Source organism: Mercenaria mercenaria, chromosome 9 (assembly GCF_021730395.1).
Source record: "Mercenaria mercenaria strain notata chromosome 9, MADL_Memer_1, whole genome shotgun sequence".
Classification (NCBI taxonomy): domain Eukaryota; kingdom Metazoa; phylum Mollusca; class Bivalvia; order Venerida; family Veneridae; genus Mercenaria; species Mercenaria mercenaria.
Genome location: NC_069369.1, coordinates 10,088,099 through 10,160,187, shown reverse-complemented (window position 1 = coordinate 10,160,187; position 72,089 = coordinate 10,088,099). Strand labels below are relative to the sequence as shown.

Below are 72,089 nucleotides of genomic sequence, written 5' to 3'. Positions count from 1 at the left end.
TTTCAAACGTTTTTAACAGAGTTTTAACAGGTCACCATTAAAATTCACCCGTTACTTTTTACTATTTAATGGGATTTTCATGACCATAGTTTTAATGCCATACATTAAAAATGGCTTTGATGGCCATGAAAAGCTGCTTAAAATAAACCATTAAAATAAGTTAACAGGCTCCTTAAAACTCCATGAAAATTTTTAATTGGCATGAAATTAATGTGCCATTAAAAAGTACCCCTTAATTCCACATTAATTAGTAAGAACTAATGGGGCCATTAATTTTTTTAATACTCTGTTAATGGCCGTTAATTATTAAAAAATTGATTAATGGTCTCATTAAATATGTCAGATTCAATTTTAATGGGTTCATAATATTTTAATTGTATATCAAATTAAGGGCAATGAATAATCAGAATTAGACATCTTAAGATAATCAGCTTCATATTAATATTTGCCGTATTGATTTAAACTACGTATTACTACACATGTAATAGTATCTATACATATGTACTGTTTTGTTAAATGCTAGAAGAATATTTGTTTCTTCTTTTTTCTCTTATTATTTTGTAATGTAAACACATGTAAACAGCCTCGTTCAAACATTTATTGTATTGTATCCTTATTCTGTCATATGTTCATATGAAATGAGAAAATAAATTGACATTGTATTGTATTGAGTTGTACTAAAAAGGGTTTACAGGTACCGGTTTAATAGATCAAGTGACCATGTGGGTAGTTTTAACTATTCAACATTATAATATTGACAAACATTCTGACCAAGTTTTTATTGGTACAGACATTAGGCATCAGGTGTATTCAAAAAGCAACTGTTGATGACAATGTCAGCGCACAATGGGCAATCACAATTTAGCTCTGCTTCAGTACTTTGTGCTCACGTGCATGCACCTAAACAGCTAAGAGCAAAAGTTTGAGGGATTGCATCACAAGTAGCTTCTCCCATTTCCAATCAAGCGTACCACACTCTTTGATTCATTGAAATGAAGAAGCGATTGATCTGCCCATGCCCCAAATAAATTTAAATCAGACTGTAAATCTTCACAATTGTGTGTACTGTTCACTTCCCTATAAACCTTAGTTTCTACTCAAGGCCGGATTGGAAAATTTGAAAATCTAAACTAGTCTGAACACATTTTATAATGTAAATTCCTTTCCCCACCCATTTTCTTATACAAATGCTGATTATTTGGACAAGAAAAACAAAGAACAGAAAAAGCTGCATGCATCAATATGTATTTACCCTTACCAAAATATTGTAGATTGATGTTATCAAATAAATTAACACGTTTTCATCCGACTTTCATTGAAATAAATCCGATTTTTTGTAGGAACACAATTTGGCAAACATTTGAAAAAAAATGGCGTAACTGCATCAAGGGGAAATAACTTTAATGCAACTAAATATAACATCATGATATATTATAGATGATGTGTGCGTAGTATGTATTTATTGTGATTAAAGTCTATTTTAGAATAATATGAGACTGGAATTATAAGCATTCAATAGGAGAGAAGCAAAAAACCAAAAAGAGAACATATACGAATCACATTTTACAGAATGTAGGTTTTAATGGGGATTACATTGCTGTTAAGGGCCATTAAGTTTACTCTTAAATGAAATCGTACACAACCTGAATATTTAATGGGCATTAAATCAAATTTAAGGGCCATGAATAATCCTGTTAAATTCAAAATATACAGAATTTCACTATTTTTTCAAAGCCATTAACTATTTTAACTACCAAAATAAATTTTTAATGGCATGATTCATGGTCAAAAATGGGTGTTTTAATGGTATTTAAACATGTAACCCATTAATATTGTGAAACCTGTTAAATAAAGTGATGCAAGAATTACTTGGGTTAAATTAGGTTTTTCCTACTTTAATGGATATTTAACAGGGTTTTAAACCATGTTTAATGGTATGTGCATCCAGTAGTGCATACTGAGTAAATATTTTACACTGGATTTTACGCCTAGTGAAAATCTATAAATCGAACCGTTTAAATGCGGTGTAAATTCTCAGTGACGATTAAATGCTTTTTAGTGTCGTCCTCCTTTGAGTCATGTAGGGGAGTAGTCAGCTTATAGTGAAAAAGAAAACCATTACATTTCATGTCATCCGGGAATAATACAGTTATTTTCTCAGTATTACGGCTTATCCCGAAAAAGAAACCAATTTAGAAAATTTATTCTTACATTTTGTATATTGGGTGCCGTTTTGCATATTAATTGTTCTAAGTAAATCGTTCCGAAATAACAATCAACAATTGTCGTGCGATTTCGTATTTCCGTCTGATATACAGTAAACATAGCTTATACTATTTGGTACTCCGCGTTACATCGTATAGTCGGAATACCTTTGTCCTAGCGGTATTGATTACATACTGGTTTAGTACGCTCGAATGATTCGAGCTATACATGAGAGATTTTTTTTATTGAAATCAGTTCTAGCGAGTCACTACTAGAGACGACATCGCCTTAATTCATCTGCAAATATGGAGCCTCAACAAATTCAAGATATGATAGACAACACATTACGGACATCTTTACAGGAACACAGAACTTCGATGTTGACAGACATGGAGAAAGTTTTTGAAAAGATAAGTGGCAATTCAAATTTAGATCAAATGGACAAAATTTCTAGCATTTTGACCGGTATGCCAACTTTCAAAAGAAAATCTAATGCAGAACAATATAAACACAATTCAAAGGTTACTGTTGCTTTAGAGGCTGCCGATAAATTAATTCTATCAGGCAATGCTGAGGAAAGCCGAAAGAAAATCGCCGAATGGTATTTAATTTTCTACATGTATTGAATTTATTTCACGTGCGAATTTTGATCTAGTTTTGTTACAGGATTAGCGGTTATCAGCTGATTACTTGGCAGGTAAAATCACAGTAAAATTATTCGGGCGAAGCATAAATAACCTATATTAAATTATGCACGGATAAAAGGAATGAATTCAGTTTTTCATAAAAATATTTTATTTTACCATTTTTGGTAAATGAAAAGTAAATAAATAAACAGATAAATATATTATGATGATATACTTATAAATGTATGTATAAATAAGTGAAAAACGATTGACACAGACTTTATTTTTCAGCTCAGGGTTTGATTGCTCATAGACAAAACCTCATACGTTTGACTGATACCTCAGAACTCGGATGGCGGGTAGTGAACGAATACGAGGCCAACCCGTTGGCTGATGACTCGGATGATGAAAAGAAGATTCTCCAGGCGGAAGCGAGGGCAAACAGAAAAATGAAAGCGGAAAAGACTAAGAAAACACGCAATGCCAGGGGCTTGCCGTACAGACGACCGACAGCGACGTCTACTGGCACTGTTCAAGCAGCAGTTCCCATGGTTCCGCAGACGGCACCTCGTCGTCCAGGGTTATGCTTGCCTGTGGGAAAGCAGGTCATTGGAAAGGTTCAGCGGAATGTTCTGCGAATATGTCAAACAATAAGATATGTAATCTTAGTTATAACTTTGTTCAGTCACTACCACTTATTCAGAATGTTGACGAAAAAGATAGTAATCAAGGTAAATGTAATAAGGAGAACGAAATTTCTCCGAAAGTAACAGAGATAACTAAATGTGAACATGTTTCTCCAGTTGGGAGATTGAAACAAAATATAGGTAAGTGGAGAACTGCTACAGATAGCATTTACATTTTAGATGTGGTAAAAAATGGCTACAAATTGCCACTAAAAATGTGCCGGAAAGCACTATATTAAAAAACCATAAATCAGCAAGAGATAATCCGGATTTTGTTGAACAAGAGATCAAAACCTTGTTATCTAAAGGTGTTATTTCTAGATGTGAAACCGTTCCTCACGTCGTTAATCCACTAACTGTTGCATACAACAAAAAGGGAAAGCCAAGATTAGTATTAGACTGCAGATACATAAATCCATTCTTACATCAGTTTAAGATTAAGTTTGAAGACATCAAAATAGCAAAATGTTTATTTGAGAAAAATTCTTTTCTTTTACTTACGATTTGAAAGGGGCGTACCATCATATTGACATTTTCGAAGAACACAGACCGTTTTTAGGATTTTCATTTGCTGAAAAAGGTCACACAAAGTATTACGTATTTAATTCATTACCATTTGGTATAAAAACTGCAGGTCATATATTCACAAAGTTGTTAAAGGTAGTAGTTTCTCATTTACGTGAAAAGGGACACAAAATCATAATGTTTCTAGACGACGGCATCGGAGGCGAACAGAATTACGAGCGGGCATTACAATCAAGTAAGTACACAAAACAAACAATCGAAGAGTTCGGATTTTTGCTCGCTGAAGAAAAGTGTAACTGGATACCTTCGAGAAAGGTAGAACGGTTAGGTCATATTTTGGATACGCAACAAAATCTGTTATTCATATCTGATGAAAGAATTCATAGATTAGAAGTCATTATAAAATCATGTATTTATCAGATCAAAAATAGCAAATATGAAGTGATACCAGTAAAACACTTATCTAGCATTGTAGGGCATATAATTTCGCTACAGACTGTAATCGGTAGCAAAGCACGCCTGATGACAAGAGAAATGTACAATCGTATAAATTTCAGGGCGAGCTGGAACGCTCCTGTGAAAGTTTCAAAACTAGCTTTGAAAGAAATGGAATTCTGGAAAATGAACGTACGTTCCTTAAATAACAAAGGGAAAGATTTCAGACAAAGTCAAGTTTGTTTGTATTCTGTATTTGTCGACGCTAGCGCCGATGGTTACGGGGGTTATATAGAGAACTGTTTGAGTAATTTCAGTCATGAAAAAAAATCAGCTTATCATAGTAATTTGTGTACAAGCAACAGAAGTAAGTATTCATTTCAGCAGTCAATTGTCAAAAATGACGAATTATCAAATATTACGGTAAGTCCAGAAACAAACAAAAGGAAGTGCGAGTTCCCGGAAGTGAACCAAAATGATTGTACCTCAAGAGAGGACAGAGCAGGTACAAAATACTGTTTACTTCAAATTCCTGTTGAAAAGTCGAACCTAGAAAGTGGTTCAAAAAATATATTATCCAAAGAAGTGGACAGAGCGTTCACTGAAATGTCCCCGGAAGTGGACATTATGCAGTTAGTAAGGTCCCCGGAAGTGGGCGCTATGTATTCAGAAATGTCCCCGGAAGTGGACATTATGGAGTTAAAGGGGTCCCCGGAAGTTGACACTATGTACTCAGAAATGTCCCCGGAAGTGGACAAATCATGTAAAAATGTAATTGATCACGTGTCCCCGGAAGAGGACCACAACGACATAGTATCCACAAAATTTGAATCTGTCGATATTTACTCAAAGATGAGGAAAACTTGTATTTCGCAAGATGTAAGTTCTAGCACAGAAGAAATTGGTAACTGGTCTGAACAAGAAAAGATTTTAAGTTCTACCTGGCGTGAAACAGAGGCAGTGAACAGAGTTATTCAATCAAATGCAAGCATGTTAAGAAATTCACACGTTAAAATATTTTCAGATAACAAAAATGTGAAATCTGTTTTATTAAATGGAAGTAGGAAGTCTAATATTCAAAACATTGTATTAGAACTGAGCAGTTTTTGTGACAAAGAAAATATTACATTATGTCCAGAGTGGATTCCAAGGGAAGAAAACGAGAAGGCTGATTATCTCAGTAGATGTTTCGATTTCGACGACTGGGGTATAACCCCACATGTTTTTGAAACTTTAGATAAAAAATGGGGCCCACACTCAATTGATAGATTTGCTTCATATTTAAATAAAAAGTGTAAAAAATTTAACTCCAGGTGGTGGGTCTAGGAACAGAGGGGGTAGACGCTTTATTAGAGTCATGGTCACAAAATATTAACTGGGTAGTACCTCCACCAAGATTAATAACAAGTTGCATAAACAAAATCGTAGAAGAAAAGGCTGTTTGTACTCTTGTTATTCCATCATGGAAGAGTGCGCCATTTTGGCCTCGCATTCTTGAGCAAAGAGGAAAATGTAGAGTTTGTTAAAGAAGTTACAAATTTAGGAAGAAGGGGTGTCATTTTACCAGGTAAAGGGAATAACGGATGTTTCGCAAAAGATCCATTAGCATTCGATATGTTAGCTTTGAGGTGTAAACCATAAACAAATTAAATGTTTGTATGAAAATTAAACACAGAATTACTGGTTTATGTAACATTTATTATGGCAATATTTTAATAATATTTGCTTTTTGACAGGTATTGGTCTAAACAGCACATTAAAACGAAACCTTGGAGAGGCTGATATACAAGATGACGTCATCGCTGAACACATGGCAGACTATCTAATACAATCGAAATCAGAAAATACTGTGTCAAAATACAAAAATAGTTTCTTTCAATTTCAAAAATACTGCGAATCAAAGTGTTTATCACCACTACCAGCATTACCAATAGCCATAGCAATGTACTTTACCACTTTGTTGGACGAAGGCAAATTAGATCACGTGATAACAGGAGCCTTCTATGGAATCAAGTGGGCCCACAACATAAACGATTTTCTTGATCCAACCGAAAGCAATATAGTTAAACAACTGTTGAATACAGCTAAGCGCATAAATTCAAAACCAGTGGAGAAAAAAGACGTATATACATATATATATAGTTCTATACAGGCGTCTCGCAAATCGCAGTGAGAGTTTGTTATTATTTTGTAAGGGTATAGATAGTACGAGCAATGTTTGAGTAACAACAAGAGAATGCCGAAACCATGTACAGAGAAAACATAATTGAACGGAAATTACCGACTGGTATAAAGTCCTTTTTGTGTGTTCTGTCTGTCTCTCATTTGACAGTGGGAAATAAATGACAGCTTGACTTGTTAAAGTAAATCAGCAAATGCAACATCTTTCATAGCGATCGTATTGTTAGCTTATAACATTCAACTAATAACATGTCTGTTCGCACAAAGACTCATTTTCACAAAAGTCCATAAAATGTGTATATCGTGTAAGTGTTAATAATACATACTTCCAGTTTCCTTTAAAATGCGCAAGATAATGATAAAAAAAAACAACAACATTAACTTACTTGTACACCAATTTTGATTATATGTAGTGTAATATACACAAACCAATGCCAATAAACTTGGTGTTCATGGAAACGTATAGTGTTTTCTGACTTCATCGATCGGTCATGAAATAACGTAAATAGTTCAATATTAGACAGCACCCTGTGTTGCACATTATGCAATAAGAGACATACGTACATTTCTTTCCTACTTTAAAAAACCTTTCATTACAAATCGCCGCGGCGCATATAGAATTATTCTAAGTCCATTTACTGTTGGATATTGAATAGCATTTAATTTATATCTTTCTCAGCTTCTAAAAGCCTGCAAACAGTCTCCCGTGCATCTTGCAGACAATATGATTGATGTATTCTGTCTATATTTACAGACCAAGTCATATGATATGTCTGTTCCAAAACAGGCATTTATAAGGCAGATATATTAGAAGTTATACATTTACTATCAAACAGTTCTGATAAGTTTAGAACCGCACGCATGCACGCACACACACATTTATCAGTTCTGAGAAGTTTTGAATGAACTAGAATGTGTCTGTAAGACACAGGGTGTGCCCCCACTAGTACATTTGTCACAAATAAGGGGTAATAATTCAAATGTGTGCAGTCTTAAGGGGGTATAGCATCAACAAACATTTTTATAAAGGATTCATTATTCTAGGCCTTATACGTTTTGAGCTATGAGCATCACAAACAAAAAATCCACTATTTTGGCTATTTCAAGGACCATAACTCTGTAATAAGGGCTAAGATTCTCAAGAAGAATGCCAAGTGTACAAGGGCACAACATGATAAAGACTCATGCAAGGTTTCATGAATTTACATCAAATACTTTTTGAGCTAGGCAGGTCATTAGGTGAAAATGTGCATTTTCGACGATTTCAGGGGCCATAACTCTTGAAATAGTGGGTGGAGCCAGACAAAAATAAGGAGGTGTGCAAGTTTATATCATGAATAAGAATCATGCAAGGTTTAATCGATTTAAATGAAATACTTTTTGAGCTAGGCACGTCACAAGGTGAAAATGTACATTTTTGACTATTTCAGGGGCCATAACTCTGGAAATAGTGGGTGGAGCAAGATGAAAAATAAGAGGTGTGCAAGTATATATCATGATAAAAAAAATCATGCAAGGTTTAATCAATTTATATGGGATACGATTTGAGCTAGGCACGTCACAAGGTGAAAATGTGCATCTTTGACTAGTTTAGGGGCCATAACTCTGGAAATAGGGGGCAGAGCCAGAAAAATAGGAGGTGCACAAGTTTATATCGCGATCAAGTCTCATGCAAGGTTTAATCATTTTATAAGAAACACTTTCTGAGCTAGGCACGTCACAAGGTAAAAATGTGCATTTTTGGCTATTTCAGAATCCATAACTCTTGAAATAGGGAGCGGGGCCAGACGAAAAATAGGAGGTGCGCAAGTTCATATCATGATAAAGACTCATGCAAAGTTTAATCAATTTATATGAAACATGTTTTTGAGCTAGGCATGTCACAAGGTGAAAATATGCATTTTTTACTATTTCAGAGGCCATAACTCTGGAAATAGGGAGTGAAGCCAGACGAAAAATAGGAGATGCGCAAGTCCATATCATGATAAAGACTCATGCAAGGTTTCATCAATTTATATCAAAAACGTTTTGAGCTAGGCGCGTCACGAGGTGAAAATGTGCATTTTTTACTATTTCAGGGGCCATAACTCTGGAAATAGGGAGTGAAGTCAGACGAAAAAATAGGAGATGCGCAAGTCCAACTTCGGATGGGCGGACGGACGGAAGTACGGACGGAGGGACGCACGGACAAGACCAAATCTATATGCCCCCACCACTCATGGGGGAGGGGGCACAGAAACGGAAGGAACAAGAAAATATACAAGGAAGGCGTCTAGGTTATAAACCTTACAAAACACTATAGATAGAATATTTTGAATAAAACATAATGTGCACATGCTAACCACAAACCCGAAGACAAATGGGCTTAAGTGATCTTTTTTTCTCTCATTACATTGTCTATTTGTAAACAGGCTCTTTGGTGCTTTAATTGTGGTAAACAAAGCCAAATATATTTTTAAAAACATTAACTGTTATCTCACGACTGCGCCACTCGTCAAAAAAATACGTACGTTGATCACTCATTGAATTTATTTCAATCTTCCACAAAAGATGATTATCTCTCGCTCATGTATAACAAACAAATTTTCTTTTTTATTTCACGTTTTGACTAAATTTACCTATCAAAAAGTTTTTTTGCCAGTGAAAAATATATTTAATTTTCTTCACAGTGAAACTACCAGGTATATTTCACTCTTACATTTGGATGATTCACTGAAAAACTTGAAATAAGTAGCAGACATGAATGCTTAGAAAATACGCAAGTTCGCTATATCAATGTTGAAAAAACTCTATTTCTAACAAAATAAATCTGCCAGTAATTGGCAACGTTAGTAAAATTCTTCGTGGGCCAGTCAGTCAGTCGTAAACGTCTTAATGCAATTGATGAAAGTGTAAGTCTTAGAGTTCTGAGTTAAATGCATCCGCTGTGTAAATTTTTAAATGGCAATTGATTTACATGAACAAACATTTCAGTAAACGTTGGTCAGTGCAGATTTCGACATTGAAGAATCTAAATCAAATATATAACAAGATTCTATGAAAGCATACATACAACTAAACATACTAGATTTGACTTCGTCTGTTAATGAGAGGAAATGAAATATGCAATACCCTTTACAGATTTTTCCATCAGGTATCATTATCATTTTATAGCTATTATACTGCTTACTAAGGCATACTGTAAAATTCATAATGATCAAACTTAAAAAAGAATGCGAATTGATATTTATTGAATTTAATGTATTTTTCTTTATATTTTGAAGAGTTTGTGGTAGAAAATTAATAATTATATGGTGATTCTAAACAGGTAGGGCTTTTTGTTACTGACTAGGTGCGATAGGAAAACATATTATAAACTGAACTAGTATTAACTCGTGCAAAACATTGTAACGAAATACGTGATAGATTCAAGTATTTGTTTTTACAACAATTTACGGAACAAGAATATCAAACAATAAGATTAAGGCATAGCATAGATGTGTTGAATATTTTCAAACTCATATTTCCTTCATGAATAATTTAAGAGTTCATTGTAGTTTCAATGGTTGAAATTACAGGAATTTAAAACCGTGTTTTTGGTCTTTGTGACAGCTTCAAGTGATGAATAGCCTCATCAGCTCCCGGCGGGGCGCTGCATTGTTGAACGTATACAATATTAGAAATTGACTAGAACTAGTTAGACACGAACTTTAAAATGTTTCACAAACAAGAAAAATGGCAAGTTCTAGGTTACATGTATTGATTGTATGTCCGATTCACAACAATTCTATTGATGTAAATAAATTATATTTAAGCAAACATTAAATAAAATTTAAGCAAATTTCCATCACACAATGGCCTCGCACAGTTAAAAGAAAATCATTAAATTCGCGAGAAATAAGGAAAGCCGGCTGTAAAATGTGTTTTAACAGGTACGTACTGACGTATCTACAGAGCAAGGAATTTATTCACGTGCAGACCGAAGCACTTTCTGTACATTGTATGAGAAACACCGTTGACAGTATGAAATTTTGTTTACGTTTAATATGAAACCTGTGACACACTATACCAACGCCTACTGTTGGCGCTGGAGAAACACAACACTATAAATATTTAGGTATGAAACAGTGATTTGGAGTCAGATATATATGGTTTGACAGCAACTTGTTTTTGGACGTAAGCACGTTTAAATTTAGGAAAGACGGAGTTTCTAAAGTTGCAACAAAACCTTGCATATAGAGGGGTTTCCTATTAATGTTCTTATCTAGGTGATGTACGATCTAAACTGGAATGAAAAGTAACAAAAAATGATGTTCACGCTGTTAGCTTCATGGGCTATATGGTGCCTGGTCAATAAAAACTGTGCAAAAATGCGTATTTAATATATCAGGAATTTCAAGCTAAAGTATTGTTATTATTATTTATTTGTTATTCTCCAATAGTGAAGATTATTATTCCAGTATAATTAACTTAGCATAAAAGTGTCAAGATTTATGGCTGATCTTAAGTAGTAGATTATAGTATGAATTAGAACACTAGAAATAACTGGCCATCCAGCTGGCTTAAAACGGTCGGTGGTTCTACCCAGATGCCCATGGAAAAATAAGTTTGGAGTTTGTTTGGCTAAACGTCGCACCGACACAATTCTGGTCATACGGCGACTTTCTAGTTTTGATGGCGGAGGAAGACCCCAGGTGCCCCTCCGTGCATTATTTCGGGTACCTGGGTAGAACCACCGACCTTCCTTAAGCCAGCTAGATGGATTCCTCACACGAAGAAGTCAACGCTCCGTGTGTGGCTCGGACCCGAAAGTGATTTGAAGGCAGCGACTTTAACCACTTGATCCCACGGAGTCCCCCTAAAGAAATATTGCATGGAGAGGGAGCTGGGATCTTCCTCCATCATTGAAAGTGGATATGTCACCATATGACCTATGTATGTTGTCTTGTTTTTTGTTAGCGTTTCTTTCCTCTTTCTCCTCACTCCCCCTATCGCACTCATCCTTTCCCCTTGCAGTTGCGCTCCCTTGATTTGGCATCCCTTCCCCCCTTTGCTATGAGTAAGTTATCGTGCCCACCTTAATTTTGGCTGCTGGAATCCTAAGGCGGTGCCCGTTTGTTGTTTTTTCCTGCTTATATAATAATATGTGTGCGTGTGTGTGCTTGTACGTCTATGTGTCTTTGGCGGTGCCTTACAGTGTTGTTATATCTTACTTGTCTGTTTACCTATGTTAGTTAGTTGTGTGTGGGTGTGTGTGTTTGTCTTTGGTACATGAATGTCTGCGCTACTGTGGTTTACGTTGTAGTGTAACTGTGATTAAGGAACGTAGCATTCCCTTTGTATATTCATCCTTGTTCTATTTTCGCCTTCACCCCCACCCCCTTTTCTACCCCTTACCCCTTCCTCCCCCTCTATCTATATTTTGCATACAATTAAAATGTACTTGTTGGATTTTTGAAGCAACCCGTCTGTAATATTTTTCCGTTACAGCTTCTTTTTGTAATGGGCCTACTTTGCAATTGCGTGGCTCTGAGGCTGTGTTCGTGGTGTTTTGTGCTTCCGAGAAATCTATCCTTACCTATTATCTTCTATGATTGTGTCAGTGTGACGTTTAAACAAAAACAAACAAAATATAATTTGATTATTATACATTAACAAATCTTCTAACGAACGACTTCTTTGCAAGTGCCTTAATCGCCAGCCATTTGAGGTCTGTTCCTGAAAGTTTACATACGTTTCGACAACTACATTGTAAATACCGTTCAGACATTTTAATAAAATCAAATGAAATAAAGCAATCAATCAATCAATAAAAATCAAACTATGTTTTAATTCTAGTCATGTTACGACTATATCCCATCTTAAAAAGTTACAAAATCACGTAAACTAATAGATTTCCTTTTAAGCAAGTAAATTTAAGCAAACAAAAAGCGAAAGAAAAAACAAACAGAACACAAAAAATGAACAAGACAAATCACAGAGTGACACCGTTGTTCTTTTAATGTTAGACAAGAAATATTAAACGTTTTGAGACAATTTGTCAGAAAACTTAGTATCGAGACATTAAAAGTTTGTAAACACTTTCGTTTTACTACTGAGAAATTAATGTAAAACATACGAAAATGTTTAATTCGTCCTTTCAAGTGTCTTGGAATAAGTTATCACCCTTGTGAAATAATTAGACGGTGTTGAAAAAAGTAACCCGGAATAAGTATCGCGCATGTCTCTTTCAATATGCAGTATGACTCCTTTATATTTTATTTAGAGTTTAAGATTACTCCAGTTGTAAAACTCTGAAAGTGTCACATAAATGTATTCCTTTCCATTAAGTTAGGTTATTGTGACTTTTTAAAAACGGGTTGAGATATTAGAATAAATAAAATTATTATACTGCATATTCATCTGTTTTTATTATGATTTAGATATAATATTAACAACTTTTACAGATTTTTCTAAAAAAATGTAAAATTTCAAAAGCATTAATTATTGAACGTAAAATATATGCAAAAACCTAAGTGTCACGTTATAAGATATGTGTCTGATCTCTGACAATAACGTACAATAAACGTCTACAGAATTCAAACTATTCTTCTTATTTACAGCCCAACGCCAATAGTATGTCTGTTGCACATAATGAAGCCTACGCTAATACAATGTAGTTAAAGAACTATTTCTATTTCCATGAAATATGTGTTGTTTAGATATGAAAAACACTGCAGTTTGACCAGACTAGGACTTAATAATAGAACACAACGATGTTCAGATGAATACGAAGAAGAAGCAAAGACTGACCACCGAACTAGCAAGTGGTTGGTGTTACAAGCCATATTACGGAATACTGTTAGGATAGACAATGGTAGTATACTGGGATAGCGATATTAGGATTGTAGTATAACGGTGGCAAAATGACAGAATGATACTTAATCCTATATAGCCATCCTACTAGCGCTGTCCTTCCATTCACCACAGCTATTCTACCATCTTACTAGTAAGATATAAACAAAAATATTTCGTTCCGTGCATACAACATTACAGCTCCTTTTTTCATTCCTTGATGGCAAATCAATAAATAGGTATTATAACCTATATGGTGGCTGATATGTGTCGCCTTGTTATGTCGTTTTGTCGCAGGGACACAACAAAAGACGTCATTATGATGCTTCGTCGAACGTCGCCCGGTAAAAGTTTATTGCCGAACGTCTTACTGAAAAACGTCACCGACAAACGTCGCTTCGCCGAACGTTGCTCCAACAAATTTCGCCCCGCCGAATGTCGCCACGATAAACTTCACTTGCCAAATGTCACCCAACCAAACGTCCCTCTGCAGAATATTGCAAGATGTTATGATGAGGCATCGCAGAAAATCGTCTTTTCGCCTTCTGAAATGACATGTCTTCATTTATGACTGGAGCGTACTTACGCCCCCTAACCTTCCCGCGTCCCTCAATTAGTCATTTCCATTTTAAATTGCAAACTATATTTCCTTAACATTTTGTACATAGGTAGAGGGCAATATGGAGAAGACTTGCGCGTAATTTAATGTCTAGTCTGCTTGCGACTCATAGTCGTCTTAATGGCTGTCGGTATATGCGCGTTACAGCGTCAGTCTGAACGTGTCCGGATTATGACTGTGAAATGCATAAAGCAATGGCAAAAATGTCTGAATGAGACGGAGTGTCGCGCACAAACGTCGGTTCCTTTCTCAGTGTTGTGACATGGTACACAAGGGATTTGCAAAATTTTGCCAAGGCAAAAGCTTTGACAAGCATGGTGAAATCATCGGTGTCTATTTGGCAAATATGTTTGTATACCTTTGCCCCGATCTCATTGGCTGAAGATTTCTAAGCACTTATGCTACACTGACAGACTGACTGACAAACTGAGACATGAGGGGACACATCACGTTTGGCACGGATGACACCATTACAACATTGGGTGGGGCGGCCGTTTGCGAGGCGCCGTTTGCAGAGGCGAGGTTTTGCTAAAGGATGTTTGGCATGGTGACGTTCGGCGGGGCGCCATGACAACGTTTGTCATTGTGCAGCTACGACAGAATGAAACAACGAAATTGCAGAAATTAGCCATCACAAATTAACGATGTAGCAATGTCCGGCGTTTTCCTGCTAACCTACACAGTATATTGAAAGTCATTATATTCTGCTTGAATTGTTATGCAATTCCATTATTTTAAATGATAATGTCTATATCTTATGGACATGTTTACATATTAAAGAATATTACGTAAGTTTTCTGCACAATCCATCGTACATGTACATATGACGTCTTTTTCGATAACCTTCCATTCTTAAATATAGCTCACATGTATAATGCAAAAATCATTCATCTTGTATTGTTTGATTTCTTTCCAACTTAAAATAAAACTTGATAAAGGAAATATACAATCATAAACAAAACACGTTTGTAAGGCTTGAATCCTTACTTTTTTGTTTATTTGTAGTAGATCAGTCGTAAACGTCTAACAGCAATATAACAGAACAAATTTCTAGACTTGTTTTCATTGCACGGCCCATCAGGGCCGGGCATATAGAGGTGGTTTAAGAATGTGCCATGGGTTCGGTTTTGACAATTTTTTCCCTTCGAGTCATATTTTCTGTTAAAATTTCGTTTGGAACTCGGAAAGTGAATATTCTAACGTGTAATCGCAACAATAATGGAATTGATATTATTTGATACTGTTCCTTCAGGTTAATATTTTGCAATATTTGTAGAATTTGCATTATATTGAATCGGATTTGATCATTTTCAGCCTTTCAAGTTATACGCCCACAGCTATTCGCGCATGCGCAGTGAAAACTATGTCATTCTTGCTGTACATGTCAGTGTGACGTCTTTTTTTTATTTAAATATTTTGAAGTGGATTTTGTCAAGAACAAGGTAAGTTACCAACAATTTTGTTTTTGGCAACATTGCATTTTGAGTGCCAATTCACATGCGTTGATCTAAATTGTAGAATAAACCAAACTCCTAGCGAGTCACCCCAAGCTGGAACAACTGATACGTATTAGACCTTCCTGCCCCAAGTGATGACCTACTTACACTATCAATAGGAAACATAAATGAATAGCATGCTTTAGAAGACTTTTTGCTTAGTTACGCATTTTAATAGGTTTATAGAGGTGAGTTGCAGTCAAAGTAACATTTTTAATGCGTATAAATGTGAAGTTTTTGAAGACGAAATAGTGTCAACAGTAGACCACGTGACGTTTGGCGCGAATTTACTACACATACATGTGCATATGCTACTTTTGGCAGGTGGCGCTGTGTAAGGTTTTTCCAATTATTAAACGAAGCTATTTATAAATATATCCCAATGTCCTGCAGTTACTGAAACAGGCTGGACACATCTCCCAATCGGGGTAAATTACCTCGTTCGGGGTAATATACCCCGATCGGGGTAAAACAAGAACAATAGAAAAGTACAAAATTTTTGATAACTTTTTTATTAATGAAGTGCTAATGCTCATATTTTCCAGTCAACTTCATATGATATAAACAGTTGACAATATGATAATTTTTTTAACAGATTTTTGTTGTAAAAATTTCAGAATTTCACCATTTTTTAACATATGCAAAATTCATAAAATGGTAGATAGGCATGTTTGTAATGATGATATAAAGCTTTAGTAAAAATATTTATGTTAGCACTTTAAAGAAAAAAGAAATATCATTTTTTTTGTGCTTTTCTATTGTTCTAGTTGTACCCCGATCGGGGTATATTACCCCGAACGAGGTAATTTACCCCGATTGGGAGATGTGCCCAGCCTGTGAAACATTAGGCATTTTAATTTATTAATTTGAGACCGCCTCTGTGTCAGAGAGAATTTGTACATACAGTGATACTATACTCCTAGTAATAAGAGGCGTGAGGCAGTACTCTAAAGAGATAGATAGTCGAACTGATCCGACGTACATCGATAGTTTGTTTTATATAATTGTGACGGTCAAACTGAGGCTGCAAAGCCAAATATCAGAAATGAAAAAAGCAGCCACTCAGCGACAGTAAGCTTGTCTAAAGAGATAGATAAATTAACAGGTCTAGGATTTCATATGTTCTGTAAAATTATAGACTGAAAAATCTTTGAATTCATGGATTGTCCATATATGCACTCAAATTTCTTATAAAAAACATATAAGGGATGTTCTGGGCGAGTTTTCAATGGTTTAAATCGATTAATTATTGAAAAAAAGATATAATTTGATAAAATGTTGACCAATTAACTTGCTTGTATCAGGATAGTATGATAATTGACATTTCGCGAGTGCTTTCCGGTTCTGCGATCCTGTTAAATTATGAGAGATTAATAATATTTGAACTTCAAATTGAAGGAAATTCGAATATATAAGAGCAGCAGAAATTCAGATAATTATTTAAAGTTTTATTATATTAATTGATTATAAGCGAATCTATAGCATTTCCATCAGCATTGGTGTATTTTGTACATGTACACATAATTACAAAACTGATAATCAAATGATACGTGTCCTTCCATGTATCATGTGCATTTACAGTATGTTGAGTATAACGTAGAAATTTATGGATTGCATCAAGTGTCATATCACGATGAAACAATATCTTTTAAATCTTATTTGCCAATTTGGGTAAAATTTCTCACCACTGATGTTGAACATGATAACATGGATTGACCTCATAAAAAAAAACAACAACAAATGTACTCACCGCCTAAGAGCGCCTTCAGCATCGTAATCCGTTCCACGGAATGCACAACACTTACACAGATAAACTAAATTTCTATCTGACCAAGACCTAAATTCTACATCAGTCAAATTTGTACAAGTGCGATGTAACCAATTTGAACACTGTATTGTGTCATCTGAACACTCTAAAGTGCATTCAATGCACGGAAATTCTGTCATGATTTTGATTTTGATTTAGCAATGTAATAGCGTAATAGATAAGCATAAATAGCAATATCGAATGGTAAAAGGAATATCTTTTTCAGTGTTTATATACTAAATGTAGATTCTACTCAAAAAATAATTGTTCTTTATTCAATATTTGTTGGTCACATATATTGTTTAATGTAAGGTGTATGGTGTGTTTATCAAAAGGAAACCGCCGTTTGAAAATTTGTCGGAAAATTCTCATGTCATCTCTTTAAAAAAAAGGTGTCTGTACTAATTATCTCAGAAAAAATAAATAAAAGAATTAAATGGATCGTACATTAAATGTTTCCTCAGTTTGGCCATATATGCTTTTGATAAACCGCTGTTAATAATATCCTTTTTCAAAATTAAAGCCAACCGGTCGGTGCAATTTCTTTTCATTTTCAATAAACAACACCATTAATCATCTTTGATTAAATTAACACCTCTGTAAGGCCGCTAACCCGTTTATCATTGATTAGATTAACACTTGTTATACTACTGCTAGATCTACTTGTTTTTATTAATTCTAGTGGTTATCGTTAATTTTATTTATCAATGTTTCTTATCAAGTACACATAATAATGAATTAATATTTCTTACAAAGTACTTATATTTATGAATTAAAAATCTTAAGTAATAATAGTTCTGATCCCGCTGACGTCGTGTGTGCTTTCCGGTGATCTCGAGTGAATATTGAGTTTATTAAGTCTGTTTCTTGCCCGTTTTTTTTTTCGTGTTTATTTCTTGTGTTTATCGTTGTTTTTTTTAAATTAAAGTTTCTTATCAGGTTATCAGGTATTCTAATGATGAATTAACTGTCTAACTTTATAAATAAAAACAAAGAACAATGTCAAACATAAAGCGAGTTATTTTTTAACATTACATATCTTAAGTAATATATTGTGATGTCTTATGTGCTTTCCGGTGATCTAGAAATGTTTAATAGTCAGTCAAAGTAAGTTCATATAGGTCTGTTTTTGCTACATATAATCCAGATATTGAAAACTAAAATATAAATATAAAAACACATTTATTTTATTTTATTTTTTATTCAATTTCTACAAAAACACTTCTGTTAGTGCTTTCCGGTTTCAGATGTTATGTTTTTATGAACTGCTTTTCGACAGCTTGGGGAATATGGTTTACTCACATAGACCCAACGTAATTGCATCATTTACATATTTTTTGGCATCATTATTATATATCTTATATATTTCTCACATTACTTAATCCAACGTTTTTTCTTTAAATTCTGACCGAAAAGCACGTTTTTTCTTTAAATTCTGACTGAAAAGCACTACTCAAATCAACATAGTCACATCATCAATATGATCAAATATAAATCTATGTGAAACAGATTACTTAATAAATAAGTAAAACCACTTAAAAGCATGAAGAAAGATAAAATTGCACTATATTTCTAACAGAAATATATATATTTCTTCTTTTTTCACTGACCGGAAAGCACTCGCTAATTGTCAATTATCATACTATCCTGATACAAGCAAGTTAATTGGTCAACATTTTATCAAATTATATCTTTTTTTTCAATAATTAATCGATTTAAACCATTGAAAACTCGCCCAGAACATCCCTTATATGTTTTTTATAAGAAATTTGAGTGCTTTCCGGTGTTTCGGTGCTATCCGGTGCTTTCCGGTCATTCTATTCACCGATTTTAAAACCTAGACCTGTTTCGCAGACATTCTGCCAATATGGATCACTCAGAATTTTCGGAAAATATGAAAAAGGGCTTTGATATTTGGTATGAAGCATCATCTAGTGGTCCTCTACCAAGATGATTCAAATTATTTCCCTGGGGTCTAATATGGCCCCGCCCCTGGGGGTCACATGGTTTATATAGACTTATATAGGGTAAAACTTTGAAAAACCTCTTGTTCAAAACCACAGGGCCTAGGGCTTTGATATTTTGTATGTGACATCATCTAGTGGTCTTCTACTAAGATCGTTCAAATTATCCCCCTAGGGTAAAATATGGCCCCGCCCTGGGGGTCATATGGTTTACATAAACTTATATAGGGAAAAACTTTGAAAATCTTCTGGCCCAAACCACAAAGCCTAGGGCTTTGGCATTCGTAATGTAGCATCATCTAGTGGTTCTCTACAAAGCTTGTTCAAATTATCCCCCAAAGGTCAGATATGGCCCCGCCCTGGGGGTCACATGGTTCATATAGACTTGTATATGGAAAAGCTTCTAAAATCTTCTTGTCAGTAACTTACAACATTCAGATTTGGACAACATGTATGGTTTTGAGTGGCAAGATGAACCTTGACACGAGTTGACCTTGATTTTGACCTAGTGACCTACTTTCACATTTCTGTAGCTACAGCCTTCAAATTTGGACCACATGCATAGTTTTGTGCACTGAAAAAACTTTGACCTTGACATTGACCTAGTGACCTACTTTCACATTTTTGAAGGTACAGGCTTCAAATTTGGACCACATGCATAGTTTCATGTTCTGAAATGAAATTTGCCCTTGATTTTGACCTAGTGACCTACTTTCACATTTCTCAAGCTACAGCCTTCAAATTTGGACCACATGCATAGTTTTGTGTACCGAAACAAACCTTGGCCTTTACATTGACCTAGTGACCTACTTTCACATTTTTGAAGGTACAGGCTTCAAATTTGGACCACATGCATAGTTTCGTGTTCTGAAATGAAATTTGACCTTGATTTTGACCTAGTGACCTACTTTCACATTTCTCAAGCTACAGCCTTCAAATTTGGACCACATGCATAGTTTTGTGTACCGAAACAAACCTTGACCTTTACATTGACCTAGTGACCTACTTTCACATTTTTGAAGATACAGGCTTCAAATTTGGACCACATGCATAGTTCTGTGTTCCGAAATAAAATTTGACCTTGATTTTGACCTAGTGACCTACTTTCACATTTCTCGAGCTACAGCCTTCAAATTTGGACAATTTGCATAGTTTTGTGTACCGAAATGAACTTTGACCTTAAGATTGACCTAGTGACCTACTTTCACATTTCTGTAGCTACAGGCTTCAAATTTAGACCACAAGCATAGGATTGTGTACCAAAACAAACTTTGATCTTAACATTGACCTAGTGACCTACTTTCACATTTTTGAAAGTACAGCCTTTGAATTTGGACCACATGCATAGATTTGTGTTCTGAAGTGTAATTTGACCTTGATTTTGGCCTAGTGACCTACTTTCACATTTCTCAAGCTACAGCCTTCAAATTTAGACCACTTGCATAGTTTTGTGTACCGAAATAAACTTTGCCCTTAAGATTGACCTAGAGACCTACTTTCAAATTTCTCAAACTACAGCCTTCAAACTTGATGCACACGCATAGTTTTGTGTACAAAGAACTTTGTCCTTGAAATTAATCTAGTGACCTACTTTCACATTTCTCAAGCTACAGCTTTGCGAATTTGGACCACATGCACAGTGTTGTGTATGGAAATGAAATTTGACCTTGAGCTAGTCATTAAGTCTTGAAAATTGGAACACTCAAAAATGGCACATTGGTGGGCGCCAAGATCACTCTGTGATCTCTTGTTTTTCCACATTTTAGTGCTCCCTTTCAGCTTTAAAAACCAGAAATCGAAAATTTATCTTAAGTGATATTGCTAGGATATTGCAGTTCCACTGGCCAGATAGCTCAATTGGCAGAGCAACCCAAAATTGAGGAAATTACGTATGGTAATTTGTGTTTTGGGGAGGTTCCAGCTTCGAATCCTGGTCTGGCTGTGCAAACTGTCGTGCTGTGAAGTTAACTTTTTCAAGTTTTTATAGAAGATCTACAGATAAAATATGAAAATGCATTTTATTTACTTATATTGCTGTAATACTGTATTTACCTTGAAATAAATTTATTCCACACTATTTTGTTTACTCTTGGGGGCATATTTGTACTCTTTGATTTTTAGTTCTTGTGATCACTCGACGTCCGGCGTCTGTCTGTCAATAGTTAGCTTGTGTATGCGATAGAGGCTGTATTTTTCAACTGATCTTTATGAAATTTTGTCAGAATGATAACCTTGATAAAATCTAGGCCAAGTTCGAAAATGGGTCATCTGGGGTCAAAAAGTGGGTCATAGGTCAAATCAAAGAAAAACCTTGTGTATGCGATAGAGACTGTATTTTTCAATTGATCTTCATGAAATTTGGTCAGAATAATTGCCTTGATAAAATCTAGGTCAAGTTTGAATATGGGTCATCTTGGGACAAAAACTAGGTCACTAAGGCATATCTAAGAAAATACTTGTTTAAACTCAAGAGACCACATTTTCGGTCCAATATTAATCAAAATTGGCCAGAATATTTGTTTCCATGAAATCACTAGGTCAAGCATGTTTACACTGTTATGGTGTGTGTCTCAGGTGAGCGACCTAGGACCATCTTGGCCCTCTTGTTTTTAATTTTCTCAGGTGACAAGTTTTTAAATCGGGGATGAGTAGCAGTGTGCCACATTTACCTATCTAGCAACTGCAGTTTCTGCTTGTTCTGTTTTATTCTCTATCATTCCACTTTCACTATCATCTTGGGTGAAATATACCTTCGCTGATAAGAAGACTATTACAAACCCTTTGTTTTTTTGGGGGGCCGTGCGACCATCTATTTGCTGCATCTTGCAGCAATTTTTTACTTGTTAATCTAAAAGGTAGACAAAGTTAATCGCAGCTGCTGCATTATTGATGAAACGGTGACTGCTTCGGTCTCTGAATTAACGGAAAGAATACTGTAGCTGTTTAAGCGTGCGTTTGATTAAATCATTCAGTCCTTTAGGCAATTATGTGTTTATTTGATATAGACAGGTCATTGTCCTCGGTCCGCGGTTGCTGTTTTAGTAACTGCAATAAGAATAGTACTTCCAACAGCCGAATGTATACTACTTGTGTTAGCGTCAAGCTTTCCTAAAATTGTATGACATAATTTCAAACATGATCATGAGAAAGATGTTACATACTAAGTCATCAATAAATACACATAGGCACAAACAGAAACTCCGTGAATCATTTGCAGAAGTCGCTCTCTGACAAACTATAGACGAACTGTTTAATGCAGGTTGACAATTCACAACAGATAAAGCAATTAAATAGCTAAATCAGGTTTTGGTAATACCGCATATAATAGATTCATATTATGTTTTATTTTTTTGTTTGTTAAGAGAATTCGTTTAGAGAATATTTTTAGTCGGAAAGTAATTAAAAGGAGTAGGTAGTTAACAGTTAAAACAGCTTTGGAGACTCTCTGTAATGTCAGATTGAGTGTACTTGAAAACAGCGCCCAGTTTCCAAAACAGTTTATGACGGACAAACAGACAGACAGACAGAGACAGATAAACGGGATGGTTTCAGTAACATGATTCTAGTAGTATTAGTACCATTCACAATGCAATGTAATCCCGATATATATATATGTATTGTTTGAGGAATAGGTTTGCATTGTGTTTTTAGACAGACCTGTAGAGGATTTGTGAACCGAGCGAGCGTAGCGAACCTCCTCATAGGTCTATAAACACCATGCAGACCTATTCCAAGAATGATCTCTGACTTACCTGAATGCTCCTTTGTTTTACATAGTCCAGATTAGTTTCGGATTTGTAAGACGTTTGTAACATGTATATATTAAAATTAAAAACAAATAATTAAATGAAGAAACAAGGCCATGTGTGCTACAATTTATCGGCTATTATTAATATAACAAAATGCCCAACTTGCTACGCACCTATAACTGTCAGCAATCAGAACATGTCATTTGTATTGCAAGAAAGATCCGTCCACATTTCGGAAACATTGAGAAGGTTATAGTCTCTTTCTGAGGTCAGCAATGTGTGTCTAGTCAATTGGTCAGAAATTGACGGGAATGGCATTTTATCAGGACATATTTGAGGAAACTGTCAGTTTATTTAGTTCTTTAATTTGCTACTTAGTTACACATTGCCGTATTTGAATGTATTAATATAAATTTATCATGACATTATTACAAGAATTGCGTGTCATCCTTATCACATTAGCTAGTAAATGGTACGTGCCCATGACGTCACAACCAAATCGCGTAATTGACCCTTGACATACCTTCTTAAATTTCCGTATTTCATTTCTGTGGATTAATACTTATTAATAGTGTTATTAGTAATTAGTATAAAAAAATATAGTAAATAATAGTAATTAGTGCCGTTAGACTTGCAATGTAAAGTGCCCTTGGCTTTATGCTGTATGGAAAATGCAACATGTCGAGAAAAATGTAAAGGTAGGCCGGGACTCGAACCGGGGCCTATCCTGTTACAGCTCATATACAGGGCCGTATACGCATTCCCTCCAAAGTATGAAACTGTGACACATTCTCGGTACCTCGCGGTGTTATAAATCACCAAAGGATATATTTATAATTGCATTAATTTAAAAAAAAACGTGAAATAGAAGAAATAGAAGAAAATGTATTAATTTTGGTAAAAGTAAAATATGTTGATTCATATATTATACTTTAGTTCTTCACCGCGACAGTTGTCACAAAACATACGTTGCAAACTTAGTAAATTTCGGTCTATCACCATACCAAAACATATATAGCACAGATAGAATAGTATAATGCTTGTAAAAATATGTAGCACCACTTAAGTTAAACAAGGTCATATTTCTAGGATAAAAAAGTAACTGAGAATCGGTTATTTTCAGAGATAACTTTTACGGTTCTAAGTGACTTCATTGCTACTAAAATCATGCCAGTAGGTCAGTCGTAAATTCTGAAAGCAATAAGTTTTATTATGTATGTAGAGAATGATATCTAAGATGTTTCTGTATTCATTACATGGAAGTTCAGAGGTAAAAGCAGCTGCTGTTACAGTATTAAATTACGAAATGGCCACTGGTTAACAGGAACAATGGACTATTTGTTTCTTATGTTGTAATATTTGATTAACTATGCATAATACATTGTTAAGATATTAAAAACCGTTCTGTGATCTTTTTATTTTATTTTATTTTATATCAAGATTAACTATGTCCTGATCAAGGTAAAACTGTTTCTCGTGTTCTTTTGCTCTTGAGTACAATCTTGTATTGTTCTTTATGTGTGCATATGCACATTTCATGTCTTTTATTGCAATCGTTTGCATAAAAGAGGCTTCAGGGTGTGTGTGTGTGTCAGTGTGTGTGTGTGTTTGGGGGTAACACGATAGGGATTAGAAATGTAGGTTTTCGCACAATTTACCGGTTTGATCTCACCATTGGTGCTTCTGTCCCAAAGCGTTCCAAGGTGGCGTCCTCTTTGTTAGAAATGCCCAAGTAAACTTATCTCCATGCAAATTTTTACAATCATACCAAGATCACCATGAGCAGGTACAATATTATTGTATGCATCCAATTGTCAAGAAGAATGGAAATCAAAAAATAAATAGTGCAACACAAAAAATAAAGAGAAATATGTCATTAAAATACTAAGAATCAGTTTGATGAAGTCAGCTTAGAGGTAATGGAAAAGGAACTAGGCCCCCTCACCCCCCTTCCCCAGTAACCAAGTTAATATATTGATTTGAAAGGTTGATTTGGTCACTGTTTATTAACCAAAGAAGCGTTTGTGTAAGGCTGCATTAATTCCTTCTTCGGCATGCATGAGAGTTCGGTCCAAGACGAAACATTTCAGTTGAATATTTGATGCTAATTTCACAAATACATGCTGAAATAATAACCATAATTTGATAAGAATACATTAGTATTGATAAGCAGTTTTTAAATACTACCAGGACTGAACTGTTTTGATATCTGTCTTCTGGCCTGTTTCGTCGGGCCCTTAAGGGTGTTTTTCTTGTTGCTCTGTCTTCTGAAAAGGCATTGAGTACATGCGTTTTTGGTTCTAATGGTTTGCTTTTTATATTTTTATACACGAGCATTTTTGTGTTTTACTTGCCATGCCGTTTTGTTTCCATTACGTATGTTAGAGATTCACCTGGAGGGGATTACTTTTATTTACACTGTCTCGTGTCTTTGAAACATGGTGGGGGTAAGAGTGAGGTTGGGTGCGCACCATAAACCGGTTTAAGCTCCCCAGCGGTGTTTTTGCCACTGGCCGCTCCAAGGCGGTGCCCCACTGTGTTCCTTTGTTTGTTCGTATTGTCCTCTTGCGTAGGCTTTGTGTGTATGCGCGTGTATGTGTGTGTGTGTTCCTTTGTTTGTTCGTTTTGTCCTCGTGTGTTGGCTTTGTGTGTGTGTTTGTGGTGTGCACGTCTGCGTGCTGTAGGTTTCGTTTTGGAGAGACTGCGATTTTAGTACGTGGCATTCCCTGTTTGATATTTGTCTTTGTTTTTTTTGTAACGGAATACGTGACAATGATAGTATTTGTTTTAGGCATCAAATTCTTGAAAAGCATCGATAAGTGAAGCTTCTGACGGAATAATGAAGGCATAGCAGAAAATTCCTGAATATTATTGACTCACATTGTCTTCCATGATGTATAACGTTGGGCAAAATTACAGCAATTATAAGCAGCGCTTGTGTTTTCTATGACAATCAATTAACAATAATAAGTTTAATGTTACTTCGTGATAAATGATAAATACTCTGGGAAGGAAAAATCGGTTTGAAAGGTTTGAAGAATGTGCTGATATATGCTGTCAAAATATTTGAAACGTATTGAAAGAAAAAAATATCTAAGAAATTTAAAATACGTAATCTTCGGAATTCAGCTGTTTTGGTGACTAGCGTATATCATATGATAATGATAAATAAAATCAATATATTGATGATTTAACATGTTGACGTGTTACTTTGAACATTATGTGCATCAAGGTTTTCATGTAAACTTCCCGTAATGTATTATCAAGTGATAAGATATTCGCTTACAAATATGTTAAGACAGTTCAGAGCGTTTGTCACACCTGAAGTCATTGTTACATAATATTATTTACTCACGCTAAAGCTGTGATTAAATCAATTATTCTCTAATCTCAATTACCTTCAACAAGACAAAAGAGAAACAATAAAAGTAGGAATAAGGTATGTAATTGGCAGCATAAAAGTGTACAATTGTTCGCGAAGTAAATTCATATTTCAACAATCGATTTAATGTTGTTCGTATGGTTCCAAGCGATCTAGTACCCGGGAAAATTTGAACTGAAAACGAATAAAAGTAAATTCAATAGTTTTTAAAAAAAGTTTCAATCTGCGTAAAAACAGGCTTGAATAATTAATAAATCTCTAATTTTCTGGTTTTTAAGATTTTATTAAAAAAAAAACATCACCAGAACCAAAACAGATAAAACCCAAAATTGTAGTTTACAAAAACAACGGAGGATTTACTTAGAAAAAACAAAACATTTTATATATATTAAAAACTTAAAAAAACCCGTGTAGAATAAACAAAAACCAAAACAAATTTATTTATAATAAATAAACTTAATTTTTAAGACAAAAAATTTTTTCAGGCCTTTTGTTTCATTAAAGCAAGTATCACAAAATAAAAGCACCAAATACATCGGGAGGAAGGGGGGGGTACGACTGTTGTGCCAACAAACCGAGGGGTGAGAAAAATACATTTACACTTTTACGCCAAAATTTTTTACAAAATTTCACGTGACAAAAGCGCCCAATATACTAAAAAAACTTCAGACCAATATACGGATAAACTCCCAAAAAAAATTTCGAAACGCGAAAAATTTTTATAAAAAACCCGGTAACAAAAAATATTTAAGTACTAGAACCATGGTACCCAGGGGGAAAATATCAAAATATAAATAAATTGCGCTTTTTCCCCCTAAAAATGCAATTTGGTAAAATCCTATATATTTTTAAACAATTTGTAATTCTGTTTCCGTCGTGGGCAGTCTTATTTTCTAAAATTTTCTCATCGTAGAAAAATTTTAAAACTTAACGACATTTGGGGCGAACTGACTTTTTGAAATTGGGACTCAAACAATCAGATTAAATTTTAAAAGAAAGAAACCACTAAACTTAAACCGATTTTTTTTTATTTTTGCTCTGAATGTTTTTTTTGGGGATAAGTTCAAAAAACAAAACAAGAAAAAAAAAACACTAAAGACAATAGGCAGTAATGCATTTTAAATTAGTTTTTTAATGCAATTGCAATAGTATTTGTTGTTTAAGCAGTTTTATATCCTTTTAAAGCTTATTTGTATTATAGTCTAGAAGTAAAACATTTGAGAGCTTTAAAACCCAAAACACTTTAAATCACTAGTCTAATTTTTTCATGGTGCTTTGAATAAACGAACATAAGGGGTTTTTAACATACTTTTATAACCTAGTCGTTTCGAGGTTTGTATTTTTAGAGCCATCCCTTTAAAAAGAAACCCAAAACAAACCCCAAAAAACGAACCAGACGGTTACTCATTACGCAAGGGAGGTAAATCCCAAAATGTAGTTTTTTAAAAATTTATAAAGGGTTTCCTTCTTAAGTTCAGTTAAAATCTTAAACAATATATAAAAAAATTTTTAAAATTATTATACACGTTCTATGGTTGTTTTTTAAAATTTTTTCCCCCTTAGGTGTTTAACAACCGTTAATAATTCTCCTTGTTTTTCAGCAAGCCGCTCCTTTTTTATCAACGGGAAAGCTAAGATATAAATTGAACATTTTTTTTAAAAACAATCCCAAAGTTTTTAAAATTATTTTAACTTTTAAACATGGATGTAGGGATAAAACAAATACAATTCAAAAAAAGATAAAAAAATTTCCCAAAGGGGTCCTTTTGAAACTTGGAAACAACTAAAAAAAACTATAAAAAAACTGGTAGTTCAGAGAGGCTAAAAAAATGGCAATACCTTATCCCATAAGAACCGATTGACCGTAATAATAAAGTTTAAATAAAATCTGACTAAAAGCGAATCGGTTTACGACATTTTGGTTTTTATGAAAATAGAGAAAACAATGAAAACAGTTTGAAAGCAGGGGGATTACCACGAAAAAATAAACCCCCAAACGGGTTTTTTGGTTTGAGCACTAAAAAGAGAGGAAACGAAATGTAAAATAATCTTCGTCCCCCATACCCAAAAAGCAAAACTTTTTTAACTTAAAAGATAGATTCCTGAAAATTAGTTACAGGCTTACACTAAATAATCATTTGAAAAAATGCAGAAATATTTTTCAAAAAACACGTTTTGGGGAGAAAACACAAAAAGTTTTGCTTGGATGTTATCAAAAAATTAAATTTTAAAAATCATTTACTATTAATTTCACTTCAGTTATAAGGAAAATTTTTTTTGATAAGGGATCCACGTATTAGGAAAACGTAATACTATTTGAAACTCCGATTTTTTTTTCGAGTAGGTTTTCCCCTATTATTACAGACATTGTTTTTTTCGTTTGTTATTAATGTTATTTGCTACGTTCTGTTGTAAATTTAATAAGTGTTTCTATATATTCAGACTGTGATAGATTTGTCTTTCAGAAACTTTACACAGTAAAGATTGTTTTTAAAGTTTTTGTCTACTTCTGTTTTTAAATTTTAAAACTAAAATACTATTTCAAATGGAGTTGATGTGGGTTCAAGGCCGTTCGGGTTACGTGTCCCTACTAAATTTTTATTTGTTTTTTTAAAAAAATTTTTGTGGGCAGAAATGGGAAGTGCGTGCATCGATTTTTTTATAATGAAAATAGTAAAACTGTGTTTCTAAATTTAAAATTGTGTAAAAAAAACTTTCGTTTTTCTTCCCAAAAAAAGGATGTACGTGTCAAAGCGTTTATAAATCAAATGTTAATACTATTACTGTTTTTGTCTTGCTCGTATTTTGTATGTCCATAATAAGAAAAAAAATTTTAAAAAAGAGAACGCAGACACACAGTAGAGGTATTCTATCAACATTTTTTAGGTACTGTAAAATCTTTTATTCATAAAAATGAAGTAAAAAAAAACGATCACACGTACTCAAAAATTTGTGTTCAAAAAACAGAGAAAAAAAAAAAAATTTCATAATAATCTAATTTAATTAAAACCACTGGCGCCAGAAAAGAAGAAAAAAAACAAAAAAATGTGTAAACTCGTAAAACTGGGGCACGGCAAAAACCCCCCAGACTGAATAAATTGTTTTATTCGCCGTTTTTTGCTTAAAACGGGGGGAAAAACATGCCACTACGAGCTTTTGTGTTTTTTCTTTTCTGGTCGGGCACAGTTTACTCCCCAAGTAATATTAATGTCTGGCGAATCTGTTACACACAGTCTTAAAAATAAAATTTACAGTTTAGAGATTTTTTAAAATAAGTAATTAATTGACGTTTTTTAATAAAGACACTTTAAAACTGAACCTTTTTTTTCCGTACTTTTTTTCTAAGCAATAAGGCTTTGATTTAAAAGCCCCCTGTTTTGTTCGTTCGAAAAAGGAAACGTCATGTTCATTTTTTCCCCACCATGGAGAATTGGACTTAAGCAGGGGGACATTCAATAAAGGGAGATAATACAAGAGCCCCCCCAAGCGGGCAATATACGCCCGAAGTGTTTATCAGGGATTTATAAAAAAAGAAAAATGTAAGATTTTTTTGGGGGTGGGGAGCACGGTGTGTGTGCAGTGATGGAACATGTTTTAAACTGGTAAGAAAACTTAATTTTTTTTAGGGGTTTTTGCTCGATGTTAAAAGAATAATAGAGTTTTTGACTCCCCCATGCGAGGGTCCGCGTCCGATTTTAAATTTTTGATGTAAGTTTGTTCTCAGTAACCATTTGGGGGGAATATATTGAAACTTCACCACTTAACTGTGAAATGACTTACATTGCAGAGGTCCATAACTTGTTTGTTTTTAAAAAATCATGGCCCCTTTTCGACTTAACCTTTTGGTTAAGATTTTAAGAAAGTAGAATCTCTTTACTACATGTGAAGGATTAAAAACTTCACACACTTTTTCATTTGATTTTTGCAGGACGACAGGTTCTAAACCTATTTTTTTTTTGTTTTTTTTAAAAAAATTACCCCCTTTTTGGGTTTGAAACTTAATACCTTGTTCACGGTGTTCTGACAGATTGCAAGGTTCCAAACCCTTTTTGCATTTTTAAAATTTATGCCCCTTTTTCGACCGAGTTTTGGTTTAGTTTTGATGTAAGTGGTATCTCAGTCCATAAGGAAAATGGATTGAAATTAAAAAATTTTCCCATTGTCTGAGCTGATTGAGGACTTAGAGCGAAACATTCTTTTGCTTTATTTTGTATGTCGCGGGTTTTTCGCTCTAAGCTTCGATATATTTACTTTTCCCATAATTTTTTTTTTGAAATTTTAAAAAGTTATGCCCTTTTAGACTTAATATCTTTGAATGAAAGGTTTTTGAATAGTCGAGCGGTGCTGTCCTTCGACAGCTCCGTTCTTTAAAGGAGGGGAAAGGGGGGTATAAATAGTTTGTTGCGTTAAACTCGCTGATGCCCCCTGCCTTTTCCCAAATTTTAGCAATCCTTTAGTATTTTTAAGTTTTGTTGGGACACAAAATGTGATGGGAGATTTGCCTTGCCCTTTTGACCTATCACCCTGGTTATGTCTTTGTTATCGTCTCCTTACCACTACCTAATCCATTTTTAAAGTCACCTTGAATGGTTAATCGTATACCCCGGACACTAAATATGATGGACAAATTTGACCTTGGCTAAAATTGTGCGCCTTAACATACCAGATTCTAATCAGAAATTTGTCTTACCCCACCGACATACATCCCAATTTTTGAAGTAAAAACCCTTAAAGGGTTAATAAAATAACGGAACTTTTTGCATTTGAGCTCAATTTGTGACCTTGCCTTTTGCCTATAAACCATGTCCATCCGCTCTGCATGACATCTCTTGCCACCTACCTATATCTTTTTGAAGTAATACTTTGCATGGTTATTTAGTTCTGCTCCTGACACAAAATATGATGACTTTTTGCCCTTTTTAGCTCATTTATACATTGCCCTTTGCCCTGGGCCGGGTTTCTATCCCCCGCAGTGTCCCCAATATCTTCCTAATGTCAATTTAAAAGTGATCCCTTTTAAATGGTTTAAAGTTATGCTCCGAAAAAAATTTTATTCGGACAGACGACGGATGGGGGATCGCCATCATTAGCTCGTCCGGTTTTTTTTCAAAAGGGGCGTATAAAAAGAATGAGGATGTTTTAAGTTTATTGAAAGCGACACATTTCATGTCATGCTCATCTCGGGACAAAATTATTTTTTAATAAAAAAAATTCCTGACGAAAAAGTTACAGACGGCACAAATAAGGAGGCGCAAAAAGGGGAGTAATTAAAAAAGTAAGACGAAAAATTTAGGTTCTTGCCAAAATTTTCATTACATTCATACTGATTTTTGTGCCAAGATTTTTTGAAACCACCATGAATGACAAAGAAACAGTCAGAACAAAACCAGAACAAAAACAAAAGAAGGACTTCGTTACAGTGTTTTTTTCCACCTCCAAGGTTTGGGAGAAGGGAGCAGTTTGTGTGCAGTTAAGTTCGAAATATAAGGGGGTTATATTCATAAGTTAACGCACCTGCATTTCTAATATTTTGGGTATTTAAAGTAAAAAAATTAACTGATTTTATTAGAATATATTTTAGTAAAATAAAGTCTACGCTAATCTAAGAAATTATAAAAAGGATGTTATGCAAATGTCAACCAAAAATAAAAATAATGAAAAAAAAATCCATATACAGTACTTCGTCCCGAACCTATTTTTTTTGAGGCTAAAAAAGCTATTTTTAGCGAATTCAGTCCCCTATAAATGAGTAATGGAATTTTCCAAGAGCTCTTTGTCGTTTATTTTTTTTGGACTGAGGGCTTTAGATATATGTCCCCCCGCAGTTAATTCTGTTTTTATTCTTAAAATCTTTTTTAATTTTCAAAAAAAAAGACTTCACGTAAAAAAAATCAGATTCCTAGACTTTTATTCTTATATTTGCCCCGCTTTAGATGAGGACTGAATTAGGGAAAAAATGTCGTCAATATCTTGTTTTTTAAAATTTTTCAAACCTAAAACAAAATCATTTCGGTCTTATAGCCGGGTCAGATTAGCATGAAAAAGTGTATTTATGCACACTTTCGCATTTTTGAGACGTTAGTTTCAAATATATAAACTTGCGGTTTCTGTAGAATCGGACAAATTTTAAACTAAGGGGACTTTTAATGGGAAAGTTTTATTCAAAATGGAAGAAAACGAAGAAAAAAGAGGGGATCAAGTTGATAACGTTTCTTGTTTTAAGAAATACGAAAAAATTTTACTACTTTCGGGGGACGCATTTACATTAACCCTTTGCCTGCTGCCGGAAGTGTTTGTCTTTGCGACAGTGCAGACCAGATCAGCCTGCTCATCCCGGGAGTGATCATGGTTCCGTTTGCATTTAGTCATAAATTTTCATGAACCTCTTCAAAAAATTTTAAATACATTTGCGACAGCATGGGGGCCAGACCAGCCCGCCATCCCTGAGTCTGGTCGGATCCAATGTTCCAAAAGGTTTTCTTAAATTTCAATAGCCTTTAACGAACAGCATTGATCCTACCAGACGGCCGGATCGCAGGGTGGGGCTGGGTCCAACCTGGTGCAAATGAAATGTTGGTTTTTTATGGTCGGCTCAATTAAAATAAAAAAATGTTTGAATATGTGTCTTTATATAAAAATGTGATAAAGCGTAGTTTTTTTAAAGTAGTAATAATTTCACACATGGTATTTTAACATTATGGGAAAAATTTTCCCCCATGATTTAAACGTTGGGTGAAATTACCCAAAATTTTAAGATGCGCTCTTGTTTCTTGAAATCTAATTAATAATGATGATTTAATGCGGGTGGTGCTGTTTTTGTATGGGGAAAATTTTTGTGTTTTAGCTGGTAGACAAAAAAATGAAAACATACTCTAATTTCCGAACAAGTGATAAATTACCAAATGAAAGCTTTACAAGAAATGGTTAAAACCAATTCAGATGCCACCCAATTTCAAAGGTTTGCCTGACAACATGGGGAACATTTTAATGTATAGTAGGTTCCTTGTAAAGGGTAGTACCTAAAATTTTAATTTATAAACAGTTAAAAAAATAACGTTTGGTTTTTTTTTAAAATAACATTTAAGACCCGGTATGGGAAAATTTAATATGATCATTTTAAGTTTGTTTTTGTTTTTTTTTTTTTTTTTATGCAGCCCCCCCGGGACAAAAGGCCTACCCAATAATTCATTGATAAATTTAATCCTCAAATTATAAATTTGGATTAGCGGGGAAAACTGCTGCAATTGTATGACATTTGGTAATTGATTTTTACCCTACCACACATATAAAATAAAAAAAAAAGATTCTTCAATTTTACTTTGAAAATTTATATTTTTAAAGAAATAACACACCATTTTTTGTTTATCTTACAATTAATTTATGGGGTATAAAGGGGCAAAATAAATGCAAAGGGGTTTTTTATTTCAGCGGTTTACTATATCTGGCATTGTAAATTTTTCCAAATCACTGTGAAACGAAACTAAATAAAAAAAAGTACAAGGTTAAGTGTTACTAGTATCCTTTTTGATAATAACCGCCAATAAGCAAATTCCAATCATATTTTAAACTTAGGGAAAGGGCGAAAAAACTAAAGGATAAATTAGAATTAAAATTTTCCGTCAAAAAAAAAAATATTTGGAAGTGGAACAAAATTTAAAAACTAGTCAACTTTTGAAAGGAATTTCCAACATCAAAATCTATAAAGTTAGTTTCGGTTTAAAAGTATATTCTGTTAGTTGACGGGAAAAGCATTGTAAAATAGTTCTTACAAAAAAGGTACGTAACTGTAAATGAACCAAAACAATTTGTTTTTACTAAGTGCTGGGGTGGTTTGATAATTGTCCTAAGCGCGTTTGAAGTAACAGGACAACAGATTTTTACGGGTTTTGGTTCCCCTAAAGTGAACACGAAAAAAAATCGAATTTGTCGAAAACAAAAAACCCATAAATTTTTCATATTAGATACTCGCTTAATCATTTTTTTGTTATTGTCCCATCATGTAAAATATCACTAACTTTTGTTTCTGTTTTTGCATTTTAACAGCGCCCTGCATCGAATTTACTTTAGAACTGTTTCCCTTTCTTTGAAAAGAAGCACCAGGGCGGGAAAACGGTAAAAGAATGTTTATCGAAAATTTTTAGGCACCCACTTTTTGCACAATTTAAACACAGCTTTTTGACTCCGGCAGTGAATCGTCCCCTAAATTTTCGAGCACCTTTTTAAAACAATGACTACTTTTAATTATGGTTGAAGCCCCCCTTTTTGTTCTTTTTCGCAGGGAACCCATATTCATTTCTTCCCCCTTCCCGTTGGGAAACAAACGTAAGTTATGTGCTCCTGGTCATCTATTAAAAGTACAGTTAAGCCAAATTTTGACACAAGAGAAGTCACGAGATGTTTTTTTAGGTAACTTCCCCTTTTTATCAATGATTTCCTTTTTCTCCAAGGAACCCCCAAGGGGTCTGTTTTAGAGCGCCGCCTCGAGTGCGGAGGGGGTGAGTTTGATCCCCGCCGTGGGATAAACAAAGACTTAAAAAGCCCCTAGAACACGAAAGACCCCCCCCCCCCATGATGATTTAGTAACTGCACAAGGAAAAGAAATTATTTGTCATGCATGGACGTTTTTCAAACAAAATAAATGATTTTAAACCCCCCTAGGTTTCGTGATCTAGCCCAAAGCGTTTTAAAATTATCTTTCCCGGGAAAAATTTAGCTGTTTCCCTGTCCGTGGGCTTTACCTTTTCCTATGACCCAAAAACATAGGCTAAGGGGCTTGTGGTCATGACAACCTGCCCATTACGTTTCGTGATTAGGCCCAAGCGTTTCCCAAATTATCGTCCAGAAACTGTTCCCGCCACTGTTATTGACCTCTGACTTCTGACCTCGAAATAATATGGGCCATTTTGGAACTGCTAACCCCCTTTTAAAGTTTCGTGATCCTAGGCCCCAAACGTTTTCAGTTTTGTCCGGGAAACCCGTAACTGTTCCGGTCATGTGAGCTTGACCCTTTGAACTACTGATCTCAAAAACAAAAAGGGGTCATTTTAGCTGTTAACCAAACCCATTGCTTTTTATGATCCGGCTTTAAGCGTTCTTGAATTTTCGATCTACGGACCAACCGACATCGCAAAAAAATATACCTCTCCTTCCGGGGTGGGTGGGGGGGGGAGGGGGGTGGAGGGAGAAAAAAAAAGGTACTAGTAGTTTCTCGCTTGGGGCTAGATTAAAGAAAGTGTGGTCAGCCATGTAGTATGGTGATAGGGGTTCATGTCCGTTTTACGACGGAAATTTAGTGGGGCGCACAAACGTTTGGGGATTTTTACTGCAAAAAAGGTAGACACCGCTTTTTAAAATTTACTGAAAAAAATTGAAAAATGCGTTAAAACAGAACCAACACCCCCCACACACACCACAAACACACACCAACACCCCACACCTTAAATAAATAATACGGTTCAAGATAAACGTCGTTTTTGTTTAAACAAAAATACGACAATTACTAAAAAATTTAATTTTGCTAAAGGGAAAAATCATAAATTTAACGGTCATGAATGCGCTAAATCAGTCCATTCACGACTGCAGTTTTTATGCATGCAGGTGAAAAAGGTTGAATCGAAAAAACAAATATCCTATTTCGGGGATTGTCAAGTCATTTCTAAAAAAAATCGAAAATATAATTTAAATTTGACAATTAGTAATGATGATAATATCTTTCTAATTCGCCAAAATTTTTTCCGCTTTAAAATTTTTTTTTGTTTGCTTTATTTTTCATTATCATTTTTTCAAAATTTTATGTGTGTGTCCGCTACGTTTTTGAGATTTGGGGCGTTCCATGTTTAACAGGAACATAAGAACGCATTTATTTAAAGTATATATGTGAAGAAAAAACTGCGGTTTATAACGCACAAAATATAAAAAGACAATAAAATGGACCCCGAACCCCCCCTTAAAAGAGGTTCTAATCGTGCTTTCGTCCGTACTTGGGACTGCAGAATGCTCAAAGCTTGTAAAAATGTCCATTTGAAAAAAAGACAACCCCCGTACACTTTTTTATTGAATTAGAACACCCCCTGGAACTAATAATGTGAGCCAAAAACGGTCCCCAAAAAAGACCGAAAAAAAAGCGCCCCCCCCCCCACCTCTAAAATGAAATCCCAGATCCGCCCTGTTAGTGTAAAAGGTATATTTTTTCACTTTTTAAATAATTAAAAAATTCATTTTTGATCTTCTTACTTTTTTAAAAATCAAAATAATCATCAGGTAAGATTTCTTAAAGCTAAAAAAAAGAGGCCTTTTTTGGGACCATTTTTTTGGGCCTTTTAGTCCTTTTAATTGGGCTTTTTGGGTAGGATTTTTTTGGTGTGGGCCATTTTGGAAGTGGACCTTTTTGACCCCATACCGATGCTACCTGAGAAAGGTGTACACACCATAGTAAATTGTCATCCAAAATCGGGGTGAAACGTCATCGGGTGAAACGTGGGTTCCCTATTTTTCCTCGTGTCTTTCAAAACTATAGAAAATTTCTTTTAAAAAAAAAAAAAAAAAACTTGTGCTTAGAATTTTGCTCAGTAAACAAATTTATTGCTGAGTGAACTTTTTTTTATTTTTTTTTTTACGAGAAAATTCCTTTGATGAAACCCCATTTGGGAAAAATCTACCCACCGGAAGGTTGTCATTTATAAATCACAGTGATTAAAAAAATTTAGAGATTTACAGTACAGCATCAAAATGTGAGTGGTTTGTTACTTCTGTTTCCTCGTTTAAATAAAACGAAGTTTTTTTCTTATTTCAACTTTTCTAGCACCTCAAAGTTGTAAGCTTTATTTTTGGATTTTATCTATATCATTAATACACCGTTTCTCCCCGATTTCCCATTCGCGCGCTTGTATTTTTATGAAAGCCCCGAAGATAGGATATAGTTTTTTGAACCCCTTTTCTGTGGTTTTGCGCAATTTTGGTCCGGCCCTATCTTTGTATCCCTGGGTGGTTTTTTAAAAAAATTGGGAGAATTTACCACAGTAAGACGATGTGTCGCGCGCAAGACCCAGGTCTGTAGCTCAAAGGTCAAGGTCACACTTAGACGTTAAAGGTCATTTTTCATGATAGTGCATTGATGGGCGTGTCCGGTCCATATCTTTGTCATCCATGGATGGATTTTCAAATAACTACGTATAAATGTGTAGCACAGTAAGACGACGTGTCGCACGCAAGACCCAGGTCTGTAGCTCAGAGGTCAAGGTCACACTTAATTTCTTAGACGTTAAAGGTCATATTTCACGATAGTGCATTGATGGGCGTGTCCGGTCCATATCTTTGTCATTCATGCATGGATTTTTAAATTATTGGACATGAATGTGTACCACAGTAAGACGACGTGGCGCGCCCAAGACCCAGGTCTGTAGCTCAAAGGTCAAGGCCACACTTAGATGTTAAATGTCATATTTCATGATAGTGCATTGATGGGCGTGTCCGGTCCATATCTTTGTCACTCATGTATTTCCTGTGAAATTTATAAATCTGTGTTATGAAGTATATGTAATGTATTGTCAATGGTACTTTTTTCATGATATTGCCAAAAATAGGGAGGGTATAGGTTAGTGTGAAAATGCACCAAAAGGTCAGAACTGAATAATATTAACACTGTTTTAGTGCCTTAAGAATCCACTTGGAATCAACTTGTAAATTTTTCTATGTGGCTCTGAGTCTAACAAGGCCTTTCAGTCTGCTGGCTTAGTAACAGAGGAATATTTAGGTTGTTTTTGCATAGCACTTTTCCGGTAGGCTGGAAACATGTTGACAGGACTAGTTGACTAACAATTTTATCTGTTGCATTTTCAGAGGTTATCCTGAACAACTTTCTTGCTGCAGAAAAAAATCACATACATTATGGAAGAATTTCTGAGAGAAAGAGGCCTACAAGAGTCTGTGATAGAAAAGTTCCAGTGTGATGGTGTGAGTGTTTCTTAAGACCACTTTAAAAGAAGTTTTTATGAATACATTTATAGATTCTGATATTAGTTGTTTTGCTGGTAAATATGATAATGGTGTCTGGTCATTTTAGTGGTTAATACTTATTTCAATACTCTTTTGTTTCTTATAAATCATTATTTCCAATATTTGGACAAGCACATGCATTGGGGAGCATCCTTCGGTTTTAGCGATTCCTTGTTACAATATATTGTTACGGAACCGACGTCTCCAGTTATTATCAGGGATGTCACGGAAACGTTAGCTCTATATCGTTTATAGGGATAGGAATTACTTCGTATTTAGCATAATCACTTTCAGTTGATCTGTGAATTTAGTGGTGTGCAACCTTTTAATAAACCAATTTTATAATAAACACCAATGGCATAGATCTACTAGATCCTTTGACAGACGATGATATATGCAACAGTTATATAGGTAACGGTTTAGCACTGCGCCTAGTGTAACACCATTGTATATGACTGAGATGGCTCTTTCAACTGATATTTTACATGGATGCTGTATTACCACTGACCACTTTTAATGGTCTATAACCTTGCATAAGAGCAGAATTATAACCAAAGGAAATACACATTGAAACTTTATCAACTTTAATAAATAGCAAAACTCCGTGTAGACTCTGGAAGTCGTTGCTATGGAATATTTTTGGCTGCGGAGGCAACGGATATCAACTCCATTAATAATAACTGTAATGTCTGCGGAGTATTGGTATGCGGAAATGATGCCTTTAATTTAACCTATGGGATCAACCCAACAAATCAGAAAGCCGCCGACTGAGTTCGAACGCTAAATATATAGATAAATGCGTAGGGATTTCGTTCTTTCTAAGGGATGCGGACTATTTAGAAGATGCAGAGTCTGTGACCAATCACAAGAGAGTACGGATTACTGTCAGCCAATCAGATACTCAGAAGTCACTGCGGACGTCACACACATCTAAAGTTGATGAATATACCGAAATCAAATGTTCCGTACCTTGATTTTCAATTCAAAACTATACGATTAATTAAGAAGCAATCGATATGGGAGTTACACAGTCAAGAGGGTGTCCATCTAGAGATCCGGATAGATATGTATTAGAGTTCTCGCACCTTTATTTATTATTTGCACGGCTATGAAATCTACCGATAGAATTCTGTCATCTCCGTTGTCAAATTGTCAACACAAAAGATTATTCAGTTCATGTGTAAGTTTTAGGTATCTCCAGCGGTAATATTCATATTGGAAAGATACTTTGAATCCTGATAGTTATTCTCGATAATAGTTTTCTGCTGATTTCTACGCGAATGACACAATATTGGTAAAAGTAACACATTTTCGCGGGTACATATTTCTGTAAAGTAGTTGTAAACATCTAGTGATTTTGCATTTGTGTCGGCCTCTATACTTCCAGACTATAACAATTCCCCCTCCTTTGTTTTAACTTATCCTCCTGGATAAGGACATTTAACTTTGTCAACATTTATCAGTTACTACCAAGGGCTTTACTTTCTAGAATTCAAGTCCTACACAAGAGAATATAATAAAACATTATCTAAAACAAATGAGATTACAACAAGAACATGAACAACAAAATTTATGTAATTCCGCTAAATACAGTTTACTGTCACAGTTCTGGTCATAACTTCAAAGTACCTTCACCACATGAAAATCACCACCTATCAGTTAAAGTCATTGTACCTCAACTGTCATACCTCAGTTCATTACTTCAGATACTCATAGATAATACTTGAAACATATAACTTTAGAACAAGAAAAAAAAAACAAAAAAAAAAAAAAAAAAACAACAGCAATTAAGTTATATCTTGTCAATGCAGATAATCAACACCTTCATAGATCTGTTCATCACTTCAATATTATCTTCGGTAACAAATATTGAAATCACCACCAATTAGGAATTTTCAAAGAATTTACTTTTACGTTCTGTTCCTGAATTGAGATATATTCTAATGGTTAAACGGAATCACTTTAAATCTAAATCATCATATTTCACTTCTTCTTTACATTAACACGTCCGTTCATATCGTACATGATACATATCACGTTTTGAAACACTTGAAACTCATTAAAGTTTGCAATATGAGACATGTTAGATAAAACTTTGTACTATTGTTTTCAATATACTTTACTGTCTTAGTTCTGTAAATAACTTCAAATTACCATTTGTCAACTGGGATCACTAAATTCTCACTATATTAAATAACTCCTATTGCCCAGTTCATACTTATGATCCAACTTATAGTACTCATTAAGTTTGCTTTGTTGTGTCTTCCCCCAACCTCAATGGCACGCTCAATGATGTTAGATCAACTGGTCGTCCTATTTTTGAATTTGAAAGAAATTCTAATGAGATTATATGGTCTTCTTCTGCCCTCGTTGGCTGCCTCACTCCCTTAGCTATTTCTTTGAGCATTTTGTAATTAAAAGCTCTGCTGGCATTACAGGAGGTTTCACTTTCTTCTATCTTGGGTGCCAAAGATCCAGGAAGGGCCAGAAACATGTATTTATCTAAAAGATATCGTCGGCTTACGTTCCCTGGTACGTAACCATTTATCAAGGTTTCAATTCTATAGGAACCAACTTCCCACTCAAACAATTTTCTATCGGCCGACAAGTTCTGCCATCCTAACGGAGGCCATGAAAAAGAAGTTTCACCTACTGGAATAATAACCGGAATCGTGACTGTGGACCAATCCCTTCTTCCTGGTGGACAAAGAGGCATGGCCCCTTTCATTAAAATATCAATTGCTCTTTTAGCAAAGGTCTGTGTCTCAATGTTTACCACTTTGTGATCACCTATCTCCTTCGCGACTTCACCATTTTCTGATGTCTCTATTTTCTCATTTACAACATCACTAACACTAAATTCTTTCTCTATCAAATTCTTAACTGCACTCTCTGTTTCAGTCCTCTTTGGTATCTGAATAATTCTTCTCCATTGTCCATTTTTCTGTACGACCTTTACTTTACACTCCTCCCTCTTACTCGACCCAACCTGTCTCTCTGCATTCTCCTTCGGTCTCTCCATGTCCCATTTCTTCCAAACACTTGCGATGTCCATTTCAGTAACTTCCATTTCCACCACGTCATCACCCTCCTCATCGTCATCACCATCATTATCCTCCTCATCATCATCATTATCACATACTCTCTTATTCTTAACTTTTTCTATTTCTGTATCTCATTTATTTCCTTCTAGCTCAGCCTTATGATCTTCCGCATCACCTCTTTCTGAAATTTTTATGGTATTGTTATTTTCATCATTGGCTACCTTCACTCCCAGTTCTATACACATGTTTTCTACTTCTCCTTCATCTTCCTTTGCAACGTCAACATCATTACCTATTATTTTGTCATCACCCCTTTTCACCTGTTTATCTTCGACTACCTTACTTTCACTTTCAATCTTTTCCTTCTCTATCATTGTAATCAATCTTCTAACTCCATCTTTTCCAGTCTCTAATGTAATTATTGTCCGTTCTGTAAACCCTTCGTCCTCTAAATCTGTTTCTTCATCAGCCATTTCAGAATCAACTTTCTGTGTTTCACTAATTCTATTCGTGTTTTGTTTCTTATGTTTGTCTTCCTTGTCAGCGTCTCTGTGTTCAGTGTCTCTTATACCAAGTTTATCTGTTTCACGTTTTTTATGTTTGTTTTCTGGTTTGTCTTTTCTTTCAGTGTCTGTATGTTCAGTGTCTTTTGTACCATGTTGGTCTGTTTCACGTTTCTTGTGTCTGTTTTCCTGTTTGTCTTTTCTTTCAGTGTCTTTGTTTTCAGTGTCGTTTGTACTGCGTTTATCTGTTTCACGTTTCTTATGTTTGCCACTGTCTTTGTTTGTTCCATGTTGTTTATTGTCATTTTGTCTGTGGTCCTTTACCACATTCTCGTTGTTTATACGTTCTTGTTTGTCACTGTTCGATGTCGTACTATGTTCACTTTGCTCTTGTTTGTGTTTAATGTGCACTTTGCTACTTTCATTTTCTATTATATTCAGGGGACTTGCTGTAAAATTTTCATTATAAATGTGCTGTGCATCTATCGGCTTTTCTGATAGCCGCCTTTTCCTCATTTGTCTTTCTTTCTCCTCTTTCTCTTCACTTGTTTTCTTCCCTTCTCTCCAGCCTTCTCTTATCTTGTCTCTTTCTTGGAGACTCATTCCTACTCTTTCAGTCATATTAAACATTAGCCTTCTAGCCTCAATTGCCATACTGTTCTCCCATGGTTCCGGTTTGAATATTTCCACATAGTCACATGGGTATAGTGCGAAGTAAAAGCAGTTGTTTCCTCCGGTAAAATTCTTTGACTGGTTATTAAATTCTATAAAGTGCCTGCTCATACAGTGTGCTTTCAAGTCTACAACTCTGGTAAATATAGTTTTAGAAGGACACCACGGGCAATAAACGGATTGTTTTCTGTGTACCTTAGAAGACACGTGGTTGACAAAACTTTTCTTAGATGTGAACTCCATCCCGCAGTGTTGACACTTTCGCATTGTCTCAAGTCTGCAAATAAATTAGAGAAGAGCTTTTAGTGGAAAGCTAATACTGGTCTCATAACAATCCGATACATTTCACATTTCCGAAATTTCAGATTCTTTCGAGGCAATACTGACGAATATCTCCTTTGCGTAGTTAAAATATATATTTGTGTTATTGCGTAGCCGGTCTATTCAACTTTTAATTTTGTTTATGCATATTTTACACGAAACCACTGGATATGAAACATTTATGTCTACAAAGTTGAATCTATCTACTTTTTGATTGCAGCGCAATTATTGATATTATTCATTAATTGTTACACGTCTTTTTTAACGTTAATCATTTTATATTTACACACATAATTATACTTTTTGTTACTGTCACTGTTGTTTATTGTTATATATTTATTCACTGCTGTTGTTTATTGTTATCACTGTTATTTATTTATTTATTTATTTATGTATTTATTCCCTTATCAGTCTTTTACGGGAGTTGTTAATTTTGTTGTGATTACTGAGCACTTTTAATTTTCTGAAGTTGTCGCTTCAACCAAGCGAGAACATTAACATCTGAGTATGGCCACAATCTGTCTATATGATATGCCTTTGCCTTGTGTTTCTTTGATCTTTTGACTAGACACACTAGGTCATCTATGACTTCTGTAACTATATACGGACCTTTCCATTTATTGACAAGTTTTGTACAAACACCTTCTTTCGAGTGGGGTCATGTAGCCAAACAAACTGACCCTTGTAGTTATGTCGTTGTTTTGCATTAATGTCATAGTGACGTTTTTGGTAATTCGCGACAGTTCGAATATTCTTCCTAGCAAAGTCATGTATGGTGACCAATTTATGTTTTAACTCATCAACATACTCACCATGGGACTGAGACTGATGTTCATCATTTACTGGGATGCCAATCATGGCGCTTAAGGGTAACACAATCTCGCGCCCATATACCATTTTATTTGGTGAGACTTGAGTAGAGTTATGGCTTGAACTGCGGTAGGCCATCATGACTAACTGCAAGTATTTGTCCCAGTTGGTTTGATCGGATGCACAGTATGCGGATAGCATGGAAATGACTTTCTATTTATAATAGTCCATTGGCTTGTGGGTGTAAGCTTGTTGTTCGGGACTTTTCAATATTGAGATAATCACACATTTTTGCGAATAACTGGGATTCGAAGTTACTGCCTTGGTCAGTGTATACTTGTAAAGGTACACCAAAACGGACCACAAAATTGTTAACGAATGCTTCGGCCACGGTAGCTGCTTCCTGATTTGAAATTGGTACACATTTTACCCGTTTAGTGAACCAGTCTGAGATCACTAATATAAACCTGTTACCGTTATTTGTTTGGGGAAGGGACCAAGAATATCCATTACAACACGTTCCATTGGTTCACCCACTATATATTGTCCCAATAGGGCTTTATTCTTTTCTTTGGATAATTTATGGGCTGTACATGTGTCACATAGCTGACAAATGTTTTTAACACTCTCTGTTACACCAGGCCAGTAACAACTTTGCCTGACCTTGTTTATGGTCTTGTCAGAGCCTAAATGCGCGGCTGACGGAATATCATGACTATAATGCATTACCTCGTCTTGCCTACGTTTTGGCACAACTAACTGCCATGTTATAGAACCGTCATTATTGACAAGTTTACGATAGAGCATGCCACCTTTGATTTCTAATCTGTCGCATTGACGCCAAAGCGTTTTAGCTACTGATGTACCACTTGAAACTTCAGACCACTGTGGGCGGGCACTGCTAGAAATTTTGGCTGCAAAAACTTTTGATATATCTGCATCGGCAGCCTGTTCAGCTCGAATATCAGTTGGACTCCATCCATCTAAAAGCATTTGATGAGGTCTGATTTCACTAGCCACGGCTTTGTCGTTCTCACTTCTTGTGGTAGCACGTGCCAATTCATCATCTTCTTCAGGGGGATTATTCTTATCGTTTAGCTTTTCGCAATTGGATTCAGGTGAGGTGATTTCGTGAGCAACTTCATTGGTCATATTGATTTCCTGCTGTCTTTTACAAGATGTACATGGTACCCTCGAAAATGCATCGGCATTGCTGTGTTGTCTGCCAGGTCGATGCACAACAGTCAGGTTGTAAGTTTCTAACTCTTGGATCCAACGCGCTGTTTGACCAGTTGGTGATTTCAAAGTATGCATCCAGCTAACTGCAGAGTTATCGGTCCGTAGGAGTATGTCACGGCCATACAGGTAATGATGAAATTGCTTAAGTGCTCGAACAACTGCAAGAAGTTCTTTTCGTGTGATGCAGTACTGCTGCTCGTATTTGTTCATTGTCTTGGACATATATGCTATTACATGCTATTTATCATCCATAACTTGAGACAAGATAGCACCTGTTGAATTATCAGAGGAATCTGTGTCCAAGATGAATTGACATTCTGGTTCTGGATAAGAGAGTACTGGTGCAGTAGTTAGTGCCTCTTTCAAGTATTCAAAAGAATTTTTACAGTCCTCTGTCCATAGGAATTTCGGTTTCTTCTCGCATAATCTATGCAATGGTCTCGCAATTTCAGCATACCCTTTCACAAATTTTCTATAGTAGCCTGCTAAACCAAGAAAGCTTCTTACTTGCTTAGCATTAACTGGTATGGACCAATTTCTGACTGCCTCTATTTTACTATCATCAGTGCTAATACCATCTTCGGAGACTACGTGACCAAGGAAAGTAATTGACTTTTGAAAGAAGACACACTTGGAAGCCTTCAACTTGAGGTTAGCTTCTTGAAGGCACTTGAAGACGTTTTCAAGTCTTGTGAGTGTCAAGTCTTGCACTGACCTTCCTGAGGTTATAATGTCATCCATATACGAGAGTGATTCTACCCATTGTATTCCCCGTAAAACGTTTTCCATTAGTCTCTGAAACGTGGCAGGGCTATTGACGAGACCAAAAGGCATGACCTTGAAGTGATAAAGGCCATTTGATGATGTAGAAAACGCGGTCTGCTGTTTGTCGTTTTCGTCCATCTGGACTTGCCAGAAGCCTGAACATAAGTCCATGCTACTAAACCACTTGTTGCCTGCAAGAGCCTCGAGGCAGTCATCAACGCGTGGGATGGGATATGCTATATGATATACTTTGGTTACAGAATTAAGCCTTCAATAGTCCACGCAAAATCTAGTTTAGCCATCTTTCTTGGTTATAAGGACGACAGGAGAAGACCACTCACTGCTCGATGGTTCAATTATCCCCTTTTCCAGCATACGCTGAACTTCCTCCTTTTCATTTACACGTTTTCCAAGAGGTTGTCGCCTCGGAGCCTGTTTAATAGACTGAGCAGATCCAGTATAAATCTTATGTTTGACCTTATCTGTGCATCCCAACTCATCACTTGATGTAACGAAGATACTTTTATATTTTTCGAACAACTCTTTCAAGTATTCAGGAACAGATTGACTTTCTTGATCACTTATATTATCTTCTGTAATATTTGCACAGCCTGCAGGTCAGAGACCACCAATTCAAAAAAGTACAGGGAACTTACTGGGAATGAGGTAAGTGTATACCTGGGAATAAGGTAACGTCTGTGCGTTCTGATTGGTCAGTCATGTAAACAAACCCAGGAAGTGATTATTTTTTCAAAATTGATATTTTTCCACTGCATCTACAGTATTTTATTATACATTTTGACAAAATTTGCTACATTTTATGTGTATTGAAAAAAAGTTTTATCAAACGAATTTCTCCCGCCATGTCAATGATGTAAACAGGGGGTCATCTCATTCACACGAAAATTACTCAAATAAAGTATCACTATTCATATGTTTTTCGTCCGATATTTTGGTAGAACTAAGATAGTTCTTGAGAAACTTGTAATTAGATATACATGTTTCGATGTATGGAAGTCCGTAGACGCCATAATGTTACAATGTAAGTCTATGGGAAAACAATTGGTGGTCTCTAACCTATAATAGAGCTAAAACATGACTTTCGTCGGAAGCCATCACAGGTAATGTAAATGGCCACAAATCTGTCGTAAATGATGTAGAAATACGTTTTCGTGCAAAAATAAGCGTGAAATTTGATCTTTTTTTAAATTGTGGCCTCTTTTTTTTAACAGGTGTGCCCATTTTTATCTGAGCTTTTGGGCCAAAAAGGATCATTTTTATCTCTGTAATGTAAGAGAATGATCCAAATTATTAGACCTTATTTCTATTTTTTACGGAATGAATCGTATTTCAACTTCCAAGTCAAATCAGATGCAGATAGCTGAAATTTTCACGAAAAAAATGCAATCTGACGACGACACGGTCTGAGTCTGGACAAATAAATCGACAGGGGGTGACCTCAGTAAACTGTCCATATCTTTCTTGAAACTGAACATTTCTTGATGAAACTTTGTAAGACATTTGGTATTGGATCATGTTTCACAATATCACTGTAAAATTGGAAAACTTGATACGAAACATTCATCTATAGGTCAGAGACCACCAATTCAAAAAAGTACAGGGAACTTACTGGGAATGAGGTAAGTGTATACCTGGGAATAAGGTAACGTCTGTGCGTTCTGATTGGTCAGTCATGTAAACAAACCCAGGAAGTGATTATTTTTTCAAAATTGATATTTTTCCACTGCATCTACAGTATTTTATTATACATTTTGACAAAATTTGCTACATTTTATGTGTATTGAAAAAAGTTTTATCAAACGAATTTCTCCCGCCATGTCAATGATGTAAACAGGGGGTCATCTCATTCACACGAAAATTACTCAAATAAAGTATCACTATTCATATGTTTTTCGTCCGATATTTTGGTAGAACTAAGATAGTTCTTGAGAAACTTGTAATTAGATATACATGTTTCGATGTATGGAAGGCCGTAGACGCCATAATGTTACAATGTAAGTCTATGGGAAAACAATTGGTGGTCTCTAACCTGCAACTTCATTTTCATATTCCTCATATGATGATTTGCAAAACCCTAGTCCTAATCCAGGATGTAATACAGTAATGGTGTCACCATTATTTACAACACCTACACCAAGTTCTGTCCTGTGTGGATCTACAACACCTTCAATCAAACTAACAGAATCTTTGTCTTCAATACCATATTCACAGTTTTCAACATAACCTGTTTTAGCTGAGTGTTCTGAATTGGGAGTTGTCACTTTGACATATCCATATGAGTTAGGTGGTATTTCTAGAGTTTCAGTAACAATTATTCTACACACACGCTCAGCTTCACTCTGTGTTACACATTGAACGTTCTCCCCAGACCTAAATTTTAATTTAAGATTGTCCATGTCCCAGCTTTTAACATGTTTCATGACGAAATCTTGCCCGATTATCCCTTCCATAGCCATATCACAGTCAATGACGTTGTGTTTCACTTCAGCATCTCCTATGGTAATAACAAAAGTATCACGCCCATGTACGTTGATTTTTGTCCCATCAAAACTTTGAATGTTAGTGCTGCTAGCAGGTAAGTGCTGACGATTTAATTGGTCAAATTTAGATTTTGAGATCAGTGTAACAGTTGATCCAGTATCGACAAGAAAATCTACTGGTGTCTGATCTATTTTCCCATTAACAAATAGTTCGTTATCAAATTTTGAACTGTTATTTCCAAGCTTACCAATCCTAGGAGTTCTCTGATTTTGAGTGTTATCGTTATTACATTCGATTTCAATTTGATTTTGTACAGATACAGTGTCTTGTTTAACGTCATTGGCTTTGATATTCTTGTTATTATCTACAGTTTTGAATTTCGGTAGGTCTTGTGCATTCCTGACTTGCCCTCCCCCGACCTACAGAGAGGACGTTGCGTCGTTTCCTGAAACATTGCTTCTGCTGACGGATGACCTTTGACCATTGCTCTGAGTGTGTCTGTCTGGGCAGCTCCATGAGATGTGATCAAGTGACTGACAATTGTAACATCTCCTAGGGGTGTCTCTATTTCTAGCCTGTGACCCTCTCTCGATTCTATCTAGCCTTATTTGAATAGATTTCAAAGTTCTATATATGCCGTCATTTTGTCTTGTATCCTTATCTCTCCAGCTAACTCTTCTCTCTTTGTAATCATCTTGCATTTTAACTACTCTATCATCACTTGTATTTCCAACTTGCCTTACTATATTTCATCTTCTCTCTTGGTTTGATTCACCGAGCAGATCCTGATAGCGTTCAACAACCTCTACTGCTTCTGTAATGGTCTTACAATCCCGATCCATTACTCGGCATTTCATTTCCACTGACAACGCCTTACTGAATTGCTGCAAGGCTAACATTTCTTGAGCTTCCGGCTCAAGATTACCATAAGCTTTTCTGGCTAATAGACGGAGGTCGTCTCCAAAAGCTGCTACCTATTCGCCCATCAACTTAAGAAGAGTTTGGAATTTTGTTACCCACCGAGACTGATGTCTTGCACTGCCAAACCTCTGCTCAAGTGCAAAGGTAAGATCTCCATATGTGCGTTTTTCACGTTGTGCAAGACTCGTGTAAAAGGCACGTGCTTGTCTATTAAGGCATGCCGCAAGGGTCAGCAGCATCTCCTTTTCTGTCCATTGTCCCAATTCGGCACAATCTTCAAAGTGGGAAATATATTGCTCCCAGTCATCTTCACCATCAAATTTATCAGGCTTAATGCTTATCGACGATCTGTTGCTACGACAACAGTGTCGTCGATCTGGAATTCTTTCTCCATCCTCGTTATTTGCAGGATTACATATGCGCCTATGTGGGGATCCTTCCACATCTCTTCCATCCCCTTGACCTATATTGAATTCAACTTCCGAATCCGAATTAGCCATGATGACTCTAAAAGATCTTCAATATTTATTTTATTAAATTGAAATTCTAAATGAATGTCAAAAGTCGTGTCTATTTAACCAGCACAGCAGGGGGCTTTTTTCTGTGACCTATTTATAACCTATTTCTTATTCCGCATAAAGATGACACTACTCAACACGACACACGGTAAATATTCCAGGTGAATTATAACATTCACTGTTCCAAGCTGTAATTCGTGACGCTAGACAGAACTAGAATCATCCCACTTCTGACACCAATTGTTACGGAACCGACGTTTCCAGTTATTATCAGGGATGGCACGGAAACGTTAGCTCTATAACGTTTATAGGGATAGGAATTACTTCGTATTTAGCATAATCACTTTCAGTTGATCTGTGAATTTAGTGATGTGCAACCTTTTAATAAGCCAATTTTATAACAAACACCAATGGCATAGATCTACTAGATCCTTTGACAGACGATGATATATGCAGCAGTTATATAGGTAACGGTTTAGTACTGCGCCTTGTGTAACACCATTGTATATGACTGAGATGGCTCTTTCAACTGATATTTTACATGGATGCTGTATTACCACTGACCACTTTTAATGGTCTATAACCTTGCATAAGAGCAGAATTATAACCACAGGAAATACACATTGAAACTTTATCAACTTTAATAAATAGCAAAACTCCGTGTAGACCCTGGAAGTCGTTGCAAGGGAATATTTTTGGCTGCGGAGGCAGCGGATATAAACTCCATTAATAATAACTGTAATGTCTGCGGAGTATTGGTATGCGGAAATGATGCCTTTAATTTAACCTATGGGATCAACCCAACAAATCAGAAAGCCGCCGACTGAGTTCGAACGCTAAATATATAGATAAATGCGTAGGGATTCCGTTCTTTCTAAGGGATGCGGACTATTTAGAAGATGCAGAGTCTGTGACCAATCACAAGAGAGTACGGATTACTGTCAGCCAATCAGATAGTCAGAAGTCACTGCGGACGTCAGACACATCTAAAGTTGATGAATACACCGAAATCAAATGTTCCGTACCTTGATTTTCAATTCAAAACTGTACGATTAATTAAGAAGCAATCGATATGGGAGTTACACAGTCAAGAGGGTGTCCATCTAGAGATCCGGATAGATATGTATTAGAGTTCTCGCACCTTTATTTATTATTTGCACGGCTATGAAATCTACCGATAGAATTCTGTCATCTCCGCAGTCAAATTGTCAACACAAAAGATTATTCAGTTCATGTGTAAGTTTTAGGTATCTCCAGCGGTAATATTCATATTGGAAAGATAATTTGAATACTGATAGTTATTCTCGATGATAGTTTGCTGCTGATTTCTACGCGAATGACACAATATTGGTAAAAGTAACACATTTTCGCGGGTACATATTTCTGTAAAGTAGTTGTAAACATCTAGTGATTTTGCATTTGTGTCGGCCTCTATACTTCCAGACTATAACAATATTAAATGTATTATGCCCCCCTTCGAAGAAGGATGGGAATATTGTTTTGCAGATATCGGTCGGTAGGTCGGTCGGTTGGTCGGTCGGTTGGTCGGAATGTAGACCAATCCGTTTCCGGATGATAACACAAGAACGCTTGGGCCTAGTATCATGAAAGTTGATAGGGAGGTTGATCATCACCAGCAGATGACCCCTATAGATTTTGGGGTCTGTATGTCAAAGGTCAAGGTCACAGTGACCCTGAATAGTAAAACGGTTTCCGGACGATAACTCAAGAACACTTGGGCCTAGGATTATAAAAGTTGATAGGGAGGTTGATAATGACCTGTTGATGACCCCTATTGATTTTGAGGTCAGTATGTTAAAGGTCAAGGACACAGTGACCCTGAATAGTAAAACGGTTTCCGGATAATAACTCAAGAATGCTTAGGCCTAGGGTCACGAAAGTTGATAGGGAGGTTGGTCATGATCAGCAGATGACCCCATATTGATTTTGAGGTCAGTATGTCAAAGGTCAAGGTTACAGTGACCAGGAACAGTAAAATGGTTTCCAGGCAATAACTCAAGAACACTTGGGCCTAATGTCAGGAAAATTGATAGTTATGTTGGCCATGACCAGCAGATGACCTCTATTGATTTTGAGGTCATTAGGTCAAAGGTCAAGGTCGCATTGGTCAGGAATAGTAAAACGGTTTCTGATCTTCTTATCCAAAACCACAAGGCCTAGGGCTTTGATATCTTGTATATGACATCAACTAGTGGTCCTCTACTAAGATTGTTCAAATTATTCCCCTAGGGTCAAATATGGCTCCGCCCTGGGGGTCACATGGTTTACATAGCCTTATATAGGGAAAAACTTTGAAAATCGTCTTGTCTAAACCACAAAGACTATGGCTTTGATATTTTATATTGTAGCATCATTTACTTGTTCTCTACCAAGTTTGTTCAAATTATCCCTCTATAAAAACCCAATAAATGTCTGTTTTGACTCATTCCGTACCCAATTAAGCAAAATCGCCAATCTCTGCAATGTTACGCTGTTGGGTATTTTTGTCCATTTTTAGCCCACCATCTGGTAGAAGGGCTTGTAAAATTGCTTTTTGTCTGTGGTCCGTCCGTCAGTTAGTCCGTCCGTCTGTTAACAATTCTTGTTATCGCATCTCCTCTGAAACTACTAGTCAGATTTTTACCAAACTTGGCCACAATGATTCCCCAGTGCCCAAGTTGGTCCTAATTGAGGATGATGTCACTAGGTCAAAGGTCAAGGTGACAGTGACCTTGAACTTAAATTAAAATCTTGTTATCACATCTCCTCTGAAACTACTAGATTGATTTCAATAAAACTTTGCCACAATGATCGCCCAGTGCCCTTGTTAATCCTTACTGAAAATGAGGTCACTAGGTCCAAGGTCAAGGTCACAGTGACTTGCTCTTTGAAATTTGTTTCTGCTCAATATGTGGTGAACTATTTTACCTAGAACCTTGAAATTTCTTAGGTTTGTTGGTCATGGTGTGCAGTTGACCCCTGTCTGTATTTAGGTCAAAGTTAAAGGTCACTGTGATCTGAAATTTGAAATCACTGTCTGTTCAGTAACTTGTCTACTGTTCCACTTCAGATCTGGAAATTGCATAAATATGTAGGTCACGGTGTTAAGATGACCGTTGTCAAATCATTATTTAGATCATTACATCAAGGTCATAGTGATCTGAAATTTAAAGTCAGTGTCTGTTCAGTCACTGATGAACTAACTCCACTACGATCTTTTCCTTCACTTCTATTATTTATTTCTGTTCGAAGTCTTATTTAAAAAGAAAATATGTTCAACAGGGTCAATTATGTAATTTTGTGGAAGAAAAGTGAGAGTGGAAATATGTAAAACGGAAAAATGATTTCCTTTCATCAGTTGCCGTGGATATACATGTTTTCTTATACATTGTGTGTTAAATATGAACCGGGGCCGCTTTCACAAAACAACTTAATTCAGTTTTGTTTGTAAATTCGTTCGTAAGTCAGTTTTCGGTCTTAAGCCAATTTCACTAAATTTCTGAAGAATATTTATTTTCACATCTTCATTTAGGTATCTTTCTTGACTACATGCAAAATACAGCATTTTAGCTCATTTTAGCCCCAAAATAATACATTTATGAAATAAAATTGTAAACTCAGGGAAACTCACAAGGATGTGAAGAAAGAAAGAAAAAGGAACAAAGAAGCAACAAAGAAACAAAATGAATATTCTTTATTGACAAAAGATTAATCATTAAACATTTGGATTTATGAATAAATGTTTCTGTTTCAATGCAAGGTGTAAACGGTGAACTGTACTAATCCACCGACAATTTTTGACAGTGACGTCATATTGTCAACAAACTATAAATAACCACGGTATATCCCCAAACGGATTATACCTATAATAAACAGAAATGCGTCCCTATCGTATGAGAAACTCAAGTAAGATATGTTCCAGTGGATGTGTTGGCTACTTGTCACGTAGGCGATGTAAGTTCGAAACCAGTGGTAGACGATGTATATTTTTTGTAGCAAACAATGTTGTTTGAAAGATCAGTTACATTTAGAAAAATGTTGTTAGCTCGACTTTTCGAAGAAAATGTAGGGCTATTGCACTCGCCCCGGCGTCGGCGTCGCCGTTGGTTAAAGTTTTTGATAAAGTCAAATATCTCTGTCACGATCAAAACTATTAACTTGAAACTTAAAATAGTTATTTACTATCAAAGTCTACACCAGGAGAAACAATCCCCATAACTCTGATTTGAATTTTGACAGAATTATGCCCCTTTTTAACTTAGAATGTTTGGTTAAAGTTTTTGATAAAGTCAAATATCTCTGTTACTATCAAAGCTTTTGACTTGAAACTTAAAATACTTATTTACCATCATAGTTTACACCAGAGAAACAATCCCCACAACTCTGATTTGAATTTTGACGGAATTTTGCCCCTTTTAACTTAGATTTTTTGGGTCAAATTTTTGATAAATTCAAGTATCTCTGTTACTATTAAAGCTTTTGACTTGAAACTCGAAATAGTTATTTACTATCAAAGTCTACACCAGGAGACATTTTCTTATAACTATAATTTGAATTTTAACAGAGTTATGCTCCTTTTTAACTTGGATATTTTTTACTGGCAAAGCTCAAATTCAGAGTCAAGCACTTAGAAATGTCGAGCGCGCTGTCTTACGGACAGCTCTTGTTTTTATATGTTTTTATTAGGTTTTTTAATCCTCAATCATTTATTATAGTATGAAGTATACCAAATGTTAATGCAATATATGCCTGTCTCACCATCCGTCTATTGTGTTTTAGAATAGATATTGCTTTCATGTTATTCTTCAATGGCTTGTTATATAGTTAAAACGTGTTCATATCCATTTTAGCCATTTTATGTGGAGTGAAATAAACGTTTTCTATACAATTTATTCCGTTCCGTTCGCATAATTCGTAATGCACTAGAAAATCAAGATAACTATATAGCTGAATAAAAAAATATCGTGCGGGGAAAAAGTACCGCCAACTGGTATTTTTCGGTTACTACGGCAACGCCGTTATCCTCTGGGCTACGTATCCATGCAGGCTATAGGTAAAGAAATATAATCATAATCCAGTACAATATTATAAGGCAAACATTCGAAAGTAAACACAATATGACGTCACTGTCAGGTATCTCTGGTCGGATAGTATTGTCCGTAAGTATTGACCTGGCACTCATGAATATTCCGTATGTTTCCGTAAATTAATTTTCGGTATCCGAACCCAAACAACGATATAACTATTGAAAAGCCAATTATATACCGTCATGTATCAAGTGCAGATATAGCTGTGCGGACAAATCGTTTTGCCAGTAAACTCAGGGTTGAGCAGTGTTGAGTGTTCGAGCCTTCTGTCTGCCCCAATTTTTCTTTGCGGTATTTATCTGTAAAAGACGGAAACTTGTCACACTTATCATCATGATTTATCAACGAAATACTCTAATGTTGATAACCGATCATCTACATACATAAAACAGTTATACAAAATGTCGTCTAAAATCTTCAGGACCGGACCAGCATTAATTCATTCATTCATTCAACGGACAATTCAAAGAATTTTTGTTAGAGACACAAAATGCAATGTTTCATGAAAAAATATATAATCATAGATTCAAATACAAACACATAGAATCATATTTCCAAAAATGGTTAGAAAAGAATTCGAACCCATGGTAACGTGTTTCTAGATATTTTCAGGACACTAACGAATATCACGTAAAATAACGAAAACGCCCGAAAATATTGAGTGCCAGGTCAATACTTACGGACAATAGGAATGAGGATATCCACGTGTCGTTTGTGTTAAGCAATGTATAAAACATGGGAATCACGGACTTTCTTGCTATACTAAGTTAGCGTTTTGTATCTCAGTGAATTGAATTTATCTACTATACATGTACATCGGTGTAGAAACTTGTTGTGACACATTTTGAACCACTGAAAGTTTGAAAAAAGGTAACCCGTGGAAGCTTTTTACTTAAGTCCAACTTAAGTCAAGACAGTGTAAGAAATATTTGTGAAACTGCTTAAGCATGGACTTAAGTGCATCATAACTTTTTACTTAAGTTTTTCATAAGTTCATGCTTAAGCAAGGAACTTAAGTTATTATGTGAAAGCTGCCCCAGATCTATGAATAGAGTAGAAATGTTACCATACCGGTACATTAAGTTAAGGTTTTCCTTGTGTAGGTTAGAGGAAAGTTACTGTACTACTCTCGCACGGTATTTGTAATAATAACATGTTAAATGTTACTATTGAGAAAAGGGGAATCGGGTAATGAAACCATTATCCGTGACAAAATATTGTACTACTTTTGAATCGTATTGACTATAAAGAAAGCCCTGATTTACCATGAAGTAAACCCCGAATTACCAATAAAGACCTAATCGACTTTTCCGATAATGTTTTTGTTATCATTCTCTATTTATACATTGTAACTTAAAACATTACATGTATTCTGGTTTTTTGAAGTTATGCCTATCAGATTATTGAAAAAAATTATGTTTTAATGATTGTTTGATGTAACCTCTTTTATTGGGATTGAGTGCGAAAAGTATTGTGCTTCAATCTATGATGAGCACCAGCTCAATAGTCCTGTCTGAAATATAACGTTAATATGTGTATTTATAATGCTAACAGTCGGGAAAGTAAGTTTTATTTTTATTTTCACAAATTTGATTTTAATCACCATAGATTGTTTAAACAAGAGATCCCAGAGGAATCTTGCTGCCCATGATGAATGATCTTTCTTATAGACAATTAAGGTCCATAGTAATTAACTGGGAGAAAACGATCTCGAGAATCAGATGTTTACTACCATTGACGGAGTGTTATAAGCAAGACCAAGGCCAGAATTTCTTAAGGCCTGGTCACAATTGCATTTCTGAAGTCGAATTCTAGAATGAATTTTAAAAGTTTGTTAATATAGACCTCAGTTATAGGCTCCAGGTCAATTTTATATAGACCTAATTATGTGTTCAAACCCTTGTCATTATTAAGGTCACTAGTTCCACGGTCACACTGAACTCAGTTTTGTTTTTTGCTCAGTCAGTAAAGAGCTATCTCACCAGGTTAAATGAAAAATCAAATTTTAAAATTAATTAATTTCCAAAATGTATAAATGTATGGACTCAAGTTATCAACAAATAAGATCCATCAAAGAGCTCATTTGATGGTGGGCGCCTCGATCCCTCCGGGATCTCTTGTTGAGTTATTCCCCTTTCATTATATTTACTCAAAACTATTATCCGGAACTATCTTAAAAAGTATTTGAAGAATTTCCTTCTAATTACTACGGTGCCCATAAAGTGACATGTTACACACTTTTTTTCCACTTAGGTATTGTGAGACTATTTTTATTTCGTTTAAACGAAATCATTTCGTTAAAACGAAATAACTATTTCGTTTATACGAAGTAACTTACATTTCGTTTTTACGAAATGTTATTTCGTTAAAACGAAATAAAAAAAAGTCTCACATTACCTAAGTGGAAAAAAAAGTGTGTAACATGTCACTTTAGGGGCACCTGAAATTTCATACACTCACAGAGCATATTAGAAGGAAGTGCACTATGTAATAAAAATAACTCAACTTTTCAGGGATTTCTGTCTGACAACATGGCAATAAACTAATGTTTCCCCGGCGGGGGGATTGGCCATGTGTAACGTGGCTCTTGTTTAAGTTTATTAAATTTCTAAAGTAATAAATAATAGATCTACATACTTGTATATGTATCTCTACATGATGTAATATCCATAAGGACATGCTTCCATAAAGATTTCAATACATTAATATGTAAAATATGTGATCAATTTAGAATAACACATATTCATAATGTATAAACTTAAGAAAATTTATATAGATTTACAAAACAACAGTTATATGAATATCTAATCATACTTTTCTGTTGTATTATTCTTTTTCATTCATCCTCAACACCAGTGTTTCCCCAGAAGGAGAACTATGCCTAAAATGACAATATTAAAGCCAGGCAATTGGAATTACATGTACACTGGAAAAATAATGTTTACATGTACTTATAAAAATACAATACAGTTCTTTGGTTCTATTTAAAGGATACATTTGCCATCAATAAACAGAAGAAAAGAGTTGCTTCCCTTTCCAATAACCTTCTCAGTAATGCTGAATAATTCTGAATAAGCCACTAAAAATCAAAGAATTTCTTCTAAACCTGGCATGATATGTATTTAAAAGTGACAAATGATAATATATAATTACTTTTCACATACCGTGGCTTTCGGTATTCCGAGTGGTTTTCGGTAATGTTAAGGGTCTGATCTTGCTTAGGGGCACGAGATCATTGAAGTTTCGTTACTAATAAAACAGTTTTAAACCAAGTCTTCCAATGGAAAGAGTATGAATTATATAGCTGTGTCTTGTGAGATTCATTGATTTACAGTGATACTTAAAACTTTATACTTTCAGATAGATGCCACAGTGATCACGTTAATGACTGATGAAGAATTGAAGCACTACCTTCCAAGATTTGGAGATCAAATTGCCATTAAAGCATTTGCTAGACAAGAACTACAAAAAAGCCAGAACACAGAATCTGACAAAAGACGATCCTTACGGGAAAAACTTATATCAAAATTACAAAAGAAACACAGTTCAAGTGAACATTTGAAAAGGTCTGAATCTCAAAGAGGGAACGTGAACGCGAAAAAAATGAGTAGAAAAATCGAACTTGGCTGGCTACACCAGTACGGGTTTAATGGGTCTTTAAAACAAGTTAGGTCTGCTTCTGGAGGCGGTACAAGAACAGTAGCTATACAGTTGGATTGTTTGATAGGAGATGTGTTACCGGTAGCTAAGGACCTTTTCTTTCCAGATGGCATATCTAAAAAGGGGACTGTGGATGAATTTGATTTTCATATTGCAGACCAGACACAAACAAGACTTTCTCCACACCTGAAAATTCAAGAGCTGTATGAACGTACAAAACTTAAACGTGTAAGACTGTACATGGTGACATGTTCACCTGGATTTTTTTCCAGTGATGGTACTGAAGCTGCAGATAATGAGACAAGAGCAGGGACTAATGAGACAAGAGCAGGGACTGTCGACCAGGTTGATTCTCTGGTGGGAGAAATGCAAGAAAAGAATGATAAACGTGTTGAAACTGCAGAAAAGGAAACAACAAGAAGAAGTGTCGAACAGGTTGATTCTATGGTGACAGAACTGCAAGGAAAGAATGATAAACATGTTGAAGCTGCAGAAAATGAAACAACCAGAAGAAGTGTCGAACTGGTTGATTCTGTTTTGGGAAAATTGGAAGAAAGGAATGATGAATGTGTTGAAACTACAGGAAATGAAACAACTAGAAGTACTGTCGAACAGGTTGGTTCTATGGTGACAGAATTGCATGAAATGAATGATAAACATGTTGAAGCTGCAGATGACATGCATATCCTAGATGAGCATGGAGAGACTTTTAGCAATGGTTCTGTGCAGTCTAGAGTGGTGGAACCTATGCTCGCGGTATTTTGTACATATATAATCTTTTTAAGAAGCAAGAAAAAATTATTATTTCGATTTGCCTATGTAAAAACGTTAAGTTATCCTCCTTTTATGGAAACATATTGTTGATGTGCGTCATTACGTGACTTTGTCGTCTCGTGAGCTATCGACACGGCATACGTGAAAAGGTGAAAATTCGCCCTGAAGGGAACCTATGCTGGCGGTATGTTATATCGATTAAATTAAGGCGGAAAAAAAAATTAGCAGGCTAAAAATGAACAAACAAGCATATGCGAATATAATATTTAGAACATTACTCATTTATTATGTGAACCACAAAAGAAATGAGGATAAAATTTAGTATGTTCCTCTATGTGTATATTTCCCTTACAGAGATGGAATCACTATTAGAACAAAGCTTAAAAACGTATGATAATGTTATTTAAAAACAGAATGTTCAAGTATTAAAGATTCAGACAACGACAGTGATTAACTCACTAATGTTTTCTACACTTCTTTTGTGTGTTGGAAATTAACTCCTCCCTACATCTCAGAAAGAGCCATTTGGACTTTGTCAAAATACTAAGGTCAACACCGATCTTTTCATGTTTCGAAAGGCACTCGTAGTGTAGCCAGGCGTCACATTCATCACATCTTGCTCTTAAATGTATCTTAATATCTGAATTTAATGCATGATTTCTTAAAAACTAATTGTAGTTGCGTGATTTTGACATATTTGTGTAAGATTTTGTGCGACGGATACAGATTGCGTAAAATATATCGGCTGCTGTATACGTCACGTGAGCGGCACGCGCGGCTATCGCTACGTTTGTTGTAAAGGCATTTCACCACTGGTCGGTGTTGAACATAGCATGATGAAATATTTTTATCAGTGCTTCTGCAGAGAGCGTATTTATCGAAATACCGCGAGCATAGGAATACCGCGAGCATAGGTTCCACCACTCTATAAACATAAGTGAGCCGGGTGAAATGATAGTGCAAGGTTACGGGGAAGATAATGACTCTCTACAAAACTATTTACCAGATTTTGTTAGGCAATCTGAGGACCAAGATCTGAACACTCTTCCAGCTGCATGTGTTGTGCCGAATACAATTAGAATTCATCGGGCTGTTATCTTGAATGAATTGATTCCCATTTTCAAGGACCCAGTCATTACGACCAAGCCTCTTCAATTCATTTTTGTGGATGAAAAAGGCCATGATTCCCAAGGTCTAAGCAGAGATGCATATGCTGCATTTTGGGAAGCATTTTGTTTGAAATACACAGATGGAGAGGATTTCAGGATTCCTATATTATCAAATGAACTAGGAGACACTGAATGGGAAGCAGTTGGTAGAATCCTTTTGAAAGGATACATGGATTTAAAGTATTTTCCAGTGAATATTGCCCCAGCATTTTTTGTTGCAGTATGTCATGGCGAAGGTGCTGTTACTCCAGAAATATTGAAGAACTCATTCCTGTCTTTCCTTTCTGCAACTGAAAAGGATTTATTAGGGCATGCACTGTCAGAAGTCAGTTTTGACCTAGATGAGTTGGTAGAATTGTTGGACAGGTTTGATTGCCACTGTATTCCAAATAAAGACAACCTTTCATGTTTGGTTCTCCAAATCAGCCACAGAGTCCTGATACAAGAGCCAAAATATGCTATGGATGCTTTGCAGAGAGTTGGGCAAATAATTTGGAGAGAAGAGTTTCCATCTGTCGACATGATTCTGTCAATGTATGCAAAATCTGAGCCCACAGTGCCTAAAGTTTTGGCATTATTTTCTGCAAACCCCATGTCAAAAGAACAAAATGAATCATTCAAGTACCTCCAGAAATTTGTGCGTGGTCGCAACAAGGAACAATTGCGACAATTACTTCGCTTCCTCACAGGGTCGGACATGCTGTGTGTTTCCCAAATTGATGTAAGCTTTGTTGTTCGCTATGGAGCAGGCAGGGTACCGACAGCACACACATGCGGACCAGTGCTAGAACTTCCATGCACCTATGTTAGCTACCCAGATTTTAGAAACGAGTGGGAGAGCATCTTGCAAGCCAAAGAAAATATGAACATGATGATTGCTTGAAGAAGTACTGCTACATGATGATTCATATTTTGAATTGAAGAGTGGAATTGTGACCTTTGTTACTGATTTGAACATGTACTAGTGGATTTGAAATGGCAACATTTAGCACAAATACTGTATTTTTGACAAAGTAAAGGAACCAAAAGTATGCATACCTCATAAACTGCTTTTATGTCTGTATTTTATTTTGGCAAAATCTTATTTTGGCATAAGGAAATTACATTTAAGTGTTCTTTAGTATGGAATATTCTTTTAGCTTGCTTACTTCATTCTTCAAGAAAGTTAGCTTATGACATCGCTTTTTATCCATCCATCATTCAGTTTGTCTTTCCATAAACAATAGTCACTTCTAGTCAGAAACTACTTGGTTGATTTGACCTTGCCAAAATGTTTACAAAAGGCTCTGGTTAGTCCTACCTTAAATCCATTAATGGTCATAAGGTCTTAAGATTAAATTTTAAGACCAAGAACATAGATTTTTGTTATTGCTTTTAGTCAAAGACTACATGTATAGTAAGGAATTGTCTAAATGTTATTGTTATGGCCAAGACAGTCTTAGAAATATCCATTACATTTAATGATTTTGCTCAAAACCTACGTGAGCAGATACTAAATGGAAAACCTACTTTTTTACTCTAGATGCAACATTATTTTTCCCATTCTTCAAGAAATTTGAATGAACTATTTGGGATCAAAAGGTAGGTCAAAAGGTCAAATCATTAATAAAATCTGTTTGTATTCAAGAGACAAAGCTTTATACTGAACCTTATAGAAACTGTTTCACAGTTTTTGTTTTGATAAAACCTAGGTAAGATTATCTTACTGAAGTCGTATGATGTTTGTGTTTTAGTTGTTTATGTGAAATATATTTTTATCTAAATCAGACGATACAGAAAGCTCTATCATCAAAAGATGGTGAGCAGAAACTTCCCTCTGGTATCTACTGATTAAAGTTAGTCAGCCTTTAATTTCTTTTTTTTATATTGTTTCATTATATTCATTACCATTCCAACTTTAGGCAATATAATCTGTAATAAACACATGTATTTACTGCTGTATTGTATTAACATGTTTTCAGATATTTTGTGATTATATTGTCACATTCTTTTCAGTCGTTTCCTTTCAGTAAATATATTCAAATTTGTATTCAAATTTTGGACAGCTTCTGTCTGCTACTTTTAATGTTCTTCATTTTCTATTACTATTCAGGTATGATTTTTGTTGCCATAGCAAGATTAGTTAAGCTAACACTGCACATCTTGGGATAGCTGTTATCTACGGAAGCCTGTATGGGGCACCCTGATGATGGGATGATGTCGTCTCTTTCGAGATGCACATCACAACAAGCCGTCGAAATTATGACAAAAAAAACTTTATACACCACGACATGTTGTCTTACAATATGTCAACATATCGAGTTATTAAATCCCGACAAAATAACATGTTATATATGTCGACTTCAAGTAACATGCATGCCGACATACTTCATGTCTACATATAGTATACAACGCAACAGGTTGTCAAAAGGCATGAAGATATGTCAGCTTGTCGTGTTTTAATGCAATTTTACAACATAATTATGCCGGCAAAATAATATGTTGTATATGTCGACTTTAAGTAGCATTCCTGCCAACATACATCAAGTTCACATATACAACATATCATTTTGTCGGTATAATTATGTTGTAAAATTGCATTAAAACACAACAAGCTGACATATCTACAGAGGTTGCTTGTCATGCCTTTTGACAACTTGTTTCGTTGTATACCGTATGTCGGCGTGAAGTATGTCGGCAGGCATGTTACTTCAAGTTGACATATATAAAATGTTATTTTGTCGGGATTTAATAACTGGACACGTTGACATGTCTTAAGACAACATGATGTGGTGTATAGAGGTTTTTCGGCACATTTTTGACGACTTGTTGTGTTGTGCAACTCAACATAGACGACATCATCCCATCATCAGGGTGCCCCATACAGGCTTCCGTAGTTATCATATCTAAATGCATACTTTCTCAAACAAACGATTGCGAGTGATAATTACTTATTCAGTTACAGTTTAGAGCCTTTATTTTTACCATATCGTCATGGAACTTTATGATAAATCACATATGTATGTTATAATGTAGTCTACAGCAAGATTAAAGCTGGGTCACGTTACGTCAAAAATAATTAACTAGATAACATCCGAATTAAACCTATTAAGCGTTGTAAGAGCCTTACTGTTGAATTTATATTCTTAAAATTTCGCATTATTTACTTTCTTTTCAATACTACTTATTTTGGTAACTTAGGTAGGGAATGATTGATATCCTGGGGGATAAGAATTTCATATTATTTCAGTTTTTAGATTTTAAAGGTTAATGTGTTCACATTATTTTCTTTCTTTTCAATACTTCTTATGTTGGTAACCTAGGTAGGGAATGATTGATATCCTGGGGGATAAGAATTTCATATTATTTCAGTTTTTAGATTTTAAAGGTTAATGTGTTCACATTATTTTCTTTCTTTTCAATACTACTTATGTTGGTAACCTAGGTAGGGAATGATTGATATCCGGGGAGATAAGAATTGCTATATTATTTCAGTTTTTAGATTTTAAAGGTTAATGTGTTCACATTATTTTCTTTCTTTTCAATACTACTTATGTTGGTAACCTAGGTAGGGAATGATTGATATCCTGGGGGATAAGAATTTTATATTATTTCAGTATTTAGATTTCACAGTTACTGTGTTCATATTGATTTTCTTTCCCTTGCTACTGGTACCTTAGGTAAGGTTTGATTGACTGAGACAAAAAGCCCATTTATGTCTGGATGTTGAAGTTACATTTTTGTTTTCATTGCTGACATATCTATGACAAGTCAAATAAAAGTTGGCAGGTTAGACTTCAGAACACACGACAGAAATGCTGTCTGGATGCAGTTATAGGACCAATCATGGTATGTAGCCCAGCTTCTGTCTATATTTGACATAAACAGCATCCAAAAACTATATCCGCTGTGTTGTTGACTTTTTGTTAAGGACACCGTAACCCAGGACATAAGATTGTTTTTAAGCACAAGCTAAGGTACATGTTTTGAAGAAAGAGGAGAGTAATAAATTGCACATGCTGATATATACCTATGAGCATTGGACGTTTGCAAAATGTCAATATCTTTCATCATATCAGAGCTATTTAAAATAGATTTTGGCATATATAGACACTTTTAAAATGTTACCTGTGTTTATTCTGTTCTTGGTTCTTTAGTTCTTGGCATTAAAACATTTTTAGAAAATTGTTATTTTTGTTCATTTCTGTGCATTACCCGTAGTATTGATATGCTGCTTCAGGTTGGATTTCATTGTACATGTATGTCTGTTTTATTTTGATAACTGAGAAAGCCCCGAAAAACCTGAAATTCTTAATTATACTAGTCAGTTGTGACTTGCAGATGATCAGTATAAATTCTGGTCTCTATAATGTCAAGGCCGAGGTTTATTACCACTGATAACTACAGTATACATTAAAAGAGGAAGTAACTCGAGTATGCTTTGATCTAAAAAATCTTATTTACACACTAGATACCATATTTTGGGCCTTATATTCATGGAATTTTGTGTAAATGTCGCCTTTAAGAAATCTAGGTCAAGTTTCAATCTGTGTCACTTTGGGTAAAAGCCTAAGAAAGCTAATTAGCTCGACTATTCGAAGAATATGGAGAGCTATTGTTCTCGCCCCGGCGTTGGCGTCGGCGTCGGCGTTGGTTAAAGTTTTTGATAAAGTCAAATATCTCTATAACTATCAAAGCTTTTGACTTGAAACTCAAAATATATCTTCACTATCAAAATGTACATCAGGAGAAACAATCCCGATAACTCTGAATTGCATTTGACAGAATTATGCCCCTTTTTCGACTTAGATTTTCGATTAAAGTTTTTGATAAAGTCTTAAATCTCTACAACTATCAAAGCTTTTGACTTGAAACTCAAAATATAGCTTCCTTATCAAAGTCTACATCAAGAAAAGCAATCCCGATAACTCTGAATTGCATTTTGACAGAATTATGCCCCTTTTTCGACTTAGATATTTTGGTAAAAGTTTTTGATAAAATAAAATGTCTCTATAACTATCAAAGCTTTTGACTTGAAACTTAAAATATATCTTGACTATCAAAGTCTACATCATGAGAAACAATCCCAATAACTGAATTGCATTTTGACTGAATAATGCCCCCTTTGAGTTAGATTTTTTAATACAAATTCTGTATTAATTGAAGTATCTCGGTTTGTCTCAAAGCTTTTCACTACAAACCTTGCATATGTGTGCGGAGTACTAGATGTTACTTACAGATATTTGTAACTCTTTCTTTGATTATCTCCCCCTTTTGGTCTTAGAAAATTCTCGTTTAAAACTATAACTTGGTCAATATCTCAAATACTATCAAAGCTTTTCACTTGAAACCTTGCAGATGTATTTGGGGTCATAACTGGGGGTCACTGACCTAGGCCCATAACTGTTTCTTGGATTATCTCCCCCTTTTGGCCTTAGAAAAGTTTGGTTTAAGTTTACTGGCAAATATCTCAAACACTATCAAAGGTTTCACTTACTATCCAACACTGAGAATCATGAGTCGAGCGCGGGGACAGCTCTTGTTTAACATTGTAAAGACCACACGTGTGTACTTAAGGAGAAAAGACTGAAAGAACATTTGAGCCGTGCCATGAGAAAACCAACATAGTGGGTTTGCGACCAGCATGGATCCAGACCAGCCTGCGCATCCGCGCAGTCTGGTCAGGATCTATGCTGTCCGCTACTGGTTCTACCTCTTACTGGTTCTGGTGTAGGCCTGCTTTCCTAATGAAAAACAGTAAGTTGACACTTGGAATATTTGCCGGTCATAAAATGAGTCTGTTGTGTATGATAACTTGCATGTTTGGAGTTATGACCATGTTTGAACTGAAACAAGCCATATTAATATGGAAAATTGGATGTACTGATTCTAAACTGCAAAGTAAATTAGCGCATACCTATTGTTTTTAGCTCGCCTGAGTCAAAGGCTCAGGGTGAGCTATTGTAACCGCTCGATGTCCGTTGTCCGTCTTTGAACAATTTCTTGTCTGTACGATAGAGGTTTCATTTATGATTTTATTTTAACCAAACAAGTTGAACCTCCATAATGTCTTGGTTTCTTTCTTGAACCAGCCATACCCGATCAGGGGTTCCAGGGTTATGGCCCCTGAAGGGGCAAATATAGTTGATTTTGATCATGTTGGCACAGTAAATTCAGACAGAAGCATGACAACCAAAACCAAAATCTATAAAAAAATCTTCTCTTCAGAATCTATGACCGGATTTCAAAAATAATTCGTTTCGTTAATCACTTGCAACTATCACACTTGAAATAGAGCTGGGTAACGAAAATCACAACAAAGAGTCGGACCTACCCGAGCCCAAAACAACAATCTTCGGCACACAAGCTACAATCTAACATATACACTTTCCTGTAATTCCTGTAAGGTTTGGTATAAATCTGTCGAGTGGTTTAGAAGATTTTTATGTTTTCAATATAGCCAAATATGGCCCCTTTCAGGGGCTATCACACCAGAACCCATAATGGGAATGACTGGTTCAAGATAGGACCAAGTTCTAATCATGATACAACTTGTGTGCAAATTCATGTCATTTCAAATCATAAAATAATGAACCAACACTGCAGACAAGACCAAAATAGGCATTTTTGTCCTTTCAGGGCCATAACTCTGGAACCCAAGATGTAATATGGCTGGTTCAAGAAAGAAACCAAGATGTTATTGTGTTACAATAATTATGCAAATTTGTTTAAAATCAAATTACATGTAGAAATGAAACCGCTATCATGCACACAAGACCGAAAACGGCAATTTTTGCTTTCTTTAGGGGCCACAACTCTGGAACACATCATAAGAAATGGCTTGTTCAAGAAAGGAATCAAGATCATATCGTGATGCAACGTGTGTGCAAGTTTGATTAATATCAAATCATAATGAAACTGCTATCATGCAGAGAAAGACCAAAATAGGCAATTTTTGCCATTTCAGGGGCCATAACTCTTGAACCCAAGATGGGATATGGCTGGTTCAAGAAATTAAATCCCTGAGAGGTCCGGAGGTCCGTAGGAAAGCGAAGTTTGACTTGTTTAAGAAAGCTTGGCGTCTGACATAAATCACAAGAGATATGATTTTGACCAGTATTAAAGAAAGTTTCTGCTTTTTACGATTAAAGCCACTCAGAAAATTAATCTTATACTGCCAACGACAGTTCAAATATATTTATTCCTCCAATCATTCTACACAGTATTTTACCGAAAACACCTGCTGAGAGTTTGATAAGAAACATGAGTTCTAAATAGTTAAGGTACGAATCGCGCGTGACGCCTGATCACGTGGCAGACATATGATTATTCATTGCAAGTAGTTACGCATAGGAAGACACCCAAATCATTTATATATTTGAGTGATATATTATTATACTGTCAACTTTTACATATTATATTGTTCGTACATTAATATGCTTAATAACTGGAAGATCTGTCAATCTGCTTCTCCCAGGTCCATGAATTTTGAATACCTAGTGGAATATTTTTCAGGCAGCAGTATGAAGAATTGGTAACATCGTCTTTTGTAAATTTGGAAATGCCTACAATGGTTTTACTTTGTATGGAGTACTTTGGAGCTTTCCAAAAAAACAAGATCTTAGTGTGATACAACATGTGTGCAAGTTTGGTTAAAATCATATCATAGATGAAACCGCTATCATGCAGACGATACAAAAATAAGCAATTTTTGACCATTCAGGCTATTTCAAAGGTGTTGAGAGCGATAATTCCCAGAGTCTTTAGAGTCTCAATGCCACATATTGCAACATTTTTTAAAGTTGGTTCCAAATGTATTCTTATAATACTAATGCAATGTAACTTCTGCTAATATATTCCATTTTGTACTGTTGATGCAATATTCGCATTTAACTATACCCTCGTTAGTTTTGGCAATACCATTAAATTTTATATTTACTCCAAAACACACATTCGTAACTTATACAGTAAACACACTGATTCTGTGTAATTGAACGAGTTGATGATTTATACTGCACTTCGTGAGAAGTGTATTGTGGACGTAATTGGTGTGGCACTGGGCCTTTAAGGGTTAAAGATGTGCACAAAGGACAACCAAGGTACGTGTTTGTGACAGAACTACACCACCCCATCATCATGAACGTAGGAGCAAGGACTGTGAATACAAAAATTATTTTTCTGTCTTGAGAAAACTACAAAATCGCAAGCATATACATGTACTACGTCGGCTAGGTACAATCCATTCACCCATGTGGAATATCTCACACCGCCTTTTTAACATTGGTCTATATACTTCACAACAGTGGTCGAGTAATTATCGCTTTTTAAAACTAAACGCCAGGGGCTGTGAATAGTGTTGACTCTTCTGTCACTGCTTCATGAACGGTGATGGGAATCGTTAAGAAAGCGTTTCGGCCACTTCATCAGTCTGGCGTGTCAAACGTCGCAATATTCGATATTTTGTCATTTGTATTTGATAATGCTTTCATTTGTATTGTAATTTTACATTTGTATTCGATAATCATCATTTGTATTGTATATCTATATATTTGCATTCTATATTTATATATTTGTGTTCAATAATGACCCTTTTCGTATTCAATTTTATTTACCATTTGTATTCCAAAACTTATATTTTTTTTCAATAATAACACTTCGTATTCAATCTTGTTTACCATTATACAATACAAATATATAGATATTCAATACAAATGGTGATTATCGATTACAAATGTAAAAATGTACAATACAAATGAAAGGAAATATCAAATACAAATGACCAACATTGGAATATTGCAACTTTTGACGCGCCGTACATCAGAACAAATTAAACCTACTAGTAAACGATCGTTTATGAATTAACCTAATACCCAAGAAATTGATTTATGCTATCAGAGGCATAGAATGCTGCTTGTGCGTTTGAAGTTAAAAACTTTGTTTGTGGTTTAACGCCCGTTTTCAACTATGTTTCAGTCATTTACTGGCTTGTAGTTTCCTAACCATCGTTCCTTGGATGTACCTGTACTACATTCCCATCATCCCACACAAACTACCAAGTGTTCTTACATAAACGGTCATGGTCGTCGGAAGCGGAACGCAAACCCCTGACCCTCCGCAGGTGAGAGGCTACAGTGATTACAAGTCAGCGACCTTAACCACTGGCCCACGAAGAAGTTAATTACAAGAGCACCGCCTTGCGGATGCTGACGCTCATCTGATTTTTTTTGTATAATAGATATTTTGTCCTACCCATGATTTTCTAAGTCTAAAAAGGGCCATCATTCTTGCAAAAAGCCGGATAAAGTTATGTTTCTTGATGTACAGTGTCCACTTACGATGGAGAAAAACTGTTGCAAGTTTTAAAGCAATAACTTTGATAGTTTATGAGAAAAGTTGACTTAAACATAATACTCGACCAAGAAAATGATTTTCTAAGTCCAAAGGGGCAATAATTATTGCAAAAAGCAGGATGTAGTTATGTTGCTTGCTATACTGGGTCAGCTTATGATGGTGAACAAGTATTCCAAGTTTCAAAGCATTTACCTAAAAATAAAACTTAACCAGGCAACGCCGACGCCGACAACCGCTCAAGTGACGACAATAACTCATCATTTTCTTTTCAAAAAATCAGATGAGCTAACTAGAGACGGCAATATTTGAAAGAAAATTCAATATTTGAAGACTAAACAACCATCATTCTATTTGTTTTATGAATGCTCAACCATATTTAATAATCATTTCTTCTCCCCATGTTTGACAGTTATAATCACCCTGCATGATTTTCATTCCATTTTTAATACACTCCATAGACTCAAGCCATAACGTAAATGATTCAGCCGACTTGGCCCAAGGTTAATAACAGAAATGTTCCTGTAAAGCTTCACCCTATGAACTGTCCGTAAAACAAACAACTCATCCATCTGCTCCAGTAAATGTCCCACCATGCAATGCATGTTTACTTATCAGTTCAGTCTATAATCTGGTGAATAGATCGTCTAAGTGTCAAATATAAATTAAATGCATCGTTCGGCTCCAGTGTAAGATACAAATTATTTTCTGACATGAAGTTAATGCACCAATTATATACATCTACATCGCACGGAACGGTTGTTCGATGTTCAACAAGGTCATTGCATATGTCTATTTCATCTTCTGACTTGATGCACAAATAGTTTCTAGTATTACAAAGCTCCGGAACTGTGTACAAGACATTCGGTCTACCGTGCGGTGATGTTCCTACTCTAGACGGTCGAATCAAATGATTGTTCCAGACATCGGTAGTAGAATCCAACTCGGTCTGAAACAAACACTTCATTTTATTCTGAGGTAGCTTGAATTGCACTACACAGGCAGATTAATTTACGATGGCCTGTTAGGGCCAGTTAAAATATCGCCTGTTGACATACGAGAATTTGACTAAATCTCTCGTGTCGCCCTTTTCATTTTAATACTTAAGCATAATTAAACTTTTCGCCTACAATTTGTCACGTTCTCGCATTATCACCCCACCACTTGGAGCACGAAAATGCGCCATTACACAATTTGGCGGGTTTTTGCGTTTTCGCATTGTTGCGTTTTCACCTCGAAAACAAGAAAAGGCGCCACTTTTAATGAGGCGCGTTTTCGCCCTTCCATGTTTTTGCCTGGCTAGGCGGAGACAAATTTTTCGCTAACACAAAAATGCGAAAACACGACAAACTGAAGTTTGATTCCGTCCAGGATTTTGTCCTAAAAGTTTCATATTTTCGCGGGTTTTTTTTTTTTTTTTTTGGTATTTGTTTTTTTGTTTTTTTTCTTGTCGACGGGGCGGATGGTCCAACACGCAAAAACCCGCCAAAATGTCACTGCGGCGGAGCGACAATGCGAAAACCCGCCATTTGGTAGTTTAGATCTGTCGCCTTCTCGCGGCGAAAGGACGAAAACCGGAAATGGCACAAATCAACCACCATATCGCTTGCTCTTTGTTCTCATTGACCTTAGCAAAATCTCATTTTAATAATTTTCTCAAAGATACTGGAATGAACAAAGTAGATTTTATATAAAAGTTGGTAGAACGTTATTATAAGATTTTCATTTATCAAAATGTTGTATGTACAGTTGGAAGTTAGTCGGAAACTCTTAAAACCAAAACACACTTTGTTTGATTGTTCCGGTCTTATTAATTATCAGGAAGAATGATTTAATGGCTAATCTCAACTGTACAGATTTCAGTATTATAACTGCAATTAAGGACGCGAGAGCGCGAATGTGTGAGGTTGTGCGTGCATGCGTGTGTGTGTGTGCGTGTGTTTAAGTGTGCGTGCATGCGTGCCTGCGTTTGTGTTGTTGTCTGAATGCTGTGGGTGTGGGGTGTGCGTGTGTGCGTGTGTGTGTTTGTGTGTCAACTGAGATTAGCAATGTAATTGTTTTGAAACAGAAGTATTGAAATAGAGGTGTTATTAAACACTGAGTGAAAAAACCTGTAGTATGTGAAGAAAGCAAAACAAGATCAAGTTCTTGTCAAGAAAAGTTCCGTCGAAGTCACCATTATCTCTAAGTTCCTTGAAACGTCTAATCCAATATTCAGCACACTCTTTCCGAAACATACCCCACCAGCATTCAATCCTCTGATTACAGACGCTTTTCCCATAGAGGAAGCTTTTG

The 72,089-nt window shown here is 35.5% G+C and overlaps 3 protein-coding genes across 3 annotated transcripts in view; 2 read left to right on the top strand and 1 right to left on the bottom strand.

Moving 5' to 3' along the window:
• Positions 1-38,307: 38,307 nt before the first annotated feature.
• Positions 38,308-59,670, top strand: LOC123546442 (uncharacterized). The gene is made up of 3 exons (XM_053552010.1): positions 38,308-38,440; positions 58,225-59,262; positions 59,653-59,670. The coding sequence occupies exons 1-3, from the start codon at positions 38,375-38,377 to the stop codon at positions 59,668-59,670; spliced, it is 1,122 nt and encodes a 373-aa protein (XP_053407985.1). The 5' UTR covers positions 38,308-38,374.
• Positions 59,671-60,228: 558 nt separating this feature from the next.
• Positions 60,229-61,388, top strand: LOC128559395 (uncharacterized). Its single transcript, XM_053550797.1, has one exon. The coding sequence runs from the start codon at positions 60,250-60,252 to the stop codon at positions 61,348-61,350; it is 1,101 nt and encodes a 366-aa protein (XP_053406772.1). The 5' UTR covers positions 60,229-60,249; the 3' UTR covers positions 61,351-61,388.
• Positions 61,389-70,222: 8,834 nt separating this feature from the next.
• Positions 70,223-72,089, bottom strand: part of LOC128559679 (uncharacterized) — a 2,500-nt gene continuing 633 nt past the window's right edge. Inside the window, exons 1-2 of the mRNA XM_053552009.1 lie at positions 71,906-72,089; positions 70,223-70,800 (exon numbers count right to left, since the gene is read on the bottom strand). The exon at positions 71,906-72,089 is cut by the window's right edge and continues 633 nt beyond it. Of these exons, the coding sequence (XP_053407984.1) occupies positions 70,414-70,800; positions 71,906-72,089 (571 nt within the window). The 3' untranslated portion in view covers positions 70,223-70,413. The remainder of the gene's footprint in view (positions 70,801-71,905) is intronic.

Coding starts and splice junctions, on each gene's coding strand:
- LOC123546442 (XM_053552010.1), top strand. CDS start 38,375: ATGGAAGAATTTCTGAGAGAAAGAGGCCTACAAGAGTCTGTGATAGAA. Junction 38,441..58,224: donor AAAAGTTCCAGTGTGATGGT/GTGAGTGTTTCT, acceptor TTATACTTTCAG/ATAGATGCCACAGTGATCAC.
- LOC128559395 (XM_053550797.1), top strand. CDS start 60,250: ATGATAGTGCAAGGTTACGGGGAAGATAATGACTCTCTACAAAACTAT.